We start from the raw sequence: 70,131 nt of genomic DNA on the forward strand, positions 1-70,131 counted from the left end.
GGGGGGGCCCGCCGGGCAGACCGTCCCCCCCGCCCCGAGCTGGGCTGGGGGTCCCGGGTGGCGCGCGGGAGCGGAGACCCCGGCCCCACCTCCCGCCATGGGCCGGGCGTGGCGGCTCCTCTCCGCCTGGGCGCGTTCGCCTTCTCCGCCCCGCCGGAGAGCTGGGGGCGAGGGCCGCGCTGGGGCCCGGGCCCCTCTCGCCTCTGAAAACACATGGCCGGGCAGGGACGCCCCGGAGACGGGGGCCGGTGTCACGGTGGCATCAGGAAGAGTTGGGGACTTCCTGCGGCAGCTCAGTGTGGTTCTGGGGAGCACTGGGCCGAACCCCCAACGAGCTCATGCAAAACAACGAAACATCCTGCGGCTTCTCACTTCCCAGCGTTGACATTTATTTTCGAGGCAACCCCCTTCTGGAAACCAGTTCACGTTTCTAAACGCCTCTTTTCCAGTTGCGTTGTTGCTAAGCTGGTTTGTTGTGGGCTTGCCTGTGTGGGCCTGTCACAACCTGGGATTGAAGTTCAGAGGCTTTCCAAATGTCATCGGCCAAATAGAGAATATATTTAGGGAAATGGGATAGCAGTTAATAGACCACTGAGTGTTAACCTTGTGTGGTGTGTTTATGGATATTGAAAAAGAAGGAAAACCAGGATTTTCTTGGAATAGTGAGTGAAAGAAAAGTTTCAGAGGAGCAGCCACCCCGAGTTAGTCTGTATCCGCAAAAAGAACAGGAGTACTTGTGGCACCTTAGAGACTAACACATTTATTAGTGCATCCGAAGAAGTGGGCTGTAGTCCACGAAAGCTTATGCTCTAATATATTTGTTAGCCTGTAAGGTGCCACAAGTACTCCTGTTCTTTTTTTGAAAGAAAAGTGGAAGTTAGTGGGATACATGTACACAGTGAAATACTATAATTGAGGGTAACATTAATTTAGATTTTATGGCTCTGTATGTGGCAAAAAATTTATATTGCTGTTTTTAAAAAAAATCTGAAGCTTCATAATTTGCTGTAATATTTAAAAAGATCACAGAACATGCAAATTAGTTAACTGCATGGACAAACTGCATAGACAAGCAAATACTGATATAATCCCAATACCAACAATGAGCTGTTTGTAAACAATGTACAGATTAAAATGCAAATTAAAAGGTGAATTGAAGTGCTATTAAAATAAATTTAAGATTCAAGAATATTGTGCGCGCTTTCATTTCTCCCTTTACTTATGAAGACTTCTATTCAGAGTTCTGGTCTCTCCTACAATTGACAGCTGCCTAAGGCAGAATTGGGGGTACAACTCCCTGAGCTGTTTTTGGTGTTCTTGATGTGTTCTATTGTAAGAGAAACCCAGACTCCTGAACTCAAGTCATGGCAGTTAAAAGGATTCTCAGTTCATCTTTATTGGTCTCTTTACTCATGCACTCTGATATAAAATCTTAGCAAAAACCCAAGTTGCATATATCTAGACAGAGGACTTATTTTTTATAGAAGATTAATAAATAAGAGGGGAAAAGATTAACAACATTGCAATTTTTCATGCTTCACTCAATTATCATCTTATCTGCATGCCTTTTGTATAGAACCTTCCAGTTAGATTACCTATACAGTAATCTTCTACATGTATAGAAATAATCACACATCCTACAAGAGAGAACCATACTAATATCATATATTGTCCTCCCAAAAGTCTTCAAAAGTCTTTTGTAAGTTTCTAAACAAATTATACTTCGTAGTTCTATAACATCTGGGTAATATTCCCTTCAGATTTTTCTGATTACGAGTCTTACAGATGCTAAAATTCCCTGACTGAGGATTAATACCAAATACAATTTCCTTTAAACATGTGGTTAGAAAGGTTTTAACTTCTACATTTGTTTTCCTATGTACAGTATGTTTAGATACTTACTGACAGATAAAATCTATAGCCATCCTGTGGAAAAACTTGTTTTTATGTCTCTTTAACAAGCTTCTGAAACAATGTTTTAAGAAGCTTTTACAAGCTGTCATATTTTTCTTGATACTCATTTTGCCTCCAAGTACTTGTTTCACAGCTTGATTTTTTTTTTTTTTAGATGTTGTATAGGCAATGTTCCTTTTGAACCACAATATAGCAAGAACTATAGATCTCCTTAGTTTTCCCAATCTTCTTATGTAGCTGTCCAGTCCTGTACATTTTAGCAGACTCAGCTTGTGATCATATAGATCAGGGTCTTTCCCAAAGGCTTCTGGGAAATATTTTCCTGCCTTAAGTAGATACATAAATTTGTAATCTGCCTGTGCAAGAGAAGTAACAAAAAATATAACTTACAGGGCCTGAAAGTTGATCACCTTTAAGTATTTTTTCACTTCATTAAATCCAGTTTAATCTTATTTTTAAATATGCGCACATTGTTTACTTGCTATGGAGTAATGTTCAAATGTCTGCCTAATTCCTAGGTGTTAGGAGGAGAGAGAGAGAGTTAAATATGTTTCCTTCACTCACTCTTCTAACAAAGTATAGGCAATTGATCCTTCTCTCCATCGTGACTTTCTTTCTCTAATGTGTATTAAACCATAAATTTGAATGTTTGTTGAAGTCGGCTGGTGTCCCACCACTGACAAAAGGTGTAAGGGATCAGCAGTGCGATTCAGCTGTCTACCTGTAGCTCGTACATAACTGGCCTTTTTAGATGCACTATGATGATTCTGATCTTGTCACTATAGCTTCTATTTGCTGTCTTACCCCTGTGGTTTCTTACAACTTGTTTGTTGTCCATTTCCCCTCTTCACAGCATTCTCTAAACTAGCATTTAAATTTGTAATGTAAAGTTAATACTAACAAGTTTTTGAAGGTTCGTGTAGACAAGGCATACTGTCTCTCTCATGTGCTAAACTGGTTGAGTGACCACGTCTGGAAAGATGGGCCAGTGGTTAGGGCTCTAGCCTAAGACATGGGAGATTTGGGTTCAATTCTCTGCTTTACCAGACTTCCTTCGTGACCTGGGGCAAATCAGTTAGCCTCTCTGTCCGTTCCCAATCTGTAAAAAATGGGGATAATAATTCTACCTCACCTCACAGGGGTGTTTTGAGGATAAACATTAAAGATTGAGGTCTTCCAGTACTATATTAATGGGGGCCATGTAAGCACCTAGAGTAGAAAAATAGTGTGTCTTGTCTACACTAATTTTTAAAATACGTAAGCATGTTTTAGTTAACATCAGACCTTATAATATGCTAGGTAGACAAAGCCCAAGTGTCCTAAGACTTGTATATCTTACTGAGCAACCATGGTTTGATGACTGCTACCATTGTATGTTTTGTGATCCTAATTTTCTGTATCATATTAAACTTAGATTGTGTGCTGTTTGGGGTTCTCTGTTTTGGGAAGGCCTAGCACATTTCTGGATGCTTAAAAAATAAATACTTGTGATGGGACAGTACGCTGTCCTGCCCTGGGGACAACAACCATGTAGTGCTGGAATGGGTATTTTACCCAGTACATAGACCCGTAGCCTGAAATGAACCCTATTTATCTGAATACTGGAAGAGTTCCATATACTTGTTTACGTCATTAGTGTTTATCCCACTGTAGCTTTAAGTTTGGTACCTACCATATAAGTGGAAGGGCAATAAGTGGATACATTTATGCCTGTGTGTAGATCAGAGGATTGCCAGACAGTGTGGTTCTCTCCTTCCCTCCCCCCCCCCCTTCAGAAATTTAGAATGGCACTTCCGTGATATTTTGTTACCACTGACTTGAGAAGTAATATATTCAGGAGAAGCCTCTATTCAAAGAATCTTTCAGCTACTTTACCCAAACAGAATAATGCTGCTCTGTAATTTTGTCTCCGGAGTCTGATAAAGTGTTGCTGATCAGTTTTGCAAGGGAAGAGAACAAAAATGCTGAAGGACAGACCAACTCTTTTGTGGTGTCAGTATTTTTATTGGCTAAGCCCCCATCTTTCAAAATGTTTATTACTAGGGTGCTAAATTCATTTTTTAAGATGAACACAAGACTTCTTTAAGAAACAATTTGTGCCAGATCATTAACAATATGTGTATATAGGCTAAAATTACAAGAAGTTTTAAAACAATAGTTGAATCACTTCCTTGTTACTTGCCTGCCAAGCCCCGAGTCTAGGCTACTGTTTGTACCTAGCAACAGGTGACATCATGCACACCTAAAGTTCTGAAAGGATGGAAGCTCTGTGTGATATCTTGGGTGTAGCTGATGGCCAATTGTTGTGGTCAATTGTTGCAGGAGTACGGCACAACTCTGCTCTTAGCTGATGAAATACTTTTAATTTCACTGTCCTTTAAAATGAAAACCTGTGCAGTTCCACAGAAGCTAATTATCCACTTTGACATCTAAATTTATATAAGCTTCCAAACAGTTTGATTACAGACAAGGCAATTGACAAGTTTAATATATAATTGTTTTTTGAATTTAGGCCATTTACATTCAAAGTGCACCTGTATGTGCTCAGTATTTGTACTGTAAGAAATTCAAATTATTTGAAGATCTGAATACTCTTTTTTGTCATGTTTCATGACCATTTAATGATATTTTAGTTACAAAATTGCACTATATATTTAAGGAAGTTACCAGTTATCTTTCTATGTCTTCCAGGGGACTGTTGTTCAGTCATTTAGCTGATGAAGTTTGGATTTGTCTGTCTTTGGAGTCAGTCTGACATGCTGTTGTTCAGTATTGCAAACCCTGTGGCCGCTGGAATTCTTCTTTCCTCTATGAACCATTATTCCTCATATAAGCAGCACTCTTTAAGCCCCTGGGCTGACTATAAATCTTTTAAATAAAAGCAATACTTTTGAGGAGGTAGTTACACTAAATATTCATACTTTTAGGTTGGCTGAAGGTGCTTGGCCCTGTGCCTTGTACCACACCTGATACATTTTTAGCTTGCAAGTGTTAGTCCATTCTAAATTGTATTTTGTAAATTAGAATTTACTTGCTTTTGAGATTAACTCTGGAATTGGGTGTTAATTAACTATGGGGTACTTGGATATCTAGATGAGAGGCATGCAATGAAGCAGATTTATTTTGTTCTAATTTTATGTAGCTCTTGCAATACTTCTGGAAAAAACTAAGGCTACTTCACTGAGATATGTAGTGTTCAGACAGCACTTCATCTCTTAATATGAAGTCTAGAAAGAATGTGCCTCCGTCTGTCCTTGGTCTTGGTTTTGCTCGGACTGCAGAGAGGTTTATTCAGAAAATCCTTGAGTTTATTAATGGGGACAACAAAAGTCTGAAGAAACTTAGAAATAGGTCAGAAGCCAGCATTTTTTGGATTTCATTTTTTTTAAGGTTTACCATCTTGTCATGAGGATAGCGGTAACAAGTTTCTCTGTGGAAATGCATATTTCATTGTCTAAGAGAACTAAAGAAATCATTTGAAGGTAAAAATAGATATCAAGACATTTTGCATTAAATGTCTGACTCAGTAAACACATTAAAATATTAAATTAATATCCAAACTTTGGGCCTCACACAGACCAAACCTTAAGCATTAAACTTCCCTTTAGTGGGAAACTTCCCTTTACTATGACATTCAGAGGCAAATACTTGTCATGCATTTGCCTGATCCAGTCTAATTAACCTAATCCCCATAGAAGAATTTAATTATATCATATGTCCCTTGAGAGTGTCTTTCTTCTTGGAGTAACTTTAGCCAATAGCACTGTTCCAAAATGTTATGTTGATTAAGCCTATGCTAATCAATATGCTCACGTTGTGGTATTTGTTTTCCCAGACTTCATACCTGAAGGTGGATTTGGGATTAAGCAGTATTCCTCTTTGTGTTATTCTTTACCTGCCTGTGGGGTGGTCTTTCTTACAAGATAATAGGTCAGATATGTGGGTGGGGTGGACAAAGCTTTTTGGGACATACATCCTGGCTTTGTTTCTTTTGACACCAATATATTAGCTGAGCCAGTTTGCGTGAGCGTATGACAAGCTAATTATTTATCTGCTTTCTAAATGTTATAATTGACACTGGAATTAAACTAGAGCACCTATAACTCTATGTGGCAATGGCTGCTTTAATCTGATACATTGGGTCAGATTCTTTTCATGATGACCTTCATTACTAGTAACAGAAGCACCCAAACCTGAAGCACTACAAAGATGCTGGGAGAAGGGGTAATTCAGCTACTGCATTGTAAATACCTGTGAAAGTGTGATCATTTTATTGCATACATTTTCTTTGTGCTTATCTCCAATGTCTGAGGAGCTAATGTTACATAAGCGTAAAAGGGACAAAATATATTTGTAGCATGCATAAGGTTGAGATTTGGAGCATTAACTTTGCTGACACACATCCTTAGTCAGTGTTGCAGAACTGCATGGTAGTAGTGAATAGTGCTCCATTAGTGAAGGGTAGAGCAGTCCTTTCATCACTCTTGTTGTACACGCTTTGTTGTTCTGGGTCTTTGAAATCATGTTTCTCTGAAACTTGGCAGACAGGCTAGGCTGTCTGTTCAGACTGAGTCTTGCAGAGTTTGTCTTGGATTTTTTTATAGTGATATAAAGCTATTATTTGGGTTTTGAATTGGAAGACTCATTAAATAGTTAAAACAAGCTTGAAAAATGTCTTATGTATAGTAATTTTCTTATCAGATCTAATATGCACAGTATTTTGTGATGCAGTGTGTTATATAGCTAATATTACTGCATTTGTGCATTAAGTACTTTTTGTTAAAGAGCATGAGACACACTCCTGGGTAGCTTTGAATGATAATATGCTTAGAAACAATTTTTGCTTAAATCTATTTTCTGTACTTCTCTCATTTTTTAACTAGACTTACAAAAACAGGTTATTTTTGTTTAAGAATTCATTTACTCATTGATGTCCTCATGTAATGGAATCAATAATTTTGATATGCCAGACAAAAGATTATGGCCTTGTGGGCCAGGAACAGCAGAAATAGATGCAGGGGGGGGGGGGGGGGGGGGGGGACCTAGACAAAAAAAGATCCTATTTTAAGGTAAATATCCGTAGGAAACTATGGGGGACGGAAAAAAAAAAGATTTGACACTTATATAATTGTTTGAGCATAATTTGTGATTTGAGTAAATTCTGACTATGGGCAGAACAGCAACCAATCTATATTCTTAATCTTTCCATATTTATTTTATTGGATAATTCTAGCATCTCACATATAGACTCATATCAGTCAATGTTTGTTTTGTTACCACTGTATACTCCAATATTATCCTTTCTTACAACTACTTTTCTCTCCAAATTAGACCCTTTCAAAAACTTGTTATATTATCATAAGCATTTGTAAAGTAGATTAGTGCCCCAACCCCAGTCTTTCTGGCATGGGGTATAACTTATAACTGGGGCATTAACTATGTAACTTATGTCATCAAATTTATTTTTTAGGTTAATGGTCCTGATGGGATACTCCAAAATGGTGCAGTGGATGATAATGTAGCTAAAACCAGTCAACTGCTTGCAGAATTAAACTTTGAAGAAGATGAAGAAGATACCTATTACACCAAGGATCTTCCTGTGCATGCTTGCAGGTAGTCTGAGATCTTCATGAACTTCAGAGGGAGTCTCAATTAGGCTTAAATAATCACATTGAAAACTATAAATCTTAATGATACTGTATACCCAATAAATATCAAAAGGACATTGGAATTGGTGTAAATATATCCTGTTTCACTGTTGCCAAACTTAAAAATTAATAAGTTTGAGAGCCATTTTGTATGCCTTTTAGCGGAGTACTTCCTTCGTACCCAACACAAATAACCTTCTTTCTGCCTTTAAATGAAGCTGCGGTCCATTGGTTAAGCACAGGAATGGAAATTAGGATTTTAGCTTTAATCCCAACTCTGCTGTTGATTTGTAATCTTTGGGAAATTGACAGGTTAAGTCAGTTGCTTGTCTGTAAAGTGGGGATATTTACCCAGCTTTCAGGGGTGTTGAGGACTAATTTAATGGTTGTAAAATGTTCTGAAGGCCTTGGATGGGCGGTACTCTATAGAAGTGACCAACTGAAGTCTTGAGTCCTGTGTAGTAAATACACAAATACTCAATTAGCATACAAGCAGCAGGTACATAGCTTAACCTATATACTAACCGTACTAGCCCACTGCAGTTTCTGCATATTGTAACACAGTATCTTAGCAAGGAATAGTGCCCTCTGGCGAGGCACTATATACATAATACATGAGGCAAAGAACCCTGTAATATAAATTCAGCTGCTAAAATATTTATTAAATTAAAACTGGGAGATGTTTGACCTCAAAATGAGAATGTAGTTAGTGCAACTTGGATGGAAGTGACTGAGGCTGACTTGGTGGTTTAAAGGCTGAATTGCAGAGCATTGCGAAGATTCTGTCAAAATGAAAATTAAGAGTATGGAATAATAGTTTAACCCATCTCACACCTAGTTGCCAGTTTCAGCTTATGTCTATAATACAGTGAATGGTCTGTGCATTTTTAATTGTACATTCCTGTAAACAGTTACCTGATTATTTTTACTTTTCTCTCTTTGATTTTAGTTACTGTGGTATCCATGACCCAGCTTGTGTGGTTTACTGCAATACCAGCAAGAAGTGGTTCTGTAATGGGCGTGGAAATACATCTGGCAGGTAAGTGACTAAATGACAGAAATGGCAATAATAAATTCTGTTTATAGAGAAAACAAATTAGGTTTCTGATGCAGCCTACTTCATTTTCTCATGTGATTGTTGACTCCAAAAGAAGGTTGGCTTTTAAACATCCACTTGAGTTTTTAACATGCACAATTAACCTTTTTTTTTAAAGAAATTTGCACTGTGGATCTGCATGTGAGCTTTTAGCTTCCTTCCCCATCCAATCTTCCCATTATCACCAGCACATACCAAGGAACCCATCACCTCCCCAAAGTCAGTGACTTAGGAGCGTTGTCTGAATGAAGCTAGCAATAGTTTCATTGGTCGTTTGTCTACTAAATGAACTTTGTTTCCTCTCCTCTGCTGTTGTTCAGCAGCATCCATCATTGCTGCTCTTGCCCTGCAGTTGATCTGTAAGGAAGCCCCAGATCCTTAACTACTAGTAATTTTTTTAAAAAATGTGCGTTTTCCCTGGGAGCCAAGTCATTTCTTCACATCTATCCAAGGGCTTGTCTACACTTACATCTCTGCAGCGGAGTAGCTGCAGCGCTTAGTGAAAACCCTGCCTACACTCAGAGAAGTTCTCCTGTCAGTGTAGGTACTCCACCTCCCTGAGATGCGGTAGCTATGTCAGTGGGAGAAGCTCTCCTGTTGACCTAGCATTGTTTACACCAGGGGTTAAGTCCATATAATTGTCACTCAGGCGTGTGGATTTTCCACACCCTTCAGCGACATAGTTATACTGACATAAATTCCTAGTGTAGACCAAACCCTAGATCAGCTGAGTGAAGTGCTAGTGGTTAACTTCTTCTGTTGGCGAAAATAGCAAGTATTTGTAACAGACATTCTTTGTGTGTAGTGCTAACTGAGCTGTTCTATTGTCTTAAATTAGGATTAAAACTGAGTCTAGTGACCAGAATTGTTTTCTGCATTAATCGTATACGAACTTGTGTGTGTTCTGGTTTCAGCCACATTGTAAATCATCTCGTGAGGGCAAAGTGTAAAGAGGTAACTCTTCACAAAGATGGTCCTTTGGGGGAGACGGTCTTGGAGTGTTATAATTGTGGCTGTCGTAATGTGTTCCTCCTTGGCTTCATTCCAGCTAAGGCTGACTCGGTAGTCGTATTACTGTGCAGGTGAGAGAATCGCTTTTTGGGGGGAGTTCAAATAAAGGCTAAAGCAGAGTAGAATTTGATGGGATAGCCTCATGTATTTCTAAAGGGCAATACTTCCTGTTTTCACCTAATACCAAAAATGGTTCTTGCATTCTGAGCTGTCATCAGGCACTTTGTGGGTGAGTGCTTAGGCTTCATGTATTAAATAACATTTTCCAAGCTATACTAGAATAAATACATTTTCTATTATTCTGGGAAATCCTCCTAGTTTTAGGAAGGGAGTCTCAGGCAGTGAGTCTTTCCTTTCATTAAACACATTAAACTTTTGAATAATTTTATGTCAGATATACCAAAGTAACACTTCTAGTTGGAAGCTGACACATTAACCTCTAACTAGAGTGGCGTGCTGTGGTTCAGACTGACAAGACTTCTCTCAGCCCATAAGATTACAGCTGTTCAAGAACAGAGTAACCTTATATTAAATTGAAAATGGTCCTGTAACAGAACATAGTCATGAAATCATGGTCTCTTCTATATCTGATAAATGCTATAGCTTGCTATTTATCTGGCAGTAGAAGATCCATTTCTATGGTAAGCTTCTACTCTTATTTAATTATGTAATGGTATATTAGAAATAGTCCTCTGTTTCTGTTCTGTACGCCATCCTAATGAACAGTAACTGAATTAGAGGCAAACACTCTTAGGAACGTGCTACCTTAGATGCTAGGATTGTCAAAGTGATGCAATATCATTCATGAATATTTTGAGAGCACTCATCTCCATGATATCATAGTGGCAAGTGCAGCACCTAATCATAGTGGACTCTTGGCCCAATGTAATTTTTGAAAATACTGAAAGATTTGACTTCAGAAGCATAACTTCACATGGGTAAACTTGTTTTTACACTTGTCTAATTTAAATTCATTATCAATATCTTGATTGTGCAGGCAACCGTGTGCCAGTCAGAGCAGTTTAAAGGATATTAATTGGGACAGCTCACAGTGGCAACCTCTTATCCAAGACCGCTGTTTCCTTTCCTGGCTGGTAAAGATTCCTTCTGAACAGGAGCAGTTGAGAGCACGTCAGATTACAGCTCAACAAATTAACAAACTGGAAGAACTCTGGAAGGTATGTGCCACTCTAAATTAGGAATGTGTAGCCAAATATTCAAAATTCTGTGTATTTAATCATGGTGGGAGAGACCTCATTATTAACCATTTGTATTATGCCACAGATTTACACAGCATTTTACATTCATGCAGACATGTTCCCCACACCGACTTTACCATCCAAAGTCTTGACAAACTGGACATAGGATAGCAGTTCTTGAGCGCGAGGGTTTGGGAGATTACTAATCAGATGGAAGAAAGGATTGTTTGGTTAAGAGTGGATAATGCTATGTATTCTGCATTTTTGAGTAGATCACAAAATTCCAACACGCTCTATCATTTAACATTGAAAGGACACCGCCAGTTTAAACTGTATCTGTAAAACCAAATTTCCTTACCTGTATTAACACATTAGATTAAAGTTCAGTTCTGTTCTAAGCAATGATTATATACAAATATCTGAGTAAGGAGATGCCAATTTGCTCTTGGTATTCAGTCTTATCTAACTTCAGTGACAAACTTTAACATCTAATAGCAGTTCGGAGACAACCCAACTAAGTGAGAGCAACTTTAATGAGTTTGCACAGTTTTAATTGAGGCCAGAATTTTGCCTTAGGTGATTTATTATTGATAGTGGTGTCTGCCCCAGAGAACACAACTTAACTTTCATGTCCAAGTCCGAGCTTGCGGGGATAACAGTTTAAAAAACAAACATAAAAAACAAAGCTGATCAGAGGTCAGATGATGGTAAATGAGGAACCCCGTGATGCTATGTCTAGTCACTTTTTAGAGGACAGAATTTTTAGTCTGAAACAATTTTAAAAATCTACTTTACTCTCCCTGTAGTGTTTACTACTCTTATCTCAGCTTTGACAACGAAAGTCTGGTCAGCTTGATGTTCTGGATCTCATGCCTTAGAACTTAACGTACCATTTCCCAATTCTAGGAAAATCCATCTGCAACCCTTGAAGACTTGGAAAAACCTGGTGTTGATGAAGAACCGCAGCATGTCTTACTTAGATATGAGGATGCTTATCAATACCAAAATATTTTTGGACCTCTGGTCAAGCTTGAAGCAGATTACGACAAGAAACTCAAGGAGTCCCAGGTAGTGCGATTGAAACATTGAAAGATGCTTATTATTTAGTTATTAGTAAGCAGTTCAAATTGATAACATGAAACACCTGGCTCCTAACAATAGAAAAGAGAAGACTTAAGTGAAATAAACGTAGCTTTACTACAGTAGCAACTGTCACCATTATCATTACTTGTACCATGGGAGATAGATGGAAAATGACCACACAGAATTTAAAGAGATTGGAAGCAGGGGGGTGACAGAAAGCAACAGTGGTGGTGCTACTGGGTTTTGAAACATGTCTGAATCCTTAGTCTCTCCTTCCTTCTTTGAGAGGGAATCTCCTCCTTAGTCTTTAGAGAATGTGATTCTGTGGAGGACATCCCAACTTTGAGAGAACTGTTACCAGTTTCATTGGCATTCTGTTGGGTCATCTCCTCCATGGAACCACACTTGCCTATCTGCCAGTTTTGGATTTCTCAGATGGGCTCCCAGCGGAACTTAGGGTGTCGTATGGGGGCACATAAACACCTGGCATATGTGATTAGCGCACACGCTTATGTACAGTGCCTGAAATTCAACATCTTTGGGGCCAAAAGCAGCATTCTTGAAGAAACTGTAAAGAAATTGGAGATGATGGCTCAGTACCTCAATGGTGCCAGTTGCTGGTAAGTAATTCAGTTTTGTAGAAATACAGTTGTTATGCAAATGGTATAAACTCTCTTTAAGTGTTTGTAAATATTTGGCTGTTCTGAGCATTATAGAAAAGGAGGATAGTCAAGAAACTTCTGGTACAATTCTTTTAGAAAGTAAAAGATGCCTTTTCTTTACAACTTAGACCCAAGATAACATCACAGTGAGATGGGACCTGGGCTTGAACAAGAAGAGAATTGCTTACTTCACTTTGCCAAAGACTGACTCAGGTAATGTCTGTTATATCTTCTTAGTTTGTTTTGAGGTAGGTATGTTGTCACCAGTAAGTAACATTAAAATTGCATACAGTCTGGTGGTCTGTCTTGGGGCACAGAACAGTTTTATAACTTTTGTTTTTGTTGGAGGGTTGATTTACCAGTACAGACTTCAAAAATAACTGCTTGAATGTTCTTCTGTTTAGATATGCGTCTTATGCAGGGAGACGAAATCTGCCTGAGATATAAAGGAGACCTGGCCCCTTTGTGGAAAGGAATTGGTCATGTTATTAAAGTTCCTGATAGTATCCTTTACTTTTTTCTAGAGATGCAGATCATTTCACTGACTCAGCTGCACCGTGACTTGAGTAGTTCATCAGTTAGATCTCAGGGATAGGGGGATTGAGGCAGTTCTTTAGAGGAAAATGGAGTTGCTTCCATCCCAACTTAATTCTTTCACTTGTGCATGTAAAGTACTCGTTACCTTGAGCAGGTCACTTAGCTTCTGTGTGCCTCAATTCCCCATCTGTACAATGGGGTAATAGCACAGCCCTACCTCACAGGAGGGTTGTGAGGATAAATACATTAGACTGGGCAGTGCTCAAACACTACAATAATGGGGGTCCATAGGAGTACCTGAGATGATCTGTCCACAGGAGATAGGAAAAGAGGAAGAAAGGAAATTAACTTTTAAACTGCTTTAATCACTGTCCAGCTGATGCCCAGGGATCTGCTTATATTTCCACTTTCCAATATTTTTAAAGTGGAAAAATAAATTCCAAATTTATAAGATAAATTACTACTTAACAAGGCTCTGCAGATTATGGTGATGAGATAGCTATTGAGCTGAGGAGCAGTGTTGGAGCACCTGTGGAGGTTACTCATAACTTCCAAGTGGATTTTGTGTGGAAGTCCACTTCATTTGACAGGTACGTAAATTTACTGGCATTCAGAAAGTAGTTTAGAGTCCAGCAGGTGTTTGACATAATCAAAACACTTTTTCCTGGAGTTCAATTTGAATTTTTACTGGGGAAGAAGTACTTTGTATCTGTTTCATGAAATTCACCTCCAGAGAGAGAATGAGGTGCACATACCAAAATTGGGACCATATATAGGTCCTTTGCTTCAGAGAGAATTATTTTCTTTCTCCGTATTCTGTTTAGAACTGGATCTGATCTCAAAAGCGTCATTGAACTCCTCATTTGTGTACCTCATTCTGAATGCACATTGATTTGTATCATGAATATTATTAACGTAAAAGAAAGGAGACACAAACCTTTTCTCAAATTTTATCTTTTCTGGTTATTCTCTAGAGCTTCAGTCCATTTTGGATATGTCTTCACTGCAAGTGAAGGTGTGCTTGTAGCATGAATAGGCATACCCATGCTAGCTTTAATCTAGCTAGCACTGGTAAGATAATAGTGATGATGTGGTGTCACCAGCTTTAGTGCAGGCTAGCAACCTGAGTATGTACCTAGGGTTCCTTTCAGCTAGCCTGTTTGTTCTACAAACACACCTTCACTTTGTAGTGAAATCACGTAACAATTCAGTAGCATATAAGTATCCGGCTTTGTCTCTAAAACCTTAACAGCTGAACACGGCAGTGAAATCTGAACTGCAGTCTTTGGAGTTAGTAATCATTGGGACACTAAAGTCTTCAGACTTTTATTTACAGAGTTCTGTGAGCCATGTGAGGCTGCTCCAAAAGAAACCTGTTTAACACAACTCTTCCTCAAACCCTGCAGGGTGTGTGGAAAGTAATCTTGACTATCTGTAGTGGTGTTTGCCTTCCTTGGAGTTTTTCCTCCTTTGGAAACGCACTATGGTTCGCTTGCACAAGAGCAGTAGCTAAGACCATAGGGAGCTCAGGTTTTGCTAGCAGAATGACAGAAGGCTAACCCTGTTTGCCAGGCTGAAAGTGTTTTGTCTCCTCCCCACCTGCTTATTAAGCTAATGGGGTTTTGAGTTTGTTGCATCTTGTACCTAATTCCCCTCCACATTACAGAAGTTTGTGGATGAATACGTTCAGTTCGTGTTGTGTGATCTGTGTCTTCACTTGCAGAATGCAGAGTGCTTTAAAAACATTTGCTGTGGATGAAACTTCAGTGTCTGGCTACATCTACCACAAACTGTTAGGTCATGAGGTAGAAGATGTGATTATTAAATGCCAGCTGCCAAAGCGTTTTACAGCGCAAGGACTTCCTGACCTCAATCATTCTCAGGTAATCCTATCATTTCTCTTGTCAGCCATAATTTCATAAAGGATTTACATACAAGGATTATAGACTTGAGTGAAAAAATGTATAATAACCTAACTATGCTTACCTACGTTAAGTACAAACGATATGCTAAAATAGCAAAACTTTTTTCAGGTTTATGCTGTAAAGACTGTCTTGCAGCGTCCTCTGAGCCTTATCCAAGGTCCCCCTGGTACAGGAAAAACTGTGACATCAGCCACTATTGTCTACCATTTAGCTAGGCAGGGCAATGGGTAAGAAATTTTAACTGATAACTGAATACTTTAAATGTTGAAGCTATGTGATACTTTAAACACTTATTCTGTATTGATAAATAGAAATTATATTCTACAGCTGTTAAAGTATATACTTAAAATACAATGCTGTCTTGCTGCAGTTGGAACATTTCTTCCAGAAGTGTGCCACTCCTGACAAACTTTCAAAATGCTGAATTTGAAAAACATATGTGAACAGCTTATCTTTAGGATCTATTCAGATTTTGGATGATTCTGATCTTGTCTTGATTAGCTTTTTTCCTCTAGGAAAGTTTTATAATTCCTCAGCACTTGTGGTGACATCAGTTTTTTCTTCTGTTTAATTTTTAAGGCCTGTGTTAGTTTGTGCCCCAAGTAACATAGCTGTGGATCAGCTCACTGAGAAGATCCATCAGACAGGGCTAAAAGTCGTTCGTCTGTGTGCTAAAAGCCGCGAGGCAATTGATTCTCCGGTATCTTTCCTGGCATTGCACAACCAGATCAGAAACATGGATAGGTAAGAAGTTGTTGTCCAAGAAAAATATCTTGGGGGCTTGGTGTTGCAGTAGGTTATCACGTGAGAATGGCAAACTACATTAAATTTAATGCAGAGATTGGGGGTAAGCCATGACTTAATAAATAATGTGAGTTCAGTTGTCCCTTGTGGACTGCCCAAAAAAAAAAAGGGTCCACTGCTCAACTGCCATTCTGCTCAAGGGAGCCCTAGAACCCCAGATATCAGGAGTTTTACACTAGAATTTTAAGAAGAAAACATGATTATGTTTTGATGACAAATTCCTTTGCTGTGTAGTATGCCTGAGCTCCAGAAACTGCAGCAGCTGAAAGATGAAACTGGAGAATTGTCATCTGCTGATGAGAAACGCTACCGTGCACTGAAACGAACAGCAGAGCGTGAATTACTTATGGTACAGGCTCCTTTTCTCTTTGTTAGGACTTGTCATTTTTTGCAGACTAGTGAAGGGTTGGATAAGTAAATGTTTAAAACAGTATGTTCTTTGGGGCAGGGCCACAACCATCTACATGTGTTTGTAATATAGGCATAACAATTTGTTTACAGCCTGTGATTAAGTAATGTCCCTCTTTAAATAGCTGCCTCTTTTCAATCCTGAGGTGGCTACACTTCACTGGTAGGTGGAGATCTGTGTATCATTGTAAACCACTTGGGAATTCTTTCAGATTTGTAGATTCCAAGGCCTTAAGGGACCAACCATTGTGATCATCTAGGTTGATCTTCTGTCTAGCACAGGCCATAGAACTTCCCCGAAGAAAATTCCTAGAGCAGATCTTTTAGAAAAACACTCTGGCAATTTTTAGATCAAGACAATGAAGTACTAAAAAAACTTGCATGGTTTTCCATATAAAAATATTATCTATTGATATACACTTGGTCAGTATTTACTTGCATGTCTTTTCATAACTGAAATTTTGTAACTGAGTGTGCTGGTGCTGAAATACATGTTTTTGTCTGTTTATCAGAATGCAGATGTTATTTGCTGCACGTGTGTGGGAGCAGGTGACCCAAGACTTGCAAAAATGCAGTTTCGTTCCATTTTAATAGATGAAAGCACACAGGCTACTGAACCAGAATGTATGGTGCCAGTTGTTCTGGGAGCCAAACAGGTACGAAGGGTTGATCTAAAAAATAATAGAATTCCTAAGCAGATACAGATATCTATTCGCTACTTATAATGCACAGAAAATGATTGTTGCAGTTTTCCCTGTTTGTTCTCCTGTGGGAGTGAAAACTCCCCACTTTTTGGATAGACAGTTCCCTATTGCAGGTCCAAACAACTTTTTTGTTTTATGTGACAGCAATAAAATTGTCTTTTTTCCAAAGTGCGATCTTTGTTTCAGTGTGATTGACATGTTACGGTCTGACTGGAGACTTCACCTCTGGATGACTCTAAGGGGCTACAACAGTGGTTCTCAAACTTTTGTACTGGTGACCCCTTTCACATAGCAAGCCTCTGATTGCGACCCCCCCCCCTTATAAACTAAAAACACTATTTTATATATTTAACACCATTATAAATGCTGGAGCCAAAGCAGGGTTTGGGGTGGAGGCTGACAGCTCGCGACCCCCTACGTAATATCCTTGAGACCCCCAATTTGAGAACCACTGGGCTATGAGGTCTGCTATTCATTACTGGATATAAAGCATATATGAAGCTCATCAGCATTCTTGCTGATAATTTTAGAGTAATATGCTATACATTCAGTCTGTCTTGAAATCTGTCTGTTCTAGTATTGCATCAGCTAGGACATGTGCGTGAGAGCTTAAGATGTCTATACTATGTAGTTAATGTTGAATTTCTTTTTTTTATACAGCTGATCCTTGTCGGTGATCACTGCCAGCTTGGTCCTGTCGTGATGTGTAAAAAAGCAGCGAAGGCAGGCCTGTCTCAGTCCCTTTTTGAGAGGCTTGTGGTGTTGGGTATCCGTCCAATTCGCCTGCAAGTGCAGTATCGTATGCACCCTGCACTTAGTGCTTTTCCATCCAACATCTTCTATGAGGGGTCACTCCAGAATGGTGTTACTGCAGGTAAAATACAATTGACACAGAACAAATTGACTTACATGCAATCCACTGAGAATCAGAATGAGGGATTCATTAATATAGAATGTCTTAAATGCATTTGTTGAAAAGGAGGCATTGACCCTGGACTGCATCTAATTTTAATAGTTGCTCAGTGCATTTAAAGTATGTGATGCTAAAGAAGCATTGTGAATGTTTTGGTTTATATTTTTTTCCTCCTCAGCGGACCGTGTGAAAAAGGGCTTTGATTTCCAGTGGCCCCAGCCAGATAAGCCAATGTTTTTCTATGTGACACAAGGTCAAGAAGAAATTGCCAGTTCAGGCACCTCTTACTTAAACAGGTAAATAAAATTCAATGCTAATGTTACATAAGTGGGGAAAATTTTCAGTAGTGACTAAGTCCCATTGAAAATCAATTAGACTTAAGTGCTTAGGAATTTTTCCCATCTGCCTTCATATTTAGAGCCTTAATGATCCCCTAATATTCATAGGAAGGATGACGGATGACCTTGTGTCTAAGGCACTGGAGAGGGACTCAAGAGCCTGACTGAGGTTCAGTTCCTAGCTTGGGAACAGACTGTGACCCATGGGCAAAGCACTTAGGGAAAAATTCCCCTATCACAGAGCTCTTTTGTCGCTAAATTCATATTTGGAAGATGAGAACATAACATAAGAAATGGCCATACAGGGTCAGACCAAAGGTCCATCCAGCCCAATATCCTGTCTGCTGACAGTGGCCAATGCCAGGTGCCCCAGAGGGAGTGAACCTAACAGCTAATGATCAAATGATCTCTCTCCTGCCATCCAGCTCCACCCTCTGACAAACAGAGTCTAGGGACACCATTCCTTACCCATCCCCATTAATGGATTTAACCACCATGAATTTATCTAGTTCTCTTTTAAACCCCGTTATAGTCCTAGCCTTCACAACCTCCTCAGGCAAGGAGTTCCACAGATTGACTGTGCGTTGTGTGAAGAACTACTTCCTTTTATTTGTTTTAAACCTGCTGCCCATTCATTTCATTTGGTGACCCCTAGTTCTTATATTATGGGAACAAGTAAATAACTTTTCCTTATTCACTTTCTCCACACACTCATGATTTTATATACCTCTATCATATCCCCCCTTTAGTCTCCTCTTTTCCAAGCTGAAAAGTCCTAGCCTCTTTAATCTCTCCTCATATGGGACGCGTTCCAGACCCCTAATCATTTTAGTTGCCCTTCTCTGAACGTTTTCCAATGGCAGTATATCTTTTTTGAGATGAATCTGTACGCAGTATTCAAGACGTTGGCGTACCATGGATTTATATAAAGGCAATAAGATATTCTCCGACTTACTCTCTATCCCTTTTTTAATGATTCCTAACATCCTGTTTTCTTTTTTGACTGCCGCTGCACAATGCATGGACGTCTTCAGAGAACTATCCACGGTGACTCCAAGATCTCTTTCCTGATTCGTTGTAGCTAAATTAGCCCCCATCATATTGTATGTATAGTTGGGGTTATACATACAGTAGGATGGGGGCTAATTTAGCTACAACTAAACTACAACTAGGTGCTTGGATACTGTGGTGATGGGGTGGGGCAAACAAGTTCTTAGATGTATAAACGAGCCTAAGTTAGAGTTCCATCTCGTTAAGATGAGATTAATTTCTATAACCATAAGTGATGGAATAGAGTTACACAAAATTGCCCTAGTCCAGATACTTGAACTCCAAAGTACTGTTTTAAATCAGTAGGAAAGAAGTATTTAGTCCTGCTAACACCAGAGATTTAAATAATTGTATATCCATTTAAGTTTACTTGTGTGCTGTGTAATGCTGTGGATACATATTCTCGCTTTCAAAAGCAAGCCAATATCAAGCACAGATCTGTGACAGTGTGAATTGATTACTGCAGCAGCAAATTCCAATCAGCTGCTGTATAGAAGTATTGGGCTCCAGTACACTAGCTTCTGAAGAAAAAAGGCTTCTCTCTTGGAGGTGTCAGTCTGATAATATAGGTCAAAGAGTGCGAGTAATAAACACGTATAGTGGAAAAGGATATCTTTAATCTGGCACTTGTCCCCTCCTCCTTCCGCTTCTCCCTCTCCCTCCTGCTTCTTTATAGACCCTGATAATTTGCAAGAAGTATTTAGCAAGTTAAACTTATTATTTATTTAACTTAATTCTGCAATATTTTTAGTTTAGTGACTTCAAAAATAAAACAAAAAACCTCTCTTCCTAGGACGGAAGCTGCTAACGTGGAGAAGATAACTACAAAGTTATTGAAAGCTGGTGCCAAGCCTGATCAGATTGGCATTATAACTCCTTATGAGGGCCAGCGCTCTTACCTGGTACAGTACATGCAGTTCAGTGGTTCCTTGCATACAAAACTCTATCAGGTATGGAATCTTTGTACGGTTTCACAATAGACTTTATTTCTGGGCTTCTTTTCACTTTCAAGATATTTTGAAATTCCAATTTCAACTTACTTTAAAAGACCAGCTCCCCAACAATGGCTGTAGTATACCAACTGTTATACTTTTGGGTCGTTGCTGCAAATGAGACCAAAGCTGTATACTTACTAAAAGCCCTTTTTTGTAACGCTGAAAACATTTTGTGATGATATCGTCCACTGAAGGAAGACCTTGGTGGAAATAGGCTAGTGGAATATTCCTGGCAGGAGCAAATCTGATTTCTCCGTCGGTTATCTGGATTTTCCAGTATGATGGCTTGAGAGCTGCAACACTGATTAGTACTGTTTAAAATAGCAGTGTTTCAGAATAGTGGGGAGTCCACAGTGCCGTCTGGCAGCAGCGGGGATAATTTATTTTTCTGGTACAAATGTTAGTATGCCTATTGAATGATAACTTTTATATGTCAGCGCATTATGGTTATGCTATTTGTTCTAAAACCAAGAATGTTTTTTTCTCCCTTAATGAAACTGCTTTTAGTCATTAACTGATCCGATCATTCCACTAATGTCACAAGAACAACGTTGCTTGCAAAATGATGGGTTGGTTAGAGATGTTCAGCCAAAATGCTTTAAAATACTGATCCTTAGCACAGTTCTCTTCCTTGCACTGGGCTTCAAATAGTTTACATGGTGGTTCTCCTTTGCAGGAAGTGGAAATTGCAAGTGTTGATGCTTTCCAAGGACGAGAGAAGGACTTTATTATCCTTTCTTGTGTAAGAGCCAATGAGCACCAAGGAATTGGATTTTTAAATGATCCTAGACGTCTTAATGTGGCTCTCACCAGAGCAAGGTGCAGTATGATTATAATACTCTGCATGGATGTAGCAGACTTTTATTACTCTTGCCCAACAAAAATTACACTGTTATTGAAAACATAAGAGTGAACAGAACCATCTGAGTAAGCTAACAGGAATGTTAAAATGATTCCTGCATCTCTAGAAACACTCTTATACCAACTGAAACTACATTAGTCCATATGCCTTTAACATTCAAGTGACTACAAATTGTCAGAAAATGACCTATTTGTAGATGGAGGAGTTTGACCTTGAAGCAGACATGCCCCTTCCTCCTTGCATCCATTTTCTGCAGTAGAAAGGGAGTTCCATGTCTTTCATTTTCTCCCCATTTTCCAACAGTCAGCAGAAGCTGGGGTGTCTCGACTGCTCTGCCTCTCTCTCAGCAACTGTTTCTCTGGGTTCTTCTCTCCTGTGAATGGGTCTAGAGCAGGGGTCGGCAACCTTTCAGAAGTGGTGTGCCGAGTCTTCATTTATTCACTCTAATTTAAAGTTTTGTGTGCCAGTAATACATTTTAACGTTGTTAGAAGGTCTTTCTATAAGTCTATAATATATAACTAAACTATTGTTGTATGTAAAGTAAATAAGGTTTTTAAAATGTTTAAGAAGCTTCATTTAAAATTAAATTAAAATGCAGAGCCCCCCCAGACTGGTGGCCAGGACCTGGGCAGTGTGAGTGCCACCGAAAATCAGCTCGCGTGCCACCTTCGGCACGCGTGCCATAGGTTGCCTACCCCTGGTCTAGAGTTTGCCTCATGGGGGGCACTTGAGGGGTGGGGGAGTGTGAAATTGATGCTTTGTCAGTTTCACTGTTTCCCACAGGTTTACTTTAAAAGGGTTTTTTTGGGGTAAACTAATCTGGTTGAAGTACACAGTAGGTTTGTTTGCTAAACTAGTCAATATAGCATACCATTACTGGTATAAAGAGATCACTGCAGCAATCTTCCTTAAAGGATTGTATGGCTTAATAAAGTCTTTTTGTGATAAATATTGGCCACAGGATCAATGTCTCTTGGCTTTACCTTAATGGACTTTGCAATAGATCAAGGCATCTAATGAAAGGAGCTAGTTAATCTGAGGCTGCATCCACTTCCATTGTCCTCTTCCAAACCATAGTCGTTAGAGGCCTTATTTAAGGCAGTAAGTGTTTAATTGGAGGCACAGATGTTCACTAGCACAGCAAAAAGCAGCATATTTAAACATTCTGCAGTCCCACATGCTCCTTCTCTTCTTTCTCTCCTTGACAATTCCTGCTGTAGACAGAAGTAATCTGTTAGGCCTGTAGGGCAATCTTTCGGGAGTGGTATGCACGAAACAACCACTAGTAAGTTTCTATGAACTCCACTGGTTTGGGAAAAGCTGGAAGCAGGGTATAAAAGGAACACAACCTGCTTCTCAGCTGCCTCTCAAGTGTGTGCCTAGGAACCTGAGGCCTTCGTTTGAGCCGAGACTATATTCCCTTTGCAGTTCGTACATATAAGGATAGTGGGAGCTACAGCACGTAGAGGGAGACTATATCTCGACTTGAGCAACTTACTACATCTTATTCTGCATTTTGTCATGTTAACTTGGTTAATGTAGAATTTCCTAAAATAAGCTTTACAGTTGACTTCTGACTTATCTGATATGACCATCTGATATTCCATAGATATGGAGTAATTATTGTTGGGAACCCAAAAGCTCTGTCTAAACAACCACTTTGGAATCACCTGCTGAACTACTACAAGGAGCAGAAGGTACTGGTAGAGGGACCACTAAACAATCTCCGAGAAAGCCTTATGCAGTTCAGCAAGCCCCGTAAACTTGTCAACACCATCAACCCAGTAAGTTACTACAGATCCACTAGTCTGTCTTTTTAAAAAATATATACGGGAGAAAGGGGAACATGACTGTAAAATAGTCAGATTTTCCTGTGACCCACTTTATCTCCAGTTTGTGGCCAGAGGGGATTTTGGTCCCCTAGTGAGAAACGGATGGTGGTGGGGCTGACTTTTGTAGGAGATGGTAGTGAATGTCCTGCTCTCCCTTGCCTGCACAGTGCTTTGACAGAGCCAGCACTGCTTCAGGATACTGCAGGGCTGGTTCTATAGCATCTTGAAGCCTCGCTTCCTATGGTCTGAAGCTGAGCCCTGTGTGGGATGAGGGAAAGGTGAAAGCTGCCCTGGGATCCAGAGGCTGAGCAGTGAGGGGAGGGAGCTTACTCGTTCCCTCACTTGCTGGGTCTGTTTTTTCTGTGGGGTTTTTTTCTTAGCTGGTGGGATGTGACCAATCAGGTTGCCTCTTTAGATCTGCTTCCAGGGCCAGCCCTACTGGATGAGAAGCCTTTTTGTAGTAACCTCATCTTTCTTGTGTAGGGTTTTAAATGTAGGCAGTAGTTTTTGAGATTAAGCATTCTGTAGGAATGTCAGATTTCCTAAACTTGACTAAACTTATTAAGCTTAAATGTGCTTTTGTCCTACTATCTTCAGCTAAATATGGATCAGTGGCAGTAAATACAAATAACTCTTGTCATTGGGTTCTGGTGATACCCTAAGTCATGAGGAACAGCACATGCGTGGCGGGGGCCATTTAGGGATCTGGGGCAAAAATCTGTCTGGGAATTAGTCCTGCTTTGAGCAGGGCGTTGGACTAGATGACCTCCTGAGGTTCCTTCCAACCCTGATATTCTATGATTCAATGAAAGGAGAACTGTGTGATAAGAACTGTAAAATGGAGTCAGTCTCATGAAACTCCAGCCCATTTTAAATTTAAAAACATTTAAAATAACTGGAAATAAATGAACTGACTGGTTTCAATGGCAGATTTGGATCTTTTTCATGCATATATCTAAAGCTGAAATGTATTTGATACTTTGACAGGTAACCCAACACAGTCCCTACCCTGAAGAACTTTACTCTAAAGCTGCCATGCTTTTCAGTTTGCAACATTGGTTCTAAATGTAAGGATTTATTGTCTAACTTCATGTAACGTTTTTAGGGTGCCCGTTTCATGACTACTGCCATGTATGATGCACGTGAAGCTATTATCCCAGGATCTGTTTATGACCGGAGCAGTCAAGGTAAGGAAGTTGTGGGAGTTGAACTCCTTTATTGACTTTCCAATTATGTAGTCATCAAGTGGGTTCTTTACTTTTTGATACTGAGCTAAGATTTCTCTTGAAAGCTCCCAAGTAAAGAACAACTTCTCACCATGTACAAACAAAACTGCTTTGGGCAAAATTTTACAATCAAAACTCTGATTTCTAAATTTAATTGTGGCATGGACCACCGTGCAAACGTGGCATTTCAGAAATCCCAAATTAACTTTTAGTGTAAACTATTTCATAACTTAACTAAACCCTGACTTAACCATTCGACTGTTGCTGATCTGTAGGTTGCTCTACGGAATGCTTTGGCAGTACAAAAAATCCAGAGACAATAACGTTGAGTTGTTAACTAAGCTGTTAAATTTTTCTAGGACGCCCATCAAACATGTACTTCCAAACACATGATCAAATTGGAATGATTAGTGCTGGACCCAGCCACGTCACTGCTATGAACATTCCTATCCCTTTCAACCTTGTGATGCCACCAATGCCACCACCAGGATATTTTGGGCAGGCTAATGGACCGGCCGCAGGTATGTAATCATTAAATACAGACCAAAAAAGCATGTTAATTACCTTTGGTTCTCCCTCCCAATGACACTACAGAAGGGGCATTTTGAGGCCCAGGTGGAGGGAATGTTTTACAATAGCTTCTGGTAACACTTCTGGCTAAACTTGCAGCAGTGTTGATGGTTTCAGAGGAGATTGTCTAGCCTTCCTCACCTGTAAGGATTGGTGGATATGATATAAAGCTTCTGATTATCCGCCAGGCTCTAAGAAAACTTCCTGTCCATCAGGGTCTAACAGTATACTTTATACTGTCTCTAAAACTTTAGATTCATAGATAGTTGCTACCTGAATAAGTATAATGTTGTGTAGTTTGCTAAGCCACCAGTATACATTTGACTAGAAACAAAATGTAAAATCATTACATATATAAAATATTTTCACTCCCTTGGCGGGGACTAACTTTTTCAGGACGTGGGACACCTAAAGGAAAGGCTGGTCGTGGTGGGCGCCAGAAAAATCGTTTTGGGATTCCTGGAACTAGCCACTCAAACCTTCCAAACAGTCAAGCGAGCCAAGATGTGGTGTCCCAGCCATTCTCCCAGGGTCCACTGACTCAGGGTTATATCTCCATGAGTCAGCCATCACAGATGAGCCAGCCAGGACTCTCCCAGCCAGAATTATCACAGGTAAGAGTGTAATAATCCTATTTATAAACTGCCTAGGCTACAAAGTGGCTTTTTTTTTTTTTTTTTTGCCAGGAGTCATGCGCGTGGAAGAGGGTATGTGTGTATCGTGTAGTATTTGGGAGTAGCTTTCATTGCCCTTCCCCCACACATTCACAGTCTGAATATAAGGATATTTCCCCTTGAGGTACATCCATTAAGCTCTGTGGTGCACGTGCATCCAGGTACATCGATATTGCACTTCATTTTTACATGGTAATTTCATTTCACCGTAGGCCCTAACCTGAAATCAGACCCATTCCTAAAGAGGAACGTATTCTAGTACCTTAACAGAACAATTATTGCAAATTCTGGGCATTTCAGTAATGCTTGCAACTACACTGGGTAAATCACTGTAGAAATTCAGCAGCAAAGGGGTTGATTAAGGGGTCAGTTAGTCTGAAGGAAAACATTGTTCTATGGCAGCCACAACCCCATTTGTGATCTAATGCAGCATACGCTCTTGAGACCCTAATACTACAAAAGTTTTGGGAGCTTCACAGAAAAACTCTCATTTCAGGACAGTTACCTTGGTGATGAGTTTAAATCTCAGATTGATGTGGCGCTGTCGCAGGACTCTACTTACCAGGGTGAACGTGCATATCAACATGGTGGAGTGACAGGACTGTCACAGTATTAGAGTGTAAGGCACTTCGATTCAGTTCTGTTTCTTTGCTCAAAGTAACCTCTAGCCCACATGGCAATAGGGAAATGATTAATGTGAATTTTGTTGTCCTTTCCTTTCTTTAGGTTGAGGAAGAAGAGCTAAGCTTGTGTGGAGCTTAGTTCCATCAGCATTTTATTCTGGGTAATAAAAAAAATAAAATAAAATGGATACCTGTTTTCCACTGCTAAAACTGAAGCACCACTGTGTGAGAGCAACAGGAGAAAGAAAGAGAAACCAACCAACGGAGAGGAGAAAGGAGCGCGCGTGAGAGCCCACTGCTAGCTCACTGAGACAAGGAGACTGACCGGAGAGGAGAGAGAGCACCAAAGGACTGGCTGGCGCCTCACTGGGAAGGCAACTCGCCCTGAAAGAATGAGTGGTCAGCTGAGTCCCTGCTCCCCCAGTCAACCAAGCTTGAGAGAAGGGCCTTAAGCAGGTTTCACTTCATTCCATACTTCTCTTTGCGAGCAGGGCATCACTTTTCAGAGCAGGAGGGGAGAGGAAAACCCTCATCTCAGAGTTGTTCTCATTGGAAAAGGTACTATATTTTAGTAGTAACTGTTGACGTTTTAAAAGCAAAGTATCTAAAGAGGAAAGATCCTGCCGAAAAGTGACAGTAAGCCAAGCAGAAAACCAGCCAGAACATGGTGACTGTTCAACGCTGAGATGCAGGTTTTGTTGTCCAAAACTGGCTCTGAAATTCTAGTGTCATCATGTCGCCCACATTCTGAATGGGTATTTCGTGACAAGGTGGTTTTAAAGAGATTCTTTCAAAGGAGCACTGAATTTTTAGAAGTGTCTCTGAATTCTTAGTAGTGGACCTGGGAGATCCTTGTTCTGAGAAGCTTACCAAAAAAATTTAAAACAAACAAAAAATCTAAATTAGAGCACCAACCTTGAGAACTTTCAGTGTGATTTAAAGTTGCAGCAATCAGCCTCTTCTTCCTACAATGGATAGCAGTTAGGAGTGAAAGGAGCCTGCACGCTCAAGCAGGAGGAGGGTTTCAAAGTGTTTTCTGTATGCTTTAATTGGCTACTGTCTGGACTCTACTCTATGAAAACAAGCCTTTCTGTAAGATGAACTGTGCGCTTAAAAGGGGATGGGTTCCTGTACCCTTCGGCCCTGGAGGAAAAGTCGCTAGGAGGCCTGCTTTATTCACTCCCACTGATGCTGGGAGGAAGTAGTGGAAACTGGGGATTATATTGGTTTTGAAGTAAAGACTCTACAATGATATTGAAGCAGGTTGGAAAAAAATAAATGGAAAAAGCAGGCAGTTGTTGGAAGGTGGCCTCTGATGGGTATGATTAGAGACAATGGAGTAGGCTTTTGTGTGGCTTCTTCAGTGATTTAATGCAGATAGCTGAATGATTCAGGTGTTGAAGTTAAAAACAACCCTGGAGACTGCGTTTCAGGTCGTGAACATGGCTGTGGCATCAGTGCTGGCTTGAGAAGTAGTTGGAAGTCGAACTGAAAGCAGCACATAAAAAAAGCCATCCAATTTCTAAGTTGTATCCGTGTCCTAAACAAGTCAAGTGGGAACACTGGGAGCATTTTATTTGTCTAAACTTTTTTAGAAATAGCACAGAGAACTTAAATTCCTACTAACCCATTTTTATCAGATCTCTAAATTAGAATAATCTCTACCTCCTAATTGGCTAAAAATCAGTAGTGTGTGAATTAATTACTAACCTAGATGTTTTTTAAAGTTTATGAATTAAGTTAGCTTTATAATCAAAGGGCTCCAAGTGTTTCTAGTCTTTTTTGTTTTTTTGAGGAACTAAAAAAAAAAAAAAACCACCAACAGAAAACAATCCTCTCAATGAATGTACTTAGACTAAATAACAAAACCCACTTCTTGTGATTTGGAAACACCCACTTGCATTACTCTGTCCATTCTGTAGATTATCAAACTGCTTTCATAACTTGTATTTGCTGTAGTTTTCCATGTCTTCCCCCCCCCCCTTCCCATTATAGTGTAGTATATCCATAGGTTTTGTAAGTAGTGTGCACGTGAAATTTAGAACAGATGTTCTGAATTCACTTTTTTGTTTATACTGGTCATAAATTGCAAAATAAATTAGAAACCTTCCTGAAACACACACAACATTCTTGTTTCATAAAAAGCCTCCAGAGTTTAGACTTCTACAATGTGCAAAGAATGGAGACACAGGCCACCTTCCTTCATGTAAGAGGGACTATATTTTATTTATTAACATTTTAATTTTTTTCCTTCTGGGTAGGCTGCGTAGTTGCATAGAGATTTGAGATAGGTTTAAGCTGTAACTCTTTGTGCAATGCAATCCATTGAGTAATGTAACCCCTTCTCCCCCTGCCCCCAACCCCTTTATTTCACTGGTTGGAATGCTTGCCTCTGCTTTGTGCTGGTTTTTTCCTTTGTAGCAGTTACTCTGAGTTTTATAAATCCGCAGACATCAGTGCTAGCACTGTTAGTCTTTTTTTGATTTTGTCTGTATGTTTTAAACCTGTTGGTCATCAATAAAAAAATGAATAAAGAGCTCTTGCATTCAAGCTGGGGCCTATATTTCAGTAATCATTTTGGACCTTTTAAAAACAATATTTGTGACAGTTTGGCCCAGTGTTTGATTGTATAAACTTCACGTTTATTACATTTTAACATATACTAGTACAAAAGTGTGGGGTATTTCTAGCATACATAGATAAGCAAATGAACTGTGAAAAGTTTGTTAAAGCGAAGTACCCCGCCTGTACCCCCTCCTTTGGGTCTTGTCCAGACATGTGCATGCTGTAGGAATGTTTAGAAACCACGGAGGCATTCTGTGCCCATGCATTGATGTTACAGAGCGGTTCTATGGTGGTAGTCAGTTCCCCTTTTTATGAAAGGCTGTTAGAGGAGCTTGATCTTTTTTTAATATTGATGGCAAGAGCTTACTTCTTCCAGGCTGGGGATAAAGACTTCCTTGCATATTACCCATTGGAAGTAATGGCAAGACCCTTTTGAGGCTTTCATCTGCCCCCTTTCAAGTTACTCTGATCGTGGCTCTGGTGGTAAATCTGAGACAACATAGTAATTGAATAAATCCTTTTTAATAAAGTTCAGCTCACACATGCTGACTTAAGACTGGGCCTATCAATCTAAACCATTGACACCACCAACTGCACTTGGTACAGCAGTCAAGCATTTGAAAGTTGCATGATTTAAGGTACAAATACAGTAAACTTTTCCACACTGCTTTCTGACTGAAGCACAAACTCCGTTTAGTATAGCAGGCTGCTGATGCTGTGAGCAGGTTTCATGTTAGTGCACTGACCTCACTTCACAGGGGCTGTGATCACTAAAGTAGCTATTTCATGTGTCCATTCTGGTCCACAAAGTATTGCACATGGTTATAGCTGTCTTTCCCTCCTAGCGTGAGAATCCTCTAATTGTTTGGACTGCACGGTGGATAGGACAGAGCCCATTAGTTATTCATCTCTTTGTGCTTTGGTAAATGCAAGTGGAGATTTAGATGGAAAGCAAAAACCTCCCTCACAAGTGTGACCTAAATGAACTGAGCTTTGAGTTCCTTGATCTGCTGTGGACTCATTTTTCAAAATACTCAGTATAACAAAAACTAAAATCCCTCTTCTTTCATAGAAATCCAAGTGTGTTTTAATGTGGAATTTAATTCCTGGAATTAGAAGTAAGGGTAAGTATTTAAAAAGGAAAAACACTAGCAGATCAGGTGTTTGAGCCTGTCCCTGTTACTTTCTAGTTTTTTCAAAAGAAATTGACTGATTTCTTTTAAGATGGGGCTAGCCCCTTGACTTTATTTTATAAACGTGAGTAATTGATCTTATAAACCATAGTCGCTAATCTGACTAGCATCTCATTCCTTTATTAAATGTTTGATGCTGGTTTTGATGTTGTTCTTGTTTACTGTACAGAATAATAGGGGGTAAACTGTCTTAGAACTCCACAGTACCGCATGTCTGTGAATCAGCTTCCTAAATGGTGGTGCAGAGGGTACCTGAAAATGTTAGTGCATAACAGCAGGTCACCTGTGTGGAATTGTGGTAGCCTTAAAGTATTCAGACTAACTTGCTCCTGTTCAACAACGCTTTGGGTATATCCAGTAGCACAACACATTCATTGGGTAGGGTAGGGAAGTACATTGTCTGTGCAAATTAATTAAAATAAGAGGATAAACCTTTTAGTTTCCCCATGGGGACAAAGGTCTTTCCTGTTAATACTTAGTGAAACCGTTCTATTAAGACACATTACAAGGTAGATACAAAAAAACAAGTCTCCACTAGTTTCAATCTGACTGACATTTAAAAAAGAGTTTCAAGTCTAATTAATTCCTTGCTCCTTCTCTTGTCCCCCCCTCCCAGCCCCCCCCCAAAAAGACTGCAATTAAAATAATTGTCTGGTATTTATCACTGAAAGGCAAAACTTTACTTTGAGTTCCAGTTTGACATCCGTCCATAGAGGTTGCCACCAGGCACAGATCTAAAGTGTAGGGCCCTGTGTCTGTAGCTAGCAACTGCTCTGTTCTTTTAGCTACACCAGAAGAGGAGGTGCCTTGGGAAGGGTGGGGGATGGGAGGGGTTCTGTTGTGATAACTTGTCTAAAATTCAGTCACAGTGAAACACTTCAGGGCAAGGGGGAGATTTTAGAACTTCCCCAGAAGTTTTCAGCTGGAAGGGGAGGAAAGTTGCCCTGGTAGGGATTACTCAAGTCACATGACTCAGAGCGTCAGCTGAGCAGCTGTGGTTGATATACTTCGAACAAGTGCCTCACCTCACTGGCAACTTTGCCCAGGCTTCTAGCATGGCCACTTTAACACTTCAAACACCCCCCCACCCACCCCAAGTCTTATTTTAACATGAATCCCACTTTGAAGAAAATAGGCCATCCCTCAGCCACTTATCCCCTGGCACTAGCTAATCAACTGATTATGTTCAGAACAGGGCTGGTGTAGGTGGAGACCTACTAAACAGTAATAGGGACAGGGCCTTCAACTGCCCCTGCTCATCTGGAGTTCAGGCTGAGCATTGCTGCTAAGAAGGATCCCTGTGAAATTCTGTACTTAGAAGTCATCCCTTTTCCTGTCTTTCAGCTCATAGCCATCATCTGAAGGACAGGCACCTTCAGCAGGTCATTCGTAGGTGTTGAAGAGGGAGAGGGTCCTCACCCCCCTGATTTGAATACAGCAAACTTGATCTGCCTTTCACAATGCCATTGCTGGTCCAACAGGTCTGTTGGACGTACCCCTGCTGCCTTAACATACATAATCTGTTTAAACAGTGCAATGTGTAAAGGACTAAGTAGTCCTAGTTCCTTCTACAGTGTTAAACTCTTATGGAGTCAACTGGAATCATGCTAAAATGAGACTATTACGCTACTTTCACTGAGCCAAGTCCTCATTGCTCCCCAGGTGACAGGCTAGTGCATTAAATAATTGCACAGGCCACTGCTTTACAAACCCCCCCCCCCCCCCCCCATTTATTTACTAGGATGGTGTTTAGGCATTGGCTGCTTATCTGCTATCTTATAAAAGACAATTATTAGGAGGAGGGGACTATTTTTCTGTCCCTATTACTGAGGGAACTCTGACACTAATCAAGGTGAAAACATCTTTTAAAAGGAGACTTTGTCTATTCATCTTTCTACTGCTTTCTGCAGCCATCTGCCTGATTGCCAGCCATAGACTAGATTCACACTCAACGGGTAACACGTAATACTTTTAAAGAATCAATGAATTGTCTTTAGTTTGTTTGGCCGCTTGAATTTTTTTTCCTGCATCGAGTCAGTGGGATTGGTGAGTGCTCAGCACCCCTCAGTCAAGTTAGACACCCAAAATTGATGGCCCCTTAAAAAACAAATTTAGGCCAAATTTCCCAAGCCAGGCTTCTTGCCTTGTTCAAAAGCTTAGGCTACATCTTCACCACAAAAAGGCGGGTTTTACAGTGCTAGGATGTTTTGGTGAGAGCTCTGTCTGAAAACACCTCTTCGCACTGAGTCAATTCACTTCACTTCCCCATGCCCCCCTGTCCTGACATCTAACAGCTGGTACCCAGTAATGCCCTTTCGAGAGCAATGCGGTATCAGGCTCCAGACAGAAGTGATATTTTAGTTGCAGTACAGCCCAGGGGAGGAGAAAGAACTTAATCAAACTGAAGACCTGGTCATTTCTTCACTCGGGAAAGAGAGCAGAATTTAGCCAAATTGTCTTCCTGTTCTGGGGAAAAAAAATCCATGCTAGGCTCACACCACTTCGCTCAAGAAGCTGAGAAGCCAGCCATGGTGGACGGTGGTACTGTTCCTACGAGCGTGGGCCAGCTAAGGGGACGGGGCCTATGGGGCACTAAAGGGGCAGCAGAAATCATTCTTCAATGTCTAGGACATGGGCACCAGCTCCAGCCGTGCAGGACGGATACAGTACTGCACCACAGCGGTGCCTCTAGGTCAGATCCGAGGAAAGAGGCACAGGGAGAGGAGTGCTGGGTGCCACAACGTCTGCTCAGCACTAAGGGGCATGGGGGAGGAGGGGAAAGGAGACTCAGACTATCACCATTAGATTTCACCAGGTTCCTGGCAAAGCTGGGTGAAACCCCAGCAGGTGGGAGTTTGGCTGGAGGCATCAGGCTTCCCATCAGCATTACATTAGAATCCCAAACTGCATTATCCTCTTGATGCCAGAAGTCAAGAGCTTCCCCCTTGAGGCTGCATTTTGCAACTGCGTCAAAGGGGTAGTTCTGCCATTAACTGCACCCAGGGATGGAAGGGAGGGCCCTACCCACCCACACGAAGGAGACTTAATACATTTTGACCTATTACATCAAAAATCCCAGTTACTCCAGAGACCCATTCGATTCCCTCGTCACATCTCGATGAGCAGCTCCATTACCTGCAGCCACACTCATCCACCACCATGTCCTCATAGTGTCTCAGCACCACGTTATCCTGGTTGTCGTAATACAGGATGGAGATGGGGGACAGCCTGACTGGGACGCAACAGGGCTGGGGGGTTCCTTCTGGGTCAAGGGAGTGCACCATGGTTTGGAGGATGGCGTGGTTGGTGCTATTGAGTTCTGCCGTCAATGGGAAGGGGCACTCCCCGAGGCAATAGTTGGCCATGTATCCCTGCGGCGCGATGATCCAGTTCTCCCAGCCCACGTCACTGAAGCTGATGTAAAGCCGCCTTGGCTTGCACAGGTTGCTTGGGGTGACTGGGGTATAATAGGAGCTTCGCCTCTTCCTGGAGGCCTGGCACTGCTTCTGATTGAGGGACACCACCAACAGCGAGGTGTCGAGGAAGGAGTCGATGCTGGCACAGAGGTTCTGCAGCCTTCGGGGTGGCAAGGCCTCGGCGCTGTCCCTGCTGCCCACAGAGATCTCCAGGATCAAGCCCAGGTTCTTGCTGGGGGTTCGCCAGCCCTTCGCCACTTCGGTCAGGTTGAAGAGGAGGGACTTGTGCAGCTGCACGAAGGATTGCGCCACCAGCAGCTTGTGGTTGTACGTGTGGGAGGACATCCCCCGCAGAGACATCTGCAGGGCTTGGTACAGCCGCAGCTCAAAGACCTGCCCACCACTGGAAGTGTGATAGGAGTTGTGGCTGAAGTTGATCTCCAGCTGAGCCATTGTCAGTTGCTCCCCCTCCTCCAACACAGAGAAATTAAAGTACAGACGTTTCTCCAGACACAGGAAAGTCTTGGGCTCCCCACTGTGAATGAAGTGGCCTGAGAGGGAAGGAAAACAGAGGAGGTGGCATTCGTTCCTTGAGCAGGAAGGGCCTCCCCACACACACACTGGTGCTCAGAGCAGTAGTGAAGTGGATAAACTAGCCTGACCTGAACTCCCCATTCCCCAGTCGGGCAAACTCCATTTCCCCAATACTCGCCTTGACCACCAACTACACTCCTGGCTCAGCCTGTGCCCCACTCCACTCTGCGACTCTCCCAGTGCAGTCAGGGCTGTCCTGAGGAACAGACCGAGTCGGACAGATTCTCTCCCGCTCCACGCTGCGGGTGGGGAGCCCCGGGTGTGCTTCTCTGCCACCCCCCCCCCCCCCATGATACTGGCATCGGGCTCACACAAGGTCCCTGTTCAGGGCCTGGACAAGGTTCAATATTTTAAAGATAGAGCTGCCTTCTCAGCCAGTCACTGCTGGGGCAAGAGGCTCCCACTACCCTGGCATCATCTGGAAGTTCCTCCACAGCAGAGATTCCCCGTAGCCACGTGTCCCTGCTGCTGGGCGAAGGCTGCTTGGCTAAGAGAAGGTGGCAGACTGTACAAGAGAAACAAGCCAGAGCCAGCACCAGAGGCAAAGGTCTGCATGAGCTTCGGGGCTGGGTAGTCTGGGTGGGCTAAAGAACAGACCTGGGAGTCAGAACTCCTGGGTTCTCTGCCACTCACTGTTTGATCCTCGGAGTCACTAAACCTCTCTGTGCTTCAGCTTCCCCATCCGCCTCCTTCATGGCAGGGGGCGCAGAATGTACTGCTCATTTCAGTGCTACTCCACCAAGGCCTGCTAGAGCAGGACCCGTCTGCTGGGCCCTTTGGACTCAGACCCTGATTGCAACTGGAAACAACAGATCCTTAAAGCAGCGAGTCTAGCTAAGGTCTAGCAAACCACTGGAAAGGGCCTGGAGAGGCCCAGGCCGGAAGCAGCAGGAGCTGCTGCCCGTCCAGCTAAGGTGCAAGGATCGAAGGGTGAGGTGGGAGCCAGGCCTTGTCCGTGTGCCCGTGCCCAGGGCACGGGGAGTTCAATCTTTTCTGCATTCTCCGCCCTACGTGGAGTACGTGAATGCGAACCTGAGCTAAGCCACTGGAGAGCAGCAGCTGTGTTAATCGCACCCAGTTAAGGGACCCCAAGTCCAGCTCCACTGACCCCAGTTCCTTTAAAATATGCTTATGGGAAATAGGAGTATTGCAGAACTGAACGGTGGGTGTCGGCCAGGGCCAGGGCCAGGGCTGTGCGCCGGACACTGAAATCCCTGCCCCAGCCTCGTCTGCCCTGGTGGTTCCCTCGGAGAAGCACCAGTCACAGAAAAAGTCCCTCCCAGGATGTCAGAGGACGCGGGCGAGGCTGGAAGTACAATCACAACTCAGCCCTAGCCCTGTCCTGCAGGATCCCAGCGTGTCTCACCACCATCCCCGCTCAGCTCACCCGGCACAGACGATTTGCCAGGGCGCGGCGGGGGGAAACTGAGGCACGGAGCAGTGACCTGCCGGAGCTTGCCCAGCGCCCAGCCCTTTGCTCCGACCACTGGACCCCACCGCCTCTCTCCAGCAAACACTAGGCCTGATGCCAAGGATCCCAGACGGGGTCAGGAAGCGGGAAGAGAAGCCGGACGGGCCCCAGACCCCGAGGGACCCCAGGGGCCAGAACCCCGGAGTCTCTGTACCTTGGTCAGCGAAGACGCGGATGATGTTCCCGGGCACATTCAATTCCTCCACCCGACAGGCGCGGTCCGGAGCGCGGTCCCCGGGGGCAGGCAGCGCCCGCCCCTGGAAGATGCGCCACAGCACGGAGGGCACCGGGGCCGGGGCCGCGGGGGTCGGCTTGGCGCTCAGGCCCAAGGACTTTAAAAGCGACGTCTCCGGCGGGCTCCCCGCCCTGCCCAGCGCCGCGCCCAGCAGCGCCCAGAGGAGGCCGGCTGCGAAGCGGGCCGGGGCGGGCGCTGGCCCCATGGCCGGGCCGGGCAGACAAAGCCGCGCTCGCCAGAGGGAATCTGGAGCCACCAGGCGGGTGTCGATTGCGCCAGTGGCGCCTTTGATCTGGCGAGGGCGCAATTAGCAGCGAGGTCTCCCTGGATTGGGCAGGGGAGTGAGACCAACCCCCAGCCCGGGGCGCCCAGTGACCCTCTGGCGTCAGAGGGGAGGTGGCTTTGCCTTGTACAGCCCCCAGCTGCTGCTAAACTCCGGGGGGGGGGGGGGGGGCTGCCTGGCACCCCCTTCCCTTGGCTTCACCCCCGCCCGGCTGGTCCATGCCCAGGCACCCGGGGGAAAGGGGCTGATTGTGGGACGGGGCTGCCCCTAGGCTGGGGGTGATGGAGGGTTTTTGCATCTCAGGCTGCAGCGTGAAGTCACCTCCAGGCCTTGTGCTGGCTGGAGCCCACCAAGCGTCCCGGGGCCTTTTGTGTGCCCTGTGCTGAGGAGAGAGAGCGGCCCACACCCCGGGGGACCCTGCTTGTGAACAGGAGGGGATGGGGGGACTGTGCCCGCTGCACAGGAACGAGCCGGCCAGGTGCTCACAGGGGCCATGGTCAGACGCTCGCTAGGCCATAGCTGGGCCCAGGGCAGGTGGGTTGCACACTTCCACAGAGCCTGCACCGGGGGCTCCCAGCCTGGCCCTTCCTGAATACCAGCCCCCACCCCATCTCCTCTTCGCATGGCCCACCATCAAACCCTCCCTGGAGGCAGGAATGAGGCCATTCTCCTCCCACAACTGTAAGGCACCCAGCCTGTCCAGGTGTTGGCTTGGTGCCTTGGGGAAGAAGACGTGTGAAGTTTCCTCCCTTGAAATCCACAATTCTGCAGTGATCAGGGTCCCACATCCCCTCCCCCTCAACTGGCACCTCCTGACTGTCTGACGCTCCCCCAGCCCTGCCATCCAGCCTGATGGGCTGTTAACTTCCACACCAACCTTGTCAACTGGGTCCCTGCCGAGGGGAAGACCTATCAGCTCATCGTGTGCCAGCCCTGCCCTGGAGCACCCTGTGCATTGGCCAATCAGTGGAGCGGGGGAATTAAAAGGAAAATAAGCCAGCCAGCTGCCATTTCCAACTGCAGCACAGGGGGCAGCCCATGGCTTGCTGCGTTCCACTGAGCCCAGGGGCCTGGCCGCTCAGAGATGGAGCCCGGCAAGGTGGGGGCTGCAGTTCCCAGGCTGTGCTTTGGCTGCACTTGCATTAGTGGAGTCTGTTGTTTAAACCGACTAAACAGTTAAGCTGGCTGCAGACTCAGCGCCCCATCCTGGCCTTGCCCTGCCCGCTCCCTCGGGTGTCAGTCGCCCCCGGTGAAGTGGGCATGCTGGCAGCAGAAGGGGAGCGTTCTGATCCAGCAGCCACTTTTGCACAGGTGTAACTGACGACATGGTGCAGGGCCAGGGTGGCTTGGCCCTTCAATCCCTAAGGGCCTCAGGCCAATTAAACAGCACACAAGTGGTCCTGCTGCAGCTGTCTCTGTCCTGACTCTTCAACCCATCCGTCCAGAGCAAGACACTAATCCCTAGGAAACCTGCCAGAGAACCCTGCAGCACTGGCCTCACGCTGCCCAGGCCTGCCCCAGCATTTGGGTCGGCCACTCGTCAGTATCAACCCTGCCTCGCCTCACGGCTAGCACAGCTGCAACCGCTAACGGCCAGCTGGCGTCAACGCACAAGCCACCATTAAACGACACGTTACCGAATTTACCGCGCCTGCATGCAAAACCCAGTCTGACAGTCAGGGAACAAACGCAGCCAGTGGGTGGGATGTTTAATGTCCTGTCCTCGCTAGTTCGGCTGGCTGGGGGGAACCCGGCCAGAATTGGGGGATTTCTAACAACCTGGCTCACGGTTTCATGTTACCTCCCAGTCTCTGATGTTTTCCAGGGAGTCTCTTTGTGGCTTATGCAGCGCTATCTGGGGTCTGCATCTAAGCAAGGGACCAGGAAAAACAACCAGCCTCTCACCCCCTGCCCGTTTGGATTAACCCTCTGCAGGCCGGCTGCACGTCCCTTCAGTGGCCTATTGTCCCCCTGGCTTGGAGTTAGGGCCCTCAGAGAGGAGCAGGCAGCAAGCCATCAGCCGACACTGCAGGAGTATTGCGATGGGCTGAGTCCAGATCCAGGGGGAGGGATGGGGGCAAAATTCCACAGGGTTTCTTCCCCACTGAGCGGAAACGTTCACAGCTCAGCCCAGCCCAGCCTGCAGGAAATGCAAAGCTCAGAACTCGCATTGCCTGGGAAACCGAGTCAGTCGGGACGTTAGCGAGTCCTTTGGTTTAGGCAGAGAGGGTTTCTCAGGCCAGGGGATTCATCAAGGCAGGAGACCTAGAGGGAGCAGCTGTCCCCTCTCTCTGATCCCTGGCACTGGCCTCCTAAGGGACGAAAGGAGCAGCAGTACTGAGGGCAGGAGGCTGCTGGGAGAATCCTCTAGGCTCTGGCTGGGCGGGTCCAGGCAGGGGCCTGTGAAGTAACCCCTGGATGCGCTTACAGCAGCTCCCTGTAGTACACTGACCCCTACTGGACAGCAGGGCTCATAGCAGCACAACACGTCTCCCAAGCGGTATGTCACCATTCCCTGTTTGCAAGCTACAGCAGAGCTGGCTCTGGGCCCCCCACGCTTGGGACGCTGGTGCCAAAGGGGCGGGGGTGTTTGCCTCCCTGCTTCGAGCCCCTCACCAGCTGCACGGCCTCAGTCAGTGCTCCACAGACAAGAGCTGCCTGGGATCCCACAACTTGCCAGATCTGGGGAAACCACAGAGGGGGAGGATGGCGAAGGGGTGGGGTTGGCACAGGGGATCCCAGATAACCGAAAGCAAGTTCCATAGCTGACCTGGACCCTGCTAGGAAACCCCCCTCCCCACCCCCATCTCAGCCGACCCGTCCAGCAGCCTGCAGGGTGCCCGGCACAAACTGGCTCCAGAAACCACGTCAGCATCAAGTGAAACCTGGCCACAGCCAAGCCGAGAGGAGTGGACTGTTTCTGTCGGCTGCCAGCTGCTCCCCAGCTCCAGGCGGGGTGGGGTGGGGTCTTGCACTCCTTCTCCACGGGGCTCTCTCCTTCGCTGGGTTCATGGAGGGCCCCGGGTCAGTCCCCAGTGGCTGCCCAGCAGTTCCATTATAACCGTTTGTCTTTTATCAGCCCGTTCTTCAGGTGGTTCCTGTGAAAGAGACCACGGCAGAAAATGAGGCCCCTTTATTTGCACCAGCCCCTCCCCCGGCCATCACTTGCCCCTCCCCGGGGTCACCCCTCAGCTCAGACCCACATGTCCCTCCAATCCCCATAGACCTGGCCTCAATCCCATGTGATGGGTGCACACAGCAGGTTTGAGGGCGACCCAGGGAATGCAGTGGGAGGTCAGCACGTCCGGCCGTCATAGACTAGACTATCAGGGATGGAAGGGACCTCAGGAGGTCATCTAGTCCAACCCCCTGCTCAAAGCAGGACCAATCCCCAGACAGATTTTTTTTTACCCCAGTTCCCTAAATGTCCCCCTCAAGGATTGAACTCACAACCCTGAGTTTAGCAGGCCAATGCTCAAACCACTGAGCTATTCCTCCCTCCCATGTCCGGCCTGCCACCTCCTGCCAGACTGGACGAGACTCTCAGCCCATTCCCCAATGCCAGATGCAAGGGGAACCCCCCCTACAATGCAGCAGGGCCAGGCAGGAGGGATGGAGAGAGGTATGGGAAGGGACAGAGGGATGGACAGATAGACAGGCAGGCAGATGGATGATTCCTTCCTGACCCCACCAGCAACCAGATTATGGCCTGTAGCCAGGGATCCAGCCCCTGTGCTCTCACCTGGCACAGCCTCACCCCCCTGCAGCCCCATCACTGACCTCCTGGCATGTGGAGAAGTGTCTCTCGTACAGGCCCTGTTGTTCCCAGGACTCCGGGACGTTTATCCATAGCGAACATTTCCCTCACCCACCTGCAGCATTCCCAGCCTCCTTTACTGCTGTGTCCCTGCCCCCTCTCCCCACTGGGGGGCGCTGGGCCTGCCCCCTGCTCACCCTTCTTTCCAGGATTTGGGGAGCTGGAGTTCACCCGCTTTCCGGGGCCCTGTGGTTTTCTTGCTCTCCTCCACGTCGTATTCACGCACGTCATTCACCTCCTGCATCTGCCCCGTCAGCACCTTGGCCACAAACAGGACGATGTACTGGGGGGGACAGGAACCAGGCAATGACCCCACTGGCCACAGTCCCCGCTCAGCTCCCCCCCCCCTCCAGCCCAAACACACTCACCCACTAACTAGGGCAAACTTCTGCCCTGGGGGCCGCCCCGCTAGTCCCGGGGAGGCTGGTCTGAGAGCAGCGACTCCCTGGGCCGGTGGGCTCCTGGAATGAGCACGCCAGGCTGGGAGCCGGGTGCCTGGCGCTGCGGGGGAGCAGCAGTGCTGCCTCGCCCCAAGGGGGGAGCGGGATCCTGGGGGGCACGCAAGGAGATTCCAGCAGCAGATGAAGGGAGCCCAGAAAGACCCCTCCCACCCCCATGCTGGAGATCCACCGTTGAGACAGGGGCCAGGATCAATGGACTCCACCGCCCCCATACACACACACAAGATAATAGGTGGGGCGGGGGCACAGCTCCAAACAAACCGAGCTGGGTTGAAGAGCTCTCGGAGTACAAATTACCCATCATGCCCCTGCTGCAGCCCCACCCCCAAATTTGCCCAGCACAAGGGCAGGAGACTTCCATCCCTCTGGACTCCACAAAACCATAGCCTTAGTCATGACATCTGCCAGCCCCGGTGAGGGGGGGCAGCTCAGAGCTTAGCGAAGGCAGGGTCCAGCCTAGAGGGCCACCTGACCGCAGGAGCTGCAGCCGCGCAGGGGGATTCCCTCCCCAATTCCCCAGTGGCTGGGAGGAGCTGTGGGACCCTGGGCCATAGGGAGGCTGGAGGGAAGCAGGCAGCAGCCACGCAGTAAGGACTGGACAGAGACGCACAGCCCCCTGCCCAGGCCTGAGTCCTGATTCTCCCCCCGCCAGTCCCAGCTCTGCCTTGCGGGCTCTGGGGACGCCTGGCTGATGTGAGCCCTTTGGGAGATGGCTGCCCACCCGTGCCTCCCCCTCCCCTGCACTGACAGCCTCTCTCCACAGTTCCCGTCTGTCCTGGAGCCCCAGGAAATGCCCCAGGGCTGGGCTCCTTCCTGCTGTTAGCGCTCACTCTCCGGGCCATCAGCAGGCCAGACGGTGGGAATTCCAGAAGGGAGGAGGCTGGGGGGCGGGGTAGCATCACCTTGTGCATCCATCCCACCCCCTCCCCCACACAACCATCCGTGCCCCAGGAGCTCCAGCTCTGTCTCTCTCCAGCTCCCCAGCGGCAGGGTCTGTGCGGGGGCCCTGAGCCGCCCCTACTCACCAGGAACCAGTAGACGTTCATGAGGGCGAGGGCGAAGAGCAGGGCGTTGAAGAAGAAGTAGAAGGGGATGTTGGGCACAGACTGCAGGCTGGTGTGGCAGGTGGCGTAGAGCACTTTCAGGGGGAACCAGTAGAGGCGGAACCAGAACCTGCCAGGACAGACATGGGGGGGGGTTGAGTGACATTGAGGGGAGCCCCCCAGAGAGGGGCCCGAGAATGACCATCACCCCCTTCCCTCCCGCCCAGCATTTCCAGGCAACATGGTCAAGCCCCTTCCCCCATGTCTGGCTGTCTTGCGGCAGGAGAGCTGGATTTCATGAAGTCACTGAGGGGCTTCCCACCTGTCGCCGGCAGGCGCGGCTCAGACCCTGAGGGTGGCTGCTAAGCGGGATTACGCTGAGCCCAAGCGTCCCGGGAGGACAGTAGAGAGACTGTCCTGGGACAGAGGGGAAGATCTGCAAACTGCTGCTACAGGCCCATCAGTGGCACATTTGCCCCCCTCCCCCAGTCCTTGGGTCTATGGCCAGACAGTGTGTCCCTCCCCTTCTGCCCCCGCATGGCTGTGCCAGGGGGCAGAGGGAGAAAAGAGGCTGGGGGAGGAGGTGCTGGGGGGAAGTACTTGAGCCATGAGCTGGTCCCTGGCTTCCAACCAAGGTTTTCATGCTGTCTGGGTGTGGCCCAAGAGGGGCTGTGACGGGAGCATGACCCTGTCTCCCTCTCTTCCCCTCCTTGAATCTGAGCCGCTCTCGCTGCCGGAGCTGGATTGTGAAGGGGCCTGGACCCAGCTCCTCCTTCCGCCTGCCCTGGTGTGGCCATGCTCTGTGTGCCTGATGTCATCAGCATCTCCGTGGCCACCCACCGTGACGTCACAAAGCAGGATTCCCAGCCCAGCAGGCAGCAGGAGGGACCCCCCAGCCCACAGCATGGCTGTGTCCCCCCAGGCGACGAGGCCTGGCGGCACCGGTGGAGGTGGGGGGACGGGGGGTGGAGCGGGGCAGGGGCAGTAACTCACCAGCTGATGCTGAAGGTGAGGCAGCCGAGGTCGGAGATGACGTCGTTGAGCCGGTGATAGATCCTGCCCCGGTGCTTGAAGTAGACGTTGAGCTTGGTGAACTCCAGCTGCACGTCGCTGATGTCGTGTAGGAAGAGCACGAGAATCCCCACGTTATGGAACCTGCGGGGAGAAGGGACCGTGTGTGCGTTGGTGAGCAGGGCTGTGCACATCAGGTCACGGGGAGGCGGTGGGCTCTATGCCTAGGCCAGACTGTATCGGAGCTGCAGGCTCCATGCGATGCAGACCGACAGTGCTGGATGGCCTGGCAATGGGTGGACCATATTAGAGCTGGGGGCAGGGGTCGCAGCATGGGGCCGATTGGAGCACTGTGGGGCAACTCAGAGCAAGGGACAAGCTCCAAGTCCCTCTGATGGAGCCCAGAGGCAGTGCAAGCCATAGCTGGGTGTGGAACGGCTGCTGCATTTCCCAGTGGCTGCCCAGCACTGGGGCCCCACAGATCCGAGCGTGCCCTGTGCAGAGGGCAGTGGGATGCGGCCGGATGGGCTGGGGGGCGGGGGGGGGCTCACCTGAACGCGTAGGAGAAGACGATGAGCGTCAGCGTCACCACGTGGTGGATGAGCATGACTACGGAGTCCCTGCGCCAGGCGTCCATGTATACGGTGGCATAGATGGAGTGCCCGTAGAAGCTGCCCTGCAGCAAGTAGGCGATGCCAATGTCGGTGGGTACATCCATACCCTTCTCCCAACCTAGGAGCAGCACGGAGATCCCTGCATGAGCCCTGCACAGACACCTCCCCCCACAGCCAGCCCAGCGTGCTCAGAGCGCCGGAGCACTGCCCAGGGGAGCAGGGCCCCACTGGCTAGGCCAACACCCACTCACGGACAGTTCCTGAGCTCACATGTCATTGACATCACAAGGAAGGTGATTTGGGGAGCTTAATCTAGGGATTCCCCCTTGACATCGGCCCCTTTGTTTGACCCTTGAAGACGCTGATCCCTTAAGATCATAAGAACGGCCAGGCTGGGTCAGAGCAAAGGTCCATCTGGCCCAGTATCCTGTCTACCGACAGTGGCCAATGCCAGGTGCCCCAGAGGGAATGAACAGGACAGGGAATCATCATGTGATCCATCCCCCGTCGCCCCTTCCCAGCTGCTAGCAAACCGAGGCCAGGGACACCACCCCTGCCTTCTGGGCATTAGCATCTGAGCTTCTTCTCTGTGGCGCTCACGTACCGTAAAAGACGGAGGGCGGGTCGTGGAAGAAGGGGTACTCGGTGAAGAAGAGCAGGTAGGCGCCATATGACCAGGACAGCGTGTAGAACAGCAGCTTCCAGGCGCTCTCGGGCATCTTGGCAGCATCCTTTGGCTGCAGGTTGCACCACTCCCCGAACGGCTGCAGGGAGAGAGGGGACATGGGGCAGGGCTCAGGGAGGGGGACAGCAGCACCCCCGGATGGTGCCTCAGCTCTGGGAGATTCACTGCAGCTCCCCGTAGCCCTCTGCACACCCAGACCTGGCTCCAGAGGTCCCCACACCCAGGGCACAAGGGGACCACATGTTTATAACTCAGCAAAAAGTCCTTGAGGGCAGCTCCTTGGCTGGGCCTCATCCCCCCTGAACTCCGGCCACAGGACAGATCCAGACTTGCACCGAGATGCCCTGTGCCGCTGAGCTCAGGAGTTTGGGGTTCCCCCCGTGCACAGTGGGAGCTAGCGACACTAACAGCTCACAGGAGAGGGACACGACCGTGGACCAGAGACGGGAATTTCAGCTAGACTGCCCCAAACACCGTGGTGTCGATCACTCAGATGCCTAATGAACATGTGGGCAAAAGGATGTCTTTGTGCAATATTCATGCCCCCTGCAGCCGCAGTGAAAGTGCGACACCGCCAGGAGGTCTCCCCACCAAACCAGACTTCACCATCCTGGAACTTCTCTGGCAACAAACAGGCGGGAAGAACATTTGTAAAGTATCTTCCCACCCCTGCTCTCCATCAGAAAGGAGCGAAAACAGGGATCAGAACCTGACTTAACCCGCCCAAACTTTTCAGGCTCCTTCCACTGCTCCAGGAGGGTGGGAGGGGAGCCCCGGCAGGCGGCCAGAGCAGGAGAAAAGAAAGCTCAGGTTTCCATCCGGCTCAGACTCGGCCACAGCTGTCAACACTGAGCAGTGGAGAAAGCAAAGGCCAAAGGCACGCTGTCTCCACATGCCCATCAGGGTCACTCCCCGGGGAGCAGGGCTGGGCCCAGCCAGCCTTCTGCAGCCAGGGAGGGAATTCAAAACGAATAAATCCAGAGCCCTGTCTGCACTAAGAAACCCCAGGGGTGCCCTGTGAATGGGCTTCTGCCAGCGTGTGCCCCCTCCCTCTAAAAGAACCTTCACATCTGATAGGGGCCTGGGCCAAATGGAAAATCCCGGAGTCGCAGACCCCCTCACTCCTGCGAGAAGTGGGAGCGAGGGCGTGTCTGGGGCAGTGAGTGCCGGGGGAGCGGACAGCTAGGGGGTGTCTGGCTCGGTTACTCCCCGACACATGGATAATGCACCAAGGCCCCGTGCTGTGCTGAGTGTGCCGCGGAGGAACACCGGATGAGCTCCAGAGGAAAATAAAATGCCTGCAAAGTAACCGTAGCCTTCCCCGGATCAGCAATTTCCAGAGCCGGCTGCTTGGCTCCCATTGGCTCCTTGAAGGCTATATTAAGACCCCAGCTGTTCAGTGGAGGTGGCTGGCGCAGCCATAGCTCCTCTCTGTGCATGACGGGGGGAGAGAGATTCATGCAAAAGGCTCCCTTCCAAAGCGGCCCATCCTGCCTAGTACGGACGGCTGACGAGTTCCCAGCACCAGTTGCTCCCGGGGTGGAAGCACCAGCTTTGCAACACCCAAGTCCAGAGAATGCCCTGAAACTGGCAAGATCCCGCACCCCCCCAGCCATGCCGTCTGTGCCTCCATCAGCCCCTGCCCACCCCCAGATCCTGCCTGCGGGGCAGGGCCGCCCCACTCAAAGCACCACACTGCAGCAGGGGGAGAGGCTGCACTAAGGGAGGGTGAAGAATGCACAGGCAGGGAGTCCCAGCCCCTGGAAGCCAGGAATGATTTGTGGCTCTATAAAATGCAGCCCAGAAAGGAGCTCAAATAAGCCCCATTTGGAGACAGCTCAGCTCCCGGGCTGCTCCTGGGCAGGCCCCGTGTGCCCATGGAGCAGGGACTGAGAGCTTAGTTCCTTCCTTTGGCTGGCCCACCGATCATCATGGTAGTGGTTCAGGAGATCCGGGCTGCCTCCCGGCGTGACCTTGCCTCTCTTTGCCTCAGTTTCCCCTATCAGTACAAGCGAACAGTGGTGCTGTCCTACCTCCCGGGGGGACTACAGACAAACCCATCAAAGGCTGAGGCCTTCAGACACTATGGAGCCGGGTAAGGAGGCAAAGAGAGAACCGGCTCTGAGCTCTCAGCAGAAAGAGGCTGTCGCCACATCAGGGAGGTAGGGTGGAATCGCCACCTACAGCCAAGTAGGAAATCCACCCTCCCGAGCAGGAGCTGTTCCTCTCCCTTCTCTTTCCAGTGAAAACTCCCACGCTTTTTGCATGGCTAACGCTGACCCTGAACTGAGCACCCCAGACCGAGAGCTGCCCATGCGGTCTCTCCCCTCTAGACAAAGCCCTCTGTGAAATCACAGGCAGCAGCTGGCTTTGGGGTGAGCCGCGAGCAGAATGAGGGTGGGAGACAGCAGAACAGGGAGAGCCTACCCAGAAGGGCTGGAGGAGGCCAGGAGAAGGAGGGGTAAAATTACTGCCTCTGAATAATACATGCTGGGGAGCTGGTCGCAGGGGCAGTCCCGGCTCTGTCTGCCCACAGCCCAGACGGGTATGCTGAGGCCACCCACGCAGATGTGCATCAGCAGGTCCTGCACGCAGCCAGCCATCCCATGAATGATTAAGCAGGAGCCAGGCGGGCACCAATTACTTCTCCTCTTCATTCTGGGGTGGGGCGCATGCGGGGGTGGGGGGCACCCTCTTTGCCATCAGCCAGCTGCTGTTGCCATAGCAATGACAGAGCGATGCCCGTGTTGCTAGGAGCAACCGGTGCTGCAGCAGGAACAATGCATTGCTGGCTCTGGCTGAAAGAGCCCCAGGTTCTGGTGAGTGATGTAATGTGGCTGCATTTAAAGGGCCAGTGCTGTGGTGAAGCTGGACACAAGATTACGGGTTGGGAACCTCCTCATTGCTCCCCCTCCAAACAGAAAACGGGTGGGGCGGGTGGGTAGATTCATAGATTCTAGGACTGGAAGGGACCTCGAGAGGTCATCGAGTCCAGTCCCCTGCCCGCATGGCAGGACCAAATACTGTCTAGACCATCCCTGATAGACATTTATCTAACCTACTCTTAAATATCTCCAGAGATGGAGATTCCACAACCTCCCTAGGCAATTTATTCCAGTGTTTAACCACCCTGACAGTTAGGAACTTTTTCCTGATGTCCAACCTAGACCCCCCCTTGCTGCAGTTTAAGCCCATTGCTTCTGGTTCTATCCTTAGAGGCTAAGGTGAACAAGTTTTCTCCCTCCTCCTTATGACACCCTTTTAGATACCTGAAAACTGCTATCATGTCCCCTCTCAGTCTTCTCTTTTCCAAACTAAACAAACCCAATTCTTTCAGCCTTCCTTCATAGGTCATGTTCTCAAGACCTTTAATCATTCTTGTTGCTCTTCTCTGGACCCTTTCCAATTTCTCCACATCTTTCTTGAAATGCGGCGCCCAGAACTGGACACAATACTCCAGCTGAGGCCTAACCAGAGCAGAGTAGAGCGGAAGAATGACTTCTCGTGTCTTGCTCACAACACACCTGTTAATACATCCCAGAATCATGATTGCTTTTTTTGCAACAGCATCACACTGTTGACTCATATTTAGCTTGTGGTCCACTATAACCCCTAGATCCCTTTCTGCCGTACTCCTTCCTAGACAGTCTCTTCCCATTCTGTATGTGTGAAACTGATTTTTCCTTCCTAAGTGGAGCACTTTGCATTTGTCTTTGTTAAACTTCATCCTGTTTAACTCAGACCATTTCTCCAATTTGTCCAGATCATTTTGAATTATGACCCTGTCCTCCAAAGCAGTTGCAATCCCTCCCATTTTGGTATCATCCGCAAACTTAATATGCGTACTTTCTATGCCAATATCTAAGTCGTTGATGAAGATATTGAACAGAGCCGGTCCCAAAACAGACCCTTGCGATACCCCACTCGTTATGCCTTTCCAGCAGGATTGGGACCATTAATAACAACTCTCTGAGTACGGTTATCCAGCCAGTTATGCACCCACCTTATAGTAGCCCCATCTAAATAAAACTGTCTTCTGGTATAAACTGTCTTCTCCAGCATTTCCCCCCGGTGCAGGCTCCTGGCTCCAGGAACACACCTTACTCCACACTCTGCACAGTACCAAGCCCAGACAGCCCAGCAACCCCGGGAACCAGAAAGTGAAAACAAATAGAAACATGAAACTGACCAAGAAGACTCCACTGAGGCCTCAGAAACTTCCATGGTGAAAAGGAAACTAAAAAATCCCTCTCGCTCTTGTAATCGTCTCCAGTGCTAGAGGGATGGAATTTGACCGTATCCCTTCAAATCCGCCATGGAAGAAACGTAGGAAGAGGCAGCCCGCAGGTCCCCCCGGCCCCGTGACCAGTGTTCAGTGATGGGTTAGGAATCGAGGCTTGCTAATGAAGGAGAATCACACTACAAGTCCCAGCCGTGCCCAAAGAGGTCTCCAGAGGAATGAAAGGGCCCGGAGTGCCCTCAGGTCCTGAGAGCTGGCAGCTTGCGGTGGATTTTGCTTTGCCCGCGGTAGAAGATACTGATCAGCCATCAGAGAAACAGATTTCCATTGGAAGCCCAGGCTTTGGCTGCCTCACACAGCTCTATCACAGCTCCCTTATTGCTTTCAGGCCTGGGCTTCCCCACTGCTGCCCCTCAATCCCAAGCTACAGCACCCCTGGGCACCCCCCCAAGCGCCACTGGCCCCCAGGATCCTCGCTCATCTCACGCCGCAGAACCATGGCTGGAGTTCTGCGGCCCACTGGAGTGGTTTCCTCTCTGGTGCAGGTCACATAGGCTCAGTGGAATGAAAATGAAACCCGACTGCACCCCGCTTTTATCCAGAGGAATGGGTCCCCAAAGCCTGCAGAACCAAGGATAATGCCCGTTGAACCAGCCGCCCCGCTATCTAAGGCAATCGCTAACCATCTAAGGAGGGGTGTAGTCTGAGCACAGGCCTGGGGACCCCCAACACTGTCCTCCAGCTCTTGACACCAACCCTATCTATGGGCTTAGGCAAGTCACTGAGCTGCTCTGTGCCTCAGTTTCCCCACCTGGAAAACAGGGATACCGTTCACCTGCCTCCTCAGGGTGCTGCGAAGGCTTTGGAAAACACAGTGAGAAATATCAGGACAGTTCCTATAAATCATTAAAAGCCATTTCCTCTTCGCTCGAGCGCCTGCACCCAGAAGAGACCAGCCTTTGGAGCGGGCACCCTCGGGAGCCCAGGCACCCTCGGGAGCCTCTTGATCCCTGTGGGGGCTGATTAGCCTCCTGAGCGGCGCGGGTCAGCTCCTGAACGCTGACACACAGCACGTGAAACCCAGCCCCCGCCCTGGAACCCAAGGAAAATGGCTTCATTCTCTTCCACAAGAAATGGCCCATTGTGGCGTCACAGGCCTGCCAGCAGTGGCTAGGGCACACGAGCGAGAGGGCACCACTGTCAGGGCACAGAGCTACTCTCTGCACCCCGAGAGGGACGAGGCGCAGGTCACACTCACTGGCACTGCAGGAAGGAAGCACTCCGGGCTGCTCATGGCTCCCAAGGCAATTCTTACCGGAGGGTCGGCCTGCTGGTTTGTTGCGAGTGGCCCTGCCACCTCCCGAGGCATTCACCCCAGCCAGGAGGAAAGCAGGGCTGGGAACTCACTCCGGTGAATGTTTTGGGTCCTGGGGAGAATCTGGCTCTTCGAGGCACAAAACACGTCACTAGAAAAGCCAGCCGAGCGGGGAGCCTGAAGAAGCAAATGCTGCACCCCAGCCTAGGTGGCCAGCATCCATTCACGGCCCCAAAGGAGATGTTCACGTTGCAGCGCTCTGCAAATTGAGAACCACCCGGGGATCAACCAGCCGTGTCTAGCCACGAGGTGGAAGGTGTGTAGCAGCTGCAGAGAAATGCCAGGCAGCAATTTAGGACAGGCAACGGAGAATATCTGACAAACTTCACAAGGTGCAGTGGGCGAGGCAGGGTCAGGTGTTCATGTTGGATTTTGGCCAGGACCCAGGGGTCAACACTTCTCATTCTTGTGAAAAACACCACGGGGCCTTTAATAGCCCTAAGTGGTTGGAACCTAAGGTTTCGATCTCATCTGAGAGACGGCAGCTCCGTGCCCCCTGAAAGAGAGTGGAACAGAAGGAGAGCGTGCGGGTCCACCCTTTCCATGGGTCTATCTAGGTCAGGGGTTCTCAAACTGGGGGTCGGGACCCCTCAGGGAATCGCGAGGTTATTACGGGGGGGTCAGGAGCTGTCAGCCTCCACCCCAAACCGCACTTTGCCTCCAGCATTTATAATGGTGTTAAATATAGATTCATAGATTCTAGGACTGGAAGGGACCTCGAGAGGTCATTGAGTCCAGTCCCCTGCCCGCATGGCAGGACCAAATACCATCTAGACCATCCCTGATAGACATTTATCTAACCTACTCTTAAATATCTCAAGAGATGGAGATTCCACAACCTCCCTAGGCAATTTATTATTTTTATAATATATAAAAAGTGTTTTTAATTGATAAGGGGGGGTCGCAGTCAGAGGCTTGAGGTGTGAAAGGGGTCGTTTGAGAACCCCTGATCTAGGTTCTGCACCGGTCCTAGCACCAGAATACAAGAGTCTCTCAATCCCATTTCAAGCTTTCTCTCCAGCCTGGGATTGTCACACGCCTTCTCTGGTAACGTGCCCCAGACACCTACTACTTTTAGCCTGGACCAGTTCTCTCATAGGCTGTTCCCTGTATTTGGGAGCACAGCAGCTCGTTTTCCACCTTCACCACTGGGGGGCTGGTTCATTAAAAAGCACCACTCGAGGGCTCCGTCTTTCTATGTCACCCTGGTGCCAGCACCCGGCGCACGACTGGCCACAAAGCCAACAGTATCTGCCAAAAGCAGCCAGAAACGAGTTTCTTGGTGCACGCTCAGTGTCCGTCTAGGCCTGCCCTCCCTCCCTTGACCTGGATCGTGCCTGGTGCATCATGCAAAGCGCAAGGGCCCAGTTCTGCCCTCGGTTACATTCATGCAACGTCAGTGCACAGCTCCTGGGCCTGCTTGAAAGAGGAGCAGCTAGTACCGGCCTGATGGGCTATCAGGCACCGTGTCCTGTGCCCTCCTCAAGGCAGGGCCCCCTTGTCCTGTGCTGGGTACAGAGAACCCCATGACGGACGCAGCCCTGGCTTCCCATTGGGCTATTAAATTGTCACTTAGTGCAGCACAGGCTGATGCTTTGTTCCACTCCTCCAGGCCATTGGCAGCAGCTGCTCCCTCAGGAGAGCTTGCTCCTCACCAGAGTCAGCAGCCTTCCACAGACCAGCTGAGTGAGGGCCACCAAAGAGACTGTATGGGGGAGGGGGCAGAGAGGAGGCTTAGGCCTGGCCATCTCACAAGCCCCGCTTGTGGTCAGACACATCCAGGAGACGCTCAGGTTTGAACGCTCATCAGCCAGGCCCTGCCACTGCCACTAAGGGAGGACAAAGATTCCTTCCATTTCCTAGAGAAGAGGCAGAAGGCTACAGAAACCCCACACCAGACAAGAAATACATTTCCTCTCCCGCTTTCTCATGGGCGCCCCGCAGGCCGACCCCTCCCAAACCAATCCGGGCTAGAAGGGCCCTCGAGAGGTCGTCTAGTCCAGTCCCCTGCACTGAGCCAGGACTAAGTGTTTTCTAGACCGTCTAGACCTGACAGCTGTTGCCTAATGATGGAGACTCCACAACCTCCCGAGCTCATTTGTTCCAGTGTTTAACCACCCTGACAGGGAGGAAGTTTTTCCTAATGTCCAACCTAAAGCGCCCTTGCTGCAATTTAAGGCCACTGCTTCTTGTCCTATCCTCAGAGGTTATCGAGAACAATTTATCACCCTCCTCTTTATAACAACTTTTTACATACTTGCAGACTGTTATCAGAGCCCCCCTCAATCTTCCCTTCTCCAGACTGAACAAACCCAATTTTTTCAATCTTTCTAGCCCTTTAATCATTTTTGTTGCTCTCCTCTGGACTTTCTCTAATTTGTCCATGTCGTTCCTGAAGCTTGGTGTCTGGAACTGGACACAATACTCGCATTGAGGCCTTATCAGTGCTGAGTAGAACAGAAGAATTACTTCTTGTGTCTTGCTTACAACATTCCTGGTAATACGTCTCAGAACGATATTTGCTTTTTTGAAACAATATTACATTGTTGACTCATATTTAGCTTGTGATCCACTATAATTCCCAGATCCTTTTCTGCAGTGCTCCTCCTTAGACAGTGTTTTCCGATTTTGTATTTGTGAAACTGATTACTCCTTCCAAAGTGCAGTACCTTGCATTTGTCCTTATTGAATTTCATTCTATTTCAGACCATTTCTCCAGTTGTCCAGATCATTTTGAATTTAATCCAGTCCTTGCAACCCTTCACAACTTGCCATCGTTCACAAACTTGTAAGTGTGCTCTCTGTGCCGTTATCCAAATAATTTATGAAGACACTGAACAGAACCAGATCTAGGACAGATCCCTATGGGACCCCACTTGATAGGCCCTTCCAGTTGGATTTTTAGCCATAGATAACTACTCTCTGAGTACAGTTTTCCAACCAGTTGTGCATGCACCTTATAACAAGTTTGTTTATTTTCCTAGTTTGCTCATGAGAAGGTCATGTGAGATGGTATCAAAAGCCTTACTAAAGTTGGGCTAGATCACCTCTACTGCTTCTTCCCCGGCCACAGGCTTGATAGCTTGGCAGAGAAGGATGTGTTACTGGCTATGCTATGTTACTGGCGCCCTCTAAAGACATTGGGAACCTAGATTCTGCGCTCCTTGCACATCTAAACGCCCAGTGAAAACAATGGGCACTCCAGATGACGCATGAGTAGGATCCACACGTAACAGGAAGAGGTGTGTTTCTTTAAGCAGCTTTTTTCAGAGATATCTGGTCACAGACAGAGCTAAATGAAGGTGCATTTTAAGCCACAATCTTTGTCCTCCTGCTAAGAAAGTGACTTCCTCTTTAGGTGCATAGCCGCTACAGGCCAAGTGCTGAGATCTATGACATATAATGATTAATGCTCAATAAGGCGGCATTCTTGGGACACACAGAATTGATTGATTTCACAGGGATGAGCCTTTCAGTCTCTGAGAGAATGTTAAAGGATTAATTGCCAGAGATGTAGGATTTGAACACGAGCGGCGAAGAGGAACCACTGCACTTGGGTTCTACACTGGGCAGTGACTGTCTCGTGCATAGAAGGAGTTTACTCACAGCAGATGGAAGAGTCCCGACGGCGACAGAGGAGGTGAAAGCCTCACCTCACCTGCTGTTGAATGACCCCTCCTCTGAGCAGCCTCCACATCAATATATGCCACAAGACGCAGCTCAATTCTCATTACAAATGGCAAAGCTCTTCTGGGAGAGCCAGCCCCTCCAATCTCCCCTTTAAATCTCCAGCACGTGAATCACACCCAGGCGTTGGATGGTTTTATAAAGCCGTTTCCTCCCACTGACCCCACTCCCCCCCCCCCACGGCACCGTTTGCCATCTCAGCCCCACATCAAACTCCGTGGCAGTATTTCAAGGCAAAGCAGCCCGATCCGGATGTAGCCATGAGAGCTGGCTCTCTGCTCATCCCTTCTCATGCTTTGGTGACAACAAGCGTGACCAAGGGATGGCACCCCATCGTCAGCACGAGCTGCCAATTACCCACGGAGCGCCAGCTAAGCTACAAAGCACAGCACTCCTGCTGCGCTTTTCACCCTCCGATCTCAAAGCACTTTACAAAGGGGAGGGGGCACTCAGTTTACAGAGGGGAAACTGAGGCACAACAACAGCTGCTCAGTGACTTGCTCAAGATCACACTGTGTGACAGTGTCGGGATTAAACTCCAGGAGTCCTGACTCCCAGCCAGTCCCCTTCCCACTAGGGTATCCAGAGAGAGTCAGGTGCTGCGTGTAGGGTTGCCAACCCTCCAGGATTGTCCTGGAGCCCCCAGGAATTAAAGATGAATCTTTCATTAAAGATTATGTCAAGTGATAAAACCTCCAGGGATACGTCCAACCAAAATTGGCAACCCTAGCTGCTCAACCCTGGCTCCGGGCAAACAGGGGCTGGAGGGAGAAGGGCGACAGAAAAGCAGCACAAGGCTATTGAAGTCCTACCTAACCCCTATTTTGAGCGCTTCAGGCCTTGTGCTAGTTCTTGGCACCAGGGCAAGTGTCGCTCTGTGACTCAATAGGGAGCAAGCAACGACACACGTGTGAATGGCTCGGCAGAGCGTCCCATCAGGAAGGCCCTGTGCGAGGAGAGGTGCGGGGACGGGAGCCCAGAGCAGTTACTGGGCTGAGGATGGATCATGGTTATTAATAAAGTGCTGCTCTCCGCAGCCTGGGTCACCCCACAGCAAATCGCCTCTGGAGATGGCAAGTTCTCCGGGGGAGCCAACCCAGGCTGAAGCAGAATGTGTCCGAGCCGTCTCCAGGCAGAACCACCTCCCTCCCAAACTCCCCCCAGCCCCGGAAACTGTCTTGTCACCATCAGTGCTGAGGAAAGGGTTTGGTTTGTGCCTCTGATGGCTCCGGATTGTCACATGACCCAGGACACAGCATCTTCCATCGCTTTTGCGTCCCATCAAGGGTAGGGTCAATCCCGGCTCTGACATACACCAGGCATCCAGGGGCCGTCCCCCGGGCCAGGACCCATCGCTTGGGGAGAAGGGGCAGCTTTCATCTCATGACATTTGTTCAGTGCAATAAACCCAGAGCGACCCTTCTGCACAGGGGGTTGGGGCGTCCTTCCCCCATCTCCTTCTAGCCCGACCAGCAGCCCAGCACTTTGAACTAGGTCAGCCTGTGTTGCAGCTAAGCCTTGGGCCACAGGGAGGGGGGGAAGCCGCACGGTGGTGACAGCCTGCAGGAGCCCAGCTCACTGCCCCCCCCACCCCTCCAGAGCCAGGCCCTGCAGCCAGCCTGCCCCCCCCTCCCCCTTTGCAAGACCTAAATCTCATTACTTCACCCCAGACGTGCATTGGGGGGAGGAGAGTTAAGTAGCAAGATACAACACACGGGTTCTCCTTGCAATGTAGCCCTCCCCAACCTCAACCCCCCCCCCCCGCCCCCCCCCAGTCCCCCCCCCCGCCCCTCCTCCCCTTCCCTCCCCTCCCCTCCCCTGCCCCCATGCAATATAGCCCCCTCTCCTCTCCCCTCCCCGCAGTGCGTCCCCTCCCCTGCCCCCATGTAATGCAGCCCCTCTCCCTCTTCCCTCCCCTGCCCCCCATGTAATATAGCCCCCTCCCCTGCCCCCCATGTAATGCAGCCCCTCTCCCCCTTCCCTCCCCTGCCCCCATGCAATATAGCCCCCTCTCCTCTCCCCTCCCCTGCCCCCATGTAATGCAGCCCCTCTCCCTCTTCCCTCCCCTGCCCCCATGCAATATAACCCCCTCTCCCCTCCCCGCAAAGCAGCCCCCCCCACCCCGCAGTGCAGCCTAGGGTGACCAGATGTCCCGATTTTATAGGGACAGTCCCGATTTTGGGGCCTTTTTCTTATATAGGCTCCTAATACCCCCCACCGCCGTCCCGGTTTTTCACACTTGCTGTCCGGTCGAGCGCAGCCCCCGCCCCTGCCCCCGCCGTGCCGCTCGCCGGGCGGGCACTGACCCGAAAGAGGCAGCCGGAGGCGGCCCTGCGCAGCCAGGTCCAGCCGATGGCACAGAGCACGCAGAGGAGGGTCTCGCTCCAGCCGAGCGACGCGTTCTCGGCCCAGGTCCGCCGGGAGAGCTCCCAGCCGCAGTCCGTGCAGCTCCGCACCGCCCCCGCCAGGCTCCGGTAGCCGCACTGCAGGAGCTGCCCGTAGCCGGGCATGGGCTCGGGCCGCGGCATCCCGGCGCCCCGCTCACAGGCTGCGCGATCGCCCCCGGCCCATCGCCCCGGGAGCGGCGAGCGCCCGCGCTGCAGCCCGCTCGGCAGCCAGAGGTTGGCAGCTGCTGCCCGCAACGCGCAGGCTCCAGGCGGCGGCTGAAGATAGGGGGCAGCAGTGCGCGCTAGAGCAGGGGATGCGCCAGCCGCAGCCCGGTGCGACCCTCACCGGGGCCAAAGCTCGGGCCCTGCGCGCCTGGGGACGGGGAGCGGTGGGTCCCCTGCAAGGGCAGCACAGAGCCCCCAGCAGCCTTTTTATCGCAAGTTAAAGGGGAAATTCCCCAGCCCCTAGGGACCAAGAGGGACAGAATGGACCTGCCCGCACCTAGCTGCTTAGAGAAAGCTGGGGCGGGGGTCCCCTTTGCAGTGCCAGGGGGAAGCTTTCCTGAACATCTCACTCTCACACAGGTGAGAAAGCAGGCCCCTTTTTCAACTGGGAACCCACCAACCACCAGTCATTTTTGATGAGTTGGTCCAGATTCTGCACTCTACCCCTAGGGCCCCATTATCGCCCATAGGACAGCTTTATCCTCACCGGCCGTGGTACGGGTACCCCCACAGGTACATACATCAGTACAAACCCACATTTCATACAGACAGAATGAGAAGTCAGCAATCTGTCAGTAACAATGTGCTGTGACGTGTATTTTTAGGGCTGATTTTGTAAGCAAGTAGTTTTTAAGTGGAGGTGAAACTTGGAGTATACAAGAGAGATCAGACTCCTGAAAGGTTGAGAACCACTGCTCTACAATATCCTTCACCCAACTCCTCCCTTCCCAGCTAAACACAGCTGAGGGGAAAACCGGCTCTCCCCCCTTAGAATGCTACAGCAGCACTTCAGTGTAGACACTATGGGGGGGGGGGGGGGCGTTCTCCCATCGCTATAGTTAATCCACCTCCCATGAGAGGCAGGAGACTACGTCAACAAATTCTTCCATTGACCCAGCACTGTCTCCAGAAGGGCCAGATCATCTTAGCTACGCGGCTCGGGGGTGTGGCTTTTTCACATCGCAGGGGACGTAGATGGCTTGTCCTAATTTTTCACTATAGACCAGCCCATAGTAGTTTCATGTTGACAGATTTCAGTTTTTCCCTTTCAGAACACGTTTAGCCCAGCTTGCCAATGGAGGAGAGAGTGCAGAGTCCTTGATCAAATATTAACTATTTAATACTTTTTGAATCAATACACACAACAGGAAGACTTCCCCTGAACTTTCCTCTGTCCACAAAGGATCTCAGCAGGAAGATATTCTGAGCAGAAGGAAGACGTACATTAGCATGAGGTAGAACAGCCAAGTCAACAGCTTGGTGCAGAGAAACGCGGTGGGTTTACTCTGCCTTCCACACCTTTCCTGGAAAGCACATGAAATGCAGCACAGCTGCCGTGTCTAGCACAAGGTACAAGTCAGACCCGAGTGCAGAATAGCCCACAATGCTTTTGAAGATATGCAAACGTAACTTCCTCCTGCTTTAATTGTATCTGACTTCCAAGCTGACAAAGCCTTTGCTAAATACACCATTTCAAAGCCACTACCACAAATCAGCTTAGCACTCCTGCCAGCTGCCGAGGTGGTAATCGACATACAAGATTGGAAAGTAAACCAACATCTGTAGTCATCAAATAACCACTCGAGACACAGATGTTTCTGTGTTCCACTGGGAACAATATGAAGGTAGAACCCTTAGCCCCCACATCCCGATTCTTCTCTCTTACTTGCTCCCACCCCACAAAACCCCAGATGGCCAGTCAACGGGGCCATCTCCTGACATGAGAGGCTTCCCCCCATGAAATGAATGCGCTGCCTTTGCACGAACTTGGTCCCGAACAGAAGTGGCTCCCCCGTCTGGGATCCGGGTGGCCAGGCTGCCTTCACACACCTCTCTCAGGTAACAGCCGCTTGTTGAGCGGTCAGATCAGCGCCTGCTGCTCCCCATTATCCGACACGACAGCAACGTTCGAGCGAGAGCACAAAGCCCTTCTCGAGGCTGCAACTTGTATCTGATTAACAGATGCCGTGTTTGCTGCTGCTCCTCTATGCAGCCGCTGTGGATACAGCAGCCATTCCACCGAACATGCACCCACCCTCCTTCAGGGCGTTAAGGGCTCAATCCTGTGCCGTTACACACGGCTTTAGAGTCAGTTTCTGCACCTGCAGTTGATTTCACAGGATACGGGCCTGAGACAGTGTGTCTCAGCGTGAGATCAAACTCTGCGATGTACTTAGAAGTTGAGTCAGCACTTCGTCTGCAAATGGCCCCTTCTCAGCCACAGACCCGCTCCCTGCGCCTTGAAGTCAGTTCCGCTGACAAATGCAAAGCCACAGCTTTGTTCATCAGGCCAGGCAGACGGCCGGGCTTGTGTTTAAAATAAAACACTGGAGAGACAGGAACGCAGTTAAGCCCCAGCTCTGCCCTTGACTCCTGTGACCTTAGGGCCATCTGTAAAATAACAATACTTCTGAACGCACAGGAATGCTATGGGGCGTAATTCTTTCGTGTTTCTAACGTACAAGAACCACCTCAAACAAAAGGCGGTCGAGAAGGGCCCAGTATTATTAGACTTCAGCAACAGGAAGGCAAAGATGCCTCGTGCATCCAGCAGCACTTCAACACACATCAACTAAGTTCCAATTGCAGGATTCTTATTACTGGGGTCGAAGCAAGAAGCAGAAAAAACCCATGGGACTTTGTACCTGGAAAATTCACCTGTTGACTTGTAAAGTGGGGTGGGTTTGGTAGGGAAAAGGAGAAGAAATATTGATCAGCATGATGCCATTTGAGGTCACTGCTTTGAAATGGCTCCGATTTTACACTTGTATCCCTCAGCTCCATTACAGAAAATCCAGGGAACTCACCCGTGATAAAACAAACTTGTCCTGCTCGCTAGGCCCAACAGACAGCACATTCCCCTATTTTTATACTGACAGTACCGGCTTCCCCTCTGCCACTTGCTTTTATTGTTTCAATTTAAGTCAATTTATCATGGCCCATCAAGTGGGGAACGGCTGCACCGAAAACACAAGCCCCTTTCACATCTGCCGCAGACGGCGCCACAAAGAGAACATTCATTCAAGATTGGACCATGAAAAACCGTCCATTGAAAATTGCTGCTCGCTAAACAGGCCCGGAAAGGGACAATGAGCCCTTTCAGAGCAATCACAACCGAGGTGGGCACAAAGGAGATGCCAGCCAGAAACGTTTGCAGCCTTGTGTAGCCTGCACACAGGAAGCAAACAGAAGACTCCAGACATAGATAAACATTAGAAAAATCTCAGCTAAGGACCCCATGCTGACATCTGCCCCTTGCACGTTTGATGCAACAGAACAGTTTGTTACATCACATGCAGTAATATTACATGCTGTGTACGTTGCACTCTAGGTTACAGAGATGTACAATCTTTTGGTGTCACATGTTTGCTGCACAGTGTGTCAGGTTGATCAGTTCTTTAGCTTTTAATGAAATATGGGCAAGCGTGCCCTCCCACGTACAGCAGTTAACACATACTGTGATCCGGACTTTGTTGCGGTAAGATGCAATGTTTCCCCGTCCCTGTGACATGAGCTCACTACATTTTACTACCTTAAGATCCAGGCTGGCCCCTCTGCAATCAGAGTACTTTGGGTGTGACTACTTTTATTCTGGGGAATCTTCCCTTCCCTCCTGCTTGTAGCATCCCAAGACATCCTGGAGGCAGGGAACGCTCTGTGTCTATCTCCAAAGGGTCTTTTAGGGAGCTGCAGCAGCTGGCAGTGGTGCTGGAGTCCATGGGAGAGGCAGATGCAGAGCATCATGCTCTTGGAAAGCCTCAGGGGTCAGCCTTGAAAGAAAGGTGGTAACTCAGGATCCACCCATGTCCCCAAAGTAGCTGTTAGGAGGCTCAGCAGTTGAAGGAAGAGGTAATGTAGGAATGTTCGCGTATAGATAACGCCAGCATAGAAAGCAGAAGGGCCACACCAATCCACAAAAGGCTTTATTAGAAATGTTTAAGGTACAGCGTTGCACACTGTGGACATGCACTGTATTTTAAACAAGGAGTTTGGAACCTAGTTAAGTCAGGACATAGGTTTCTAGGCTACCCGTCTCCATGTGTTACATACACGCTCGGCATCGGCTTGCTGAAAACACAAGACCCAGCCACGCTGAGACGGATGCCAGACCGACTTGCGGAATGAACTCTGTCCACAAGGCCAGAGAGACTTTGCACATCCCCCCGTTCCCAAGGTACCATAGCGTGGATCCGCAGACTGCCTCCCTGAGTCCTCATGCACTGGGGGCGTACTGCATGACCAGCCGGTCAAAGTCATTCTCCTGTCAAAGAAAATAAAAAGAGACACTCTTGGTTTTTAGCTACTGAAACTATTATAACCTTGTTTGCTAGTGGGCTGAAGAAAAGGCTACAGCATCTCAGGAGGGCAGCAGAGAGGCCTCGAGATTGCAACACCCTAAATCAGCAGTTCTCGACCTTCTCTGTAGGAGGTCCTTCCATACTGTTAGCCCAGCACAACCTCCTGCTATCTAAACAGGGCACACCTCCCTCCATTTAAGCAATACGGGAAGTGGACAGAGGTCACAATCAGCTGACTGAGAACCCATAACTCAGAGCTGTTTCAGACATTCAGACAGACACCACTCCTCTGGTTTATACTTGATTCATGTTTTCAAGGTTGTCTCTACAACCATGAAGGCCAGAAACATAATTTGAATTTTGGAATGAAAGTGTAAAAAATGGGAGGATGAGCAGGCTTGATCCACTAGGCTAATTCCAACAATGGCATGACCGGTTACCTTTGCCTGGTACTCCTGTATAAATGGGTGACTTTTATGTGCATCTTTCAGTTGTGACAAGTAGCGATTGGTAACCTGGGTGGAAGAGATACAAATGAGACCCCAACATTGAGATCAGAGGAGGAAACGCTAAGAGCTTAAACTGACACGTGGGAGAGTTGATCTTCAGAGGGCTTTACAGGCACTGAAACAGGGCAAGAAGTTTTCAGAAGCCCTGTCCACCAACAGCTCCAACTGAAGTCAGTGAGTTACGGGGGTGTGGCAGCTTTAAAAGTCAGGTCTTAACTGACGTGCTCACAGTCATACTATGAACCAGTGGCAAAGCTGGGACTGTAAGCCTGGAATTTCAGGCTCTCTCAATCCCCCATCCCGAACTTCCCTATTATATAGGAACAGAAGGGTTTTAGACAATGGTACAACGCTCTGCTGATTAGCCAAGGCGGGTTAAAATGCTCCATTTCCCCAACTTCAGTTAGCACAGGAGCACACAACACCTTAAAACCCAAGCGAGCCTAGTATCTGCACACCTTTAGCAACAGCAGCACACCCACCCACTGCACTGGACTCAGACGAGCAGAATTAGCCTCACCTCTGGTGGTTTACCCAGGTGCTGTGACAGGACAACAAAATTGATCAGGGTCTCCGGATGGCTGCTATCCTGAAAGCATAAAGGGAAAACACATCAGACTCTCTGTCCTGCCTCCCTATTACTGTAACCAGGTGCAGCACCCAGCATGTTTCTGTGCCTGGAAACCATCTTCTCCTTAAGAGCCCACAGATTGCTGTACAGCAGGTAGGGGAAGAGTTAGGCCTAAGAGGTGACAGGCAATGAATTCCTGAGTGAACACACCATGGCTAACGAGGTCCTAGGACAAGTAATCAAAGGCCAAGAGCCCAGCTACCCAAGCGCCAGGATAACTCTGAAACACACATGCCTGTGAGATGCTAAGCGCTTATGAAATGGGATTTATAGGAGACCAAGCCAGTGAGACCGGAGTGTCTCAGACATGGGCAGAGCATTTTAAAAGACATGTTTAACAGACTCCGCCTACTCGGGGAAGTGCGGGGGCTCCTGAACTGGAAGTCAGCTGCCTGAGAACACAATGGAACAATAATTTGCCTGGACAATCCACTAATGGCAGTGTAGCTTCCAGATCTTATGGGGATGTTTCAGAGAACAGGAACTGGATTCAGAATGACATAGGGTTTAGACAGAAAACGTGATTTAAAATATGGAATTAAAAAACACCCCCCAATTTCTCGCAGGCTGCAGCCAGCCAGCCCTGGGCACAATGACAGAAGATGAGGCTAAGAAGCAGTTAGATACACATGAAGTTTAATGGTCAACATTCTTGCTACTTTTCTTTTGCCTCTTTCCAGAGTGGCGGATTTGAATCCAAGGTTATACTGCCAGACAGAAAACACACCTTGTCTAGCGCCTCTTGGAGCACACCGTCTGCGTCTTCCCACTTGCCCTGAGCCATGTAGCAGGCGGCCTGTCCATTAAGCAGAAGCAGGGTAGATGAGCATTTGTCTGCCATCTCTTGGAAGATGTAATAGGCATCCTGTAATTTCTCCCCACCCTGTGGGGAAACGGGACAGTTAACCTGTGATTGTGCTGCATTATGCCAAGGAGGCTGCAGCGCTGCTGTAGGCGAGGGTTTAAACATTGCAAGTGATGAGGTGCCCCGTGATTAAATACAAGTCGACTGAGTCATCATTTCCCTTTGAGCAATAGCCTGTGTGCCATGGTGAGAGCAGCCGAAAAGGCGAGGAAGCTCGTCCTTCACGAAAGCAGCTCTCACGCTGCTCGGGTTAGTCTCCACACCTCGGCTGGCGCAGGAAGAGTCTGACCCAGTTACCAGCTGACCGGTTTTAGCCTGTTCTCAACCATCTGCCACTGGGCTGCTCAAGCCATTGGTACGAGGGTATAAACTGGGGGTACAGCTACACGACAAGCAGCGAGGCCACCGCAGTGCAGGCCCTTACTCCAGTGACAGACGGGGGTTCTCCATTGCTGTAGTAAACCTCCCCCCGACCCCGCCCGGAGAATTCTTTTGTTGGCCTAACTGCATCTACAATGGGGGCTAGGTCAACACAACGCAGTCACAGCCCTGACCGTTGTAGCTATGGAGACCTAATATTTTAGGTGTAGAACCCGCCTTGGTCTACAGGGCTTGCATGAACTGACAATCTCTGCCTGTTTCCTGCAGTCATTGGGTCTCCTGTAAATAGACAGATCTTTAACAAGGCTGCGGAAGAAAGAAGGGCAAAACCATTAAATATTAAGAGCCACTTGGAAGTTTGTGTCTGGTGAAGACAGATTTTAAATTCTTAATTTTAAAAGACCCATGTCAGAAGCTGGTGGTGATAAATCAAATAGGTTATGAAGAGAAATTTAAGTCACAGAACCAGGATATTATTAGCTGGGTTTTTCAAGGGGGCTCAGGTCTTGAAAAGCCCATTGTTCTCAGAGGAGGATTCTTTGTTGTTCTTAATGGGAAATGAACTCTTGAATATCTGGCCCTAAACTATTACTCTAAAAATGACTGAGATGAGGGACAAGGACAGAGCTCAATACTGAGGCCAATTTTAAAATTATAACTTTGAGTTGTTATAAGCGTGCCTCCACCTTTATTGAATTTTAGGAAACGTTATTCCTGCCATACACAGGCTATTTGGAGAATGACAGCTCATGTGTTTTTGAATGCTTAGTTCATTAAATGAAACTTCAATCTAAGGAAATTCCTAGGAATTTGCTTTCTGTGAGCAGTGACAGGCCCCCAAAGTGCTCACAGGAATGACACCTCCTTAGCCGTAAAATCACATGCATTACCTCCACATGTGTTAGTGTCTCTGGAATGAAGCTTTTGAATTTTGCTTTAATATTCCATATTAGTTTCTTGTATATTATGTTTGAAAGATATATGAGTCAATAGGAGTCTTTGTCTGCACACTCTAAGCATACTACAAAGGGAAGGTTGTAAATCTAGGAGCCAGTTAAGCAAAGGACAAACTAACAAGGATGTCGTCTCAAAGATCAGGACACTTCCCCGGTGCAAGATGCAAGACTGCCAGAGACACGGTTGTCATGTTTGAGAGAGACAGGTCGTTGTGTAAAAGGATGCAAGGGTATTCTTTATGCAAAATATCCCAGAGGAGTAAGTGCTGCTTAAGATGACTCATCAGAACTATAAACCAAGTCATTAAAGTGGGCCTTTTTACTCTCCTCTTTGCAAACAGAAAAATCTTTAGTTTTAACCCCACACAAAGAACTCTAGAATTATTCTTGTTGAAACTGATTTCTTCTACAAACATACGAAAGTCTTCAAGCTTTTAAACTTTAAGGAAAATATGTATACCTGGGAAGTGTTTTATGCTACTTCTTACCTTGTTTCTCCATTTAAAAGGTGAAAACATTTGCTTATTCGTTAAAATCTTAAGAGGATATAGACTTCTTTTGCAATATTCATGTAAAAATATTTTATATCTAAATTCAAACCCTCCATATAACAACTGAAGAATTCCAGCTTTGCTATGGATGCTTTAGCAGACTGCATGATATGAGCTGAAGATGCTAGAGCCTGCCCAGAAAGGTGCTGAGCCAATGAGATGGGACAGCACCAGATACTGAAACCAGGCCAAGCCTAAAAGAGGTGGGACTTCCATCTTTACCAAGAGGATAAATCCCTCTGAACTCAGCCATTTCATCTCAGCTCCATCTGCTTCTCTCATCCAAGCAAACTCACTTTCCCCTTATTAATAGGACATTCATAATTACCAATTGTGAGTATTCTGTGGGTCTTTAACCTTGGTGTCCCCTAAGGCATGGTAAGAATCTCATTTAACTAAGTGAGTGGATGTCACCTTCCTAAACTGGCAGTGAGATGACAATTAAGAACTGGCCTAACACTTCTTGTTTCTCTAGACTATAAACTTCTAGCAATTTGGTGGATAAAATGACTTGGCTCCCAACACGTCTTTCTCCCACACACACACGTACTGAGACTGCTGTGTCCTGGGATAATTTTAACAAGGTTTGCCTTGCGACTGCCTGGAGACTAAACAGTTAACTATAGTCCTGGTTACTAAGGCACACAAAAAACAACAAAAGAAAATGGTGTCTAGGTAGCACACAGCATTTCTCCCCAGAGCTAAAGAAAACGAACACATTAACATAGAGCAGAACTATCAAGCAGAATACAAGTCACCCTTCCATCTGGACACACGGGAGAGCTGCAACTGCAGAGAGTAGCAGGCTGGGCAAAACTGATTTCCAAGGCCCTGTTAAAGGCAATGGGAGTTCTGCCTGATTAAGGCCAACAAGATTTGGTCCATGGTTTTCTTTCAGCTGTTTACATCTCTCTCCACAGTCCCTAGATCACACCAGTCTGCTGTGCTCCTGTGTGTTACTGTGCCATTCAAGTGCCAAGTTATGAAACAGAAGCTCAAGAAAACGTTATTTATTTTCCAGACGCTGATGCTACATTATCATAAGTACCTGGCACTATTATTCTATCCCACACTTCCAGACTGAGAGGTGTCCACCTGGGTCATAGCAATTTAAACCTCCAATAAGAGGATCATCACACGTCTGAGGGGGTCACTGAGGGAGTGGCCGGATTGTGGGATTAGTAACAGGACATGGAGCCTTTCACCTCTAATTCAATAGTCAGAATCCAAGCCAAGTCAGCAGTGGCCCATCTGGTTCTATTCTATTTAGGTGCCTACACAAGGCCCCCCACCACTGTACATGATCACCCTGCATCAACTCTCTCAGGCCCCTTCTCCTCTCCTCTGGGGGGGATAACCTGAGTAGCTTAATGTTGTCCCCTCCTCCCAATGTAACTGCCCACAGGTCAGGAGCTGCTCTGAGGGAAAAGCCAGGTCAAAGGGGCAAGTTTCACAAATGGACCGGAAAGCTGCCAAGTCCATGGCCTGCAGGTATGAAATCTGGTCTCCGGCAAACTCCTGAGAAAGGCCCATCTGAGGGAGATGCCTTTGCCCCAGAGGGAGGCAGTTCCACTGCTCCCGAGAAGCTGACCTGTTGAGCTCCTGGAAAGAGGGGTTCAAACCACTGTAGGTTTTGACATTAAGGACAGAGACCTTAGAAGGTGACCCAGAAGCCACTGGAGTGAGCAGCACACTGCTGGCTGTTAGGATATCTCCATTTATTTATTTATTGGTCTCTTATCTCCTAGAACTGGAAGGGACCTTGAAAGGTCATCGAGTCCAGCCCCCTGCCTTCACTAGCACGACCAAGTACTGATTTTGCCCCAGATCCCGAAGTGGCCCCCTCAAGGATCGAACTCACAACCCTGGGTTTAGCAGGCTAATGCTCAAACCACTGAGCTAACCCTTCCCCCTGAGTGCATGCTCAGTCCAGTTCCTAGTGACCAGCACGTCTATGTAATAAAAACCACAGCTGGTGCCTCTGTTGGTAGCCCCAGCAGACAGGCTGGAAACTGAACGGCCCTCCTGCTCCCTAAAATGAGGTCTCCTGGTCAGGGTGGAGTTACACTGGCAGCAAGGTCCCCATTTATCAGAGACCCTGCAACTGCATCTAGACAGGAGTTGGGCTCCACACAGCAACACTGACACATTCAGAAGAAGCCGAGTGATGGCAGAGTAATTAATCTGCAGTGCGAACTCTTTGAAGTGCTGTGGGAATGAATGGCTAGCAGAGCAGGACTCTGCTCCACAGAAACCCCAACGGCTTTCCGCAGACTCGGAAGGCATCGAGCTGTTTCTTTGAATGGCTGGGAAGGGGGATGAGAGATCAAAAGTGTGAAATGCAGTTACCATAGCACAACGTAAACAAATCTGAATCAGACCTGAAGGGTGTCTGGTAAATACCAGCTGCCACAGATCCCACTGAGCCTGTTTCCCTGAAAGTGGGTTTAGCTAGAGCGGGGCTTTATTTATAGGATCAGATGTAAGCACAAATACACTCCGCCGTAAAGACAAATTATTAAATTTTCATCTAAGGTCTAAGTAGGGCCAGCATTGAAATCTCAGACTGCCGTTTCCCATTTTACGTTATCATCGTTTGTGAATTATTCAGCTATTGCGAAACAGGAGCTCTTCTGTGTCCGAGTTAACGATCAAGTGGGACACATGAAAAAAGCTTGCACTCAAAGGAACTAATTAGTCTGGCTATTCCACAGGCACCTGCAGGGAAAGCAAACTCACATGGTAAAGGGGGAAGTTAAAGGGAAAGAATTCTCAAGTACTTCTGCCCACGCTATTTGCACCTCTGGAGAGGGAGGCAACGGGAGAATGATCAGAAATGGGATGGAGTCATGCCAGTGCTCTGAGACGCCAGGTCCTCGCTTTTCTAGGCAACTGCTCCAGTTTAAGTGTCCAGGATACAGCAGCTAGTGCCCACTCTCCCCCACAGCTGTGGGCCCTCTTGCTATCCCCCAAGCCTCACAGTAGGACTACCTTTTCGCACAGCCCAAGAGCCATTTAAGCCACTCCAACACGAACAGCTGGTAGGCAGCAGTGACGCACAAAGGCTCATCATTAAGGTCCCAATTCAGCCAGGAACTCCAGCATGTGCCTAACTGAAGGCAACGTCACTGTCTGTGTGCTCAAACAGGGACAACCCAGCAGGTGTGTGAATGGGGGCCCACGGCTGGGAGGGGGAATGCAGAACACCAGTCACTGAAGCCTGAGGACACACCCCAGCAGGGAGTCCCTGCATTAGGTTACTGAACATTCAGGAGCTGATCCTACTGCTACGCTGTTCTAGGGGGGGAAATGCATCCGTCACCTTTAAACACAACCCGTTGTGTGTGCTCTCCTGAGAACTCCACCTAGCCCTGTTTGTGTCTGACAGGGCAACTTCCTGGAGAAGATCAGGAATCTGTCTACTGCCCAGTCTGGCCTTTCCCTTGCAGTACCTCATCGCAGGCATGGATTCATGCAGTTACGGCATTTCGGAGAATGTGTGAAGAGCCCGAGCGTAAGGCAGTGCCCGTGGGGTTGAGCAGGGTCTCGGCCTACAATACTCACTACAGCCAGGTTCACCCAGGCAGTGGCCAGCTGGGTGAGCGTAGCATCTTCATCTTGCTCCTGCATCTTCTTCAGTTCCTTGCTGAGTAAACACAAAGGGGAACCACACAATGCGCCACACAAACCAACACAGTCCAGCTTGCTCTAAGTCCCAAGTGCACAGAGGCCATCCCTTTGCTGCCCTCACAGCTCAGTGAACTGAGGCTAGGGTCCCCTGGGACCCTGCCAGTCAGCGGCACAGTGCCATTGGGCTCACTGGCCTTTGTAGTTTGGCACAAACGCCTCCAGTGTATTTTCCTTAAGCAGAGGAACCATCGCAGCCACCAGAGAAGAACATCTGGTGTCCGCAGAAGGTTGTTTTATTTCCCTTTAGGGCAGCAGGCGACTCAGGCACCGGAGGATCATTTAACACTCCACTGAGGTCAGGACTAAATCCTAGAACCCTGCTGCTTCTCTAGCTGCACGCACAGCTACCCCTTCATTTCCAGGGCCCCAGCAGCCTGAGGGCGAAGGGTCTGCCACACCAGCCAAGGGGGACGCCTGCCAGCCCCACCGGTGACCATCCGCCTCAAATGCTGCCTGCAGGATATTGACCCCAAGGCAGAACCAGAGTGGAGTAATGCCTTCCCACGGGTCCGGGTGGATTACCCCCCCCCCCCCCCAAGGGCCTCTCTACGCAGTGTCAAGGACAAGCCGAGCGGGTACATCTGCACACAGCAAGGGAATTTAACGTGTGGCGAACAAGCTACATGCCCACGTGGCACAGAGAAGATACGAGCTTACCGGGCCAGATCGAGCCTGTCGAGCTTCAGCAGTATCTGTATCATCATCGCCATGCTGCAGGGAACAAGCGCACATCAGGGCTGGACTCTAGGCTTTTCTGCACCCCCTTCACAGCAGGGACTGAAGTGTCCCCCATGGACCAAAGGCCAGCACCACCACGGAACTGTTACTCCCCTCTTCTTCCACCCAGGGCTCAGAGGGCTTGGCTACTCCAAATCTGCTGTCTGTTCCTACACGCAGGTCTTCCCAGGTTCCCTTAACACTGCTTTAAAGCATGGCTGTACCAACTGTCTGTTATAATTTGTGGAGTCGGATTCCAAGATCAACCCCTTTTAGTTAATAAAATCTTTAATTGGAAAAATGTATCACTAGTTCATCAAAATCAGACTCCCCTACCTCATGGTGCCCAGTGTCTCCCCGCCCACACCCAATAAAGAATACACCATCAGCAGAGGCCCCTGCACTCAGAATCCCCAGCAATTGCTCACTGCTGTTGTGCCAAAATCTCCACTATAAAAACTTCAGCCAAGTTTCATTCAGCTATCGTGGGTGTCAAGTGCAACTTGAAGCACCAGAAGAGAGGCCTTGCATGGGTACACCGCACGGATCGGGCCTGCCCCTTTGGAAGCACACCGCCTAGCGAACAGACATGGTGCTAGCGAGTAAGAACAGGCGTTTCACCGCCTTGCTCTCTCTGCAGCGGGGAAACAATAAAGCAGGCAGCGTTATTCGGGTACAGACAGGACAGCTGCTCCAGGACTCTGATTGCTCTGGTATCATAATGCCCTTCTCTCTACCTGAAAACATGCAGGAGATGTGGTATCCTGAATCCCTTAGCCTCCGACTGGGTGAGTGTGTGTCTTGTTCTGGGATGGACACCTCATTACTTGTTATTAACATCCCCAAATCAATCTCTTACTGGTTTAAATAAAACTTTAAAACAAGGCAGACTTCACCTGTTTCTATGGCAACATTTCCTTGGATCATAGAATACCAGGGTTGGAAGGGACCTCAGGAGGTCATCTAGTCCAACCCCCTGCTCAAAGCAGGACCAATTCCCAACTAAATCATCCCAGCCAGGGCTTTGTCAAGCCTGACTTTAGAAACCTCTAAGGAAGGAGATTCCTCCTCTTCCCTAGGTAACCCATTCCAGTGCTTCACCACCCTCCTAGTGAATTTTTTCCCCCTAATATCCAACCTAAACCTTCCCCACTGCAACTTGAGACCATTATTCCTTGTTCTGTCATCAGGTATCACTGAGAACAGTCTAGATCCATCCTCTTTGGAACCCCCTTCAGGTAGTTGGCTGGATCACAGAGCGTGGCTTTGTTGGGTGACACCTGGGTGTCTGAGCTGCACTCACCATTCCAAGCTTTCTCCTTGGTGTAGCGTGCGCAGGGCCGCATCAGGGTTTGCGTCATGGAAATAGATGGAAGCCGCCATCAGCAGGAAAGTTGTATTGGTCACATCAACGCTTTTTGCCATCTTCTTGTCCAAATCAGCAACAATTGTGTCCCTATGGAGAGCGAGCTGGTGAGCGTTTCGGAACAGATCATTCCATTTCTAAGCAAGGCAATGGCTGTCACCCTCCAGTAGGGAAAGTCCATCGAATTTTTTTAATTCAGCCTTTTAAAAATTATTTTAACTAAAAAGCATCGGGGAAAAATATTTTCATGCCCACACTCAAAAATAACGCAGGGGAGTTTTACTAAGCACGGCCAGCAATTTGGCAGGGCAGAAGAGTTTCAGCCCAAAACAATTTTTCAGAAATATATCAAATACCTGAAATCAGCCAATGGAGATGGAGACAAATACTGTACATTCTCCTCGCCCAAGGCCAGCTAAACTGATCCTGCAGACAATGTTGTTTTAAAATCACGAACCAGTGAGCGGCAGTTAGACAGACAAACCAGTTGGGCCAACCAGCAGGAATTGCTGACTAAAACCTGCCTTCAACACCAGTCTATCATCTGAAGACTGGAAGTGTTTTATTGTGCATTGGTATAGGAAGCATGACCATAGACGCTTGGCTCTGGAATGTTAAATGTATAGACCCATTTTTAACAAGCCAAAGAATAACTGGTTAAAAATACTTCAGTCATTCCCACATAATCAGAACCACATGCAGCAGTGACCAAGATTATGCTCCCGCTACTGAAGCAAATTCTTTGCTGGGCAGTATTTGTATGTTACAATAATTCAATGTCACACTTACC

The 70,131-nt window shown here is 47.6% G+C and overlaps 4 protein-coding genes across 6 annotated transcripts in view; 1 reads left to right on the top strand and 3 right to left on the bottom strand.

The window, feature by feature from the left end:
- Positions 1-7,384: 7,384 nt before the first annotated feature.
- Positions 7,385-28,625, top strand: UPF1 (UPF1 RNA helicase and ATPase; the record flags this gene model as incomplete). 2 transcript variants are annotated; one of them, XM_034755498.1, is given in 23 exon segments in its annotated part: positions 7,385-7,527; positions 8,512-8,601; positions 9,573-9,740; positions 10,667-10,847; positions 11,775-11,936; positions 12,742-12,826; positions 13,018-13,116; positions 13,623-13,740; positions 14,874-15,033; positions 15,184-15,302; positions 15,655-15,819; positions 16,114-16,228; positions 16,800-16,943; positions 17,652-17,865; positions 18,083-18,200; positions 20,086-20,242; positions 20,964-21,106; positions 22,760-22,934; positions 24,088-24,169; positions 24,568-24,729; positions 25,175-25,392; positions 25,949-26,071; positions 26,179-28,625. In XM_034755498.1, coding segments are annotated over 22 exon segments (3,138 nt in total), but the record flags the coding sequence as incomplete, so codon positions are not given.
- A 4,087-nt stretch (positions 28,626-32,712) lies between these two features.
- On the bottom strand, positions 32,713-35,994 carry GDF1 (growth differentiation factor 1). Its single transcript, XM_034755500.1, has 2 exons — positions 35,469-35,994; positions 32,713-33,800 (listed from the first exon to the last, which is right to left on the bottom strand). The coding sequence occupies exons 1-2, from the start codon at positions 35,752-35,754 to the stop codon at positions 32,965-32,967; spliced, it is 1,122 nt and encodes a 373-aa protein (XP_034611391.1). The 5' UTR covers positions 35,755-35,994; the 3' UTR covers positions 32,713-32,964.
- Positions 35,995-37,453: 1,459 nt separating this feature from the next.
- CERS1 (ceramide synthase 1) lies at positions 37,454-55,392 on the bottom strand. 2 transcript variants are annotated; one of them, XM_034755502.1, is made up of 7 exons: positions 55,072-55,392; positions 43,383-43,542; positions 42,716-42,896; positions 42,147-42,308; positions 41,136-41,283; positions 39,787-39,908; positions 37,454-38,930 (listed from the first exon to the last, which is right to left on the bottom strand). In XM_034755502.1, the coding sequence occupies exons 1-7, from the start codon at positions 55,291-55,293 to the stop codon at positions 38,888-38,890; spliced, it is 1,038 nt and encodes a 345-aa protein (XP_034611393.1). In that variant the 5' UTR covers positions 55,294-55,392; the 3' UTR covers positions 37,454-38,887. The 2 variants fall into 2 exon arrangements, with proteins under 2 accessions (XP_034611393.1, XP_034611392.1); XM_034755501.1 differs by having other exon boundaries at positions 39,787-39,932.
- Positions 55,393-59,279: 3,887 nt separating this feature from the next.
- The window catches only part of COPE (COPI coat complex subunit epsilon), a 12,358-nt gene continuing 1,506 nt past the window's right edge, over positions 59,280-70,131 (bottom strand). Inside the window, exons 2-9 of the mRNA XM_034755240.1 lie at position 70,131; positions 69,279-69,431; positions 67,916-67,969; positions 67,133-67,214; positions 61,543-61,698; positions 60,705-60,773; positions 60,116-60,190; positions 59,280-59,638 (exon numbers count right to left, since the gene is read on the bottom strand). The exon at position 70,131 is cut by the window's right edge and continues 100 nt beyond it. Of these exons, the coding sequence (XP_034611131.1) occupies positions 59,591-59,638; positions 60,116-60,190; positions 60,705-60,773; positions 61,543-61,698; positions 67,133-67,214; positions 67,916-67,969; positions 69,279-69,431; position 70,131 (638 nt within the window). The 3' untranslated portion in view covers positions 59,280-59,590. The remainder of the gene's footprint in view (positions 59,639-60,115; positions 60,191-60,704; positions 60,774-61,542; positions 61,699-67,132; positions 67,215-67,915; positions 67,970-69,278; positions 69,432-70,130) is intronic.

This window comes from Trachemys scripta, chromosome 22, assembly GCF_013100865.1.
Source record: "Trachemys scripta elegans isolate TJP31775 chromosome 22, CAS_Tse_1.0, whole genome shotgun sequence".
NCBI classification, from domain to species: Eukaryota; Metazoa; Chordata; order Testudines; family Emydidae; genus Trachemys; species Trachemys scripta.

Bases quoted from the DNA above. Each gene is read 5' to 3' on its own strand.
- CERS1 (XM_034755501.1), bottom strand. From the start codon at position 55,293: ATGCCGCGGCCCGAGCCCATGCCCGGCTACGGGCAGCTCCTGCAGTGC. The intron at 42,897-43,382 runs GTACGTGAGCGC...TGCTGCTCCTAG, and splicing joins CCCGCCCTCCGTCTTTTACG to GTTGGGAGAAGGGTATGGAT. The intron at 41,284-42,146 runs GTGAGTTACTGC...CTGTCCTGGCAG, and splicing joins CTCACCTTCAGCATCAGCTG to GTTCTGGTTCCGCCTCTACT.
- GDF1 (XM_034755500.1), bottom strand. From the start codon at position 35,754: ATGGGGCCAGCGCCCGCCCCGGCCCGCTTCGCAGCCGGCCTCCTCTGG. The intron at 33,801-35,468 runs GTACAGAGACTC...CTTCCCTCTCAG, and splicing joins CCGCGTCTTCGCTGACCAAG to GCCACTTCATTCACAGTGGG.